At 42.1% G+C, this 70080-nt stretch overlaps 2 protein-coding genes and 1 long non-coding RNA gene across 10 annotated transcripts; 2 read left to right on the plus strand and 1 right to left on the minus strand.

The window, feature by feature from the left end:
• The first annotated feature begins 9394 nt into the window (after positions 1-9394).
• Positions 9395-30179, plus strand: LOC109898215 (serine/arginine repetitive matrix protein 2-like). Of its 4 annotated transcripts, none has more exons than XM_020493095.2 (13): positions 9395-9806; positions 11087-11341; positions 12974-13069; positions 24316-24495; positions 24620-24700; positions 24798-24857; positions 25317-25430; positions 25655-25784; positions 25946-27792; positions 27987-28688; positions 28809-28886; positions 29107-29214; positions 29530-30179. In XM_020493095.2, the coding sequence occupies exons 2-13, from the start codon at positions 11094-11096 to the stop codon at positions 29582-29584; spliced, it is 3699 nt and encodes a 1232-aa protein (XP_020348684.1). In that variant the 5' UTR covers positions 9395-9806; positions 11087-11093; the 3' UTR covers positions 29585-30179. The 4 variants fall into 4 exon arrangements, with proteins under 4 accessions (XP_020348684.1, XP_020348685.1, XP_020348687.1 ...); XM_020493096.2 differs by having other exon boundaries at positions 9571-9789; XM_020493097.2 differs by lacking the exon at positions 9395-9806 and adding an exon at positions 10047-10163.
• Positions 30180-39474: 9295 nt separating this feature from the next.
• LOC109897549 (uncharacterized) lies at positions 39475-41064 on the minus strand. Its single transcript, XR_002256221.2, has 3 exons — positions 40746-41064; positions 40170-40318; positions 39475-39903 (listed from the first exon to the last, which is right to left on the minus strand). It is a non-coding gene; the product is annotated as an uncharacterized LOC109897549 (long non-coding RNA).
• A 10828-nt stretch (positions 41065-51892) lies between these two features.
• LOC109898218 (ras-related protein Rab-35-like) lies at positions 51893-60552 on the plus strand. Of its 5 annotated transcripts, none has more exons than XM_031833766.1 (8): positions 51893-52374; positions 53195-53965; positions 54100-54242; positions 54716-54766; positions 54903-55026; positions 57833-57957; positions 59322-59446; positions 60014-60552. In XM_031833766.1, the coding sequence occupies exons 3-8, from the start codon at positions 54182-54184 to the stop codon at positions 60161-60163; spliced, it is 636 nt and encodes a 211-aa protein (XP_031689626.1). In that variant the 5' UTR covers positions 51893-52374; positions 53195-53965; positions 54100-54181; the 3' UTR covers positions 60164-60552. The 5 variants fall into 5 exon arrangements, with proteins under 5 accessions (XP_031689626.1, XP_020348689.1, XP_031689628.1 ...); XM_031833768.1 differs by having other exon boundaries at positions 51931-52374; positions 53181-53965; XM_031833767.1 differs by having other exon boundaries at positions 51931-52370; positions 53181-53965.
• The last annotated feature ends 9528 nt before the right edge of the window (positions 60553-70080 follow it).

Raw genomic sequence — 70080 nt, forward strand, 5'->3', positions numbered from 1 at the left:
CGTAGTTATTACACATTGATTACACTATCACCCGTATTTCGTATGTCACAAAGATTCGTCGATACGTATGCTATAATGCTGGTAAAGTTGTCTCGCGCACCTACAGTGCTGGTGATAAAAATAAAAAACAGCTAGCTAGCTCGTATGCAAACAATGTTCTTCCCCAAAAACTTGGCAAAACGACAATCTGTTTCAGTAGCTATATTTAGCTGGCTAACGATATAGCTAGGTGTCATCTAAAATAAGCCTAATTTATAAAACAGTTCTTATTTGATTAATGGTTGTCAGGCCCATATGTGAAGCTAGCCACAATAAGGATTAGCTACAATAGTGGACTTTGCGGTTAGCCTTCAAAATAAAAGTATGTCATTGACAGTGATGCGAACACATACAAATAGTAGAATTATGCCATAATTGAATAGACCATGCTAAACGAGGTTGGAATGTTATATAAAATCAACAAAAGACAATTAGTTTGACAAATCTGTTAATCACACTGGATGTATTATACTTTAGAATTACATTGGGGGCATACTTATTTCACTGTACAGCCTTCCCTATTGATTGTGGATCAATGACATGGGATATCAGTTTACTCAGTGACACCCAGAGAACATTAGCATCGTAGCTCTTATTGCAGGACTCTGAAACAACAGTGAATTAGCCACATTTTTGTCAACCTATGTGTACTGAACACTATTCCGAGGAAAAACAATACTGCATGGATGTTTGAGTCTGATAACTCTGAGGAGGACATTGGGAAAAGATATCTTTGGTATTGAGTAGACTGATACCCCATTTCATAGATCCCCAATCCTAAGGTAAAGCTATACAGTGCAATATGAATGTCAATACACACAATAGGCTGACTGGGGAGGTGATTTCTCACAGTCCCGTGATGAGAGCTACAACGCTAATATTTGTGTAAACTCTTCAGTTGTGTTCTGTTGGTGTCACCGAGTAGACTGGTAACCCATTTCAACCCAAATCAGTAAACACGGGCACCCTCATAGACGTCATCCTAACTAATTCGCCCTCCAAATACACCTCTGCTGTTTTCAATCAAGATCTCAGCGATCACTGCCTCATTGCCTGCATCCGTAATGGGTCTGCGACCAAACGACCACCCCTCATCACTGTCAAACGCTCCCTGAAACACTTCTGCGAGCAGGCCTTTCTAATCGACCTGTCCGGGGTAAGCTGGAATGACATTGACCTCATCCCGTCAGTAGATGATGCCTGGCTATTCTTTAAAAGTGCCTTCCTCACCATCTTAAATAAGTATGCCCCTTTCAAAAAATGTAGAACTAGGAATAGATATAGTCCTTGGTTCACGCCAGACCTGTCTGCCCTTGACCAGCACAAAAACATCCTGTGGCATTCTGCATTAGCATCGAATAGCCAATGTGATATGCAACTTTTCAGGGAAGTTAGGAACAAATATACACAGGCAGTTAGAAAAGCTAAGGCAAGCTTTTTCAAACAGAAATTTGCATCCTGTAGTACTAACTCAAAGTTAATTGTAGTCTCAGAGTTAATCATTTAACTGCGTACACATACCTGAAACATTTGTGACAGTGAGAAGCTACATATGATCATTAAAAAGGCCTCAAACTATATAAAGAAAATGAACATTACCATATTCTGTATGTTGAGTAACAATATACGATAGAAAGAATAATAGCCACATATCAGTGTGTATATGTATATATGTGTGTATGTATATATATATATATATATATATATATAAGTGTGTGTGTGTATATATATAAGTTGATAATCCTTCAGAAGGTAGATTATTTACCGTAAACTAATGAACAATGTGACCACAGCGAGTCAGGATTTCAGGAGACATTAAACTCTTATTTACACTGTTTGCCTTTTCTTTGCTTTCTCAGTGAAGTGGTGCACCCAACATCAGTTCTGTCTCTTACTCTCTAGGCTAGTTACCTCACACAACTTAGCTGTAAATCAGACACAATGTCAAGTAAAAATGGCAACCGCTATCTTAGTGGAACAGGACCTCTTCAACTGTCCAATCTGTCTAGACATGAAGGATCCGGTGACTATGCCCTGTGGACAAAGACACTGTATGGGCCGTATCCAGGGATTATGGGAGAAGGAGGACCTTAGGTAAGGTCAGATCTGCCCCCATTGCAAAGAAAGCGTTACAAAACCTTGGCCCATTCTGAACCAAAATACTATTGTGGCGGAAATGGTGGTCAAACTGAATAAGACAGCTGCTCCTCTTATGGAAGATATGGTTGCATGTGACTTCTCCTTTAGAGGAGAGAACAAAGCTGTCATCCTGCCTGGTGTGTCTGGCCTCTTACTGTGAGACTCACCTAAAGCCCCACTATGAAAACCCTTCCGTTGGTAGGCACAAGCTGTTGGATACCACCAAAATCACATTTTATTGGTCACATACACATGGTTAGCAGATGTTAATGCGAGTGTAGCGAAATGCTTGTGCTTCTAGTTCCGAAACTGCAGTAATATCTAACAAGTAATCTAACATTTTCCCAACAACCTAATAAACACATCTAAAGGGGTGAATGAGAATATGTACATATAAATATGGATGAATGATGGCCGAGCGGCATAGGCAAGGTGCAATACATAGTATAAAATACAGCATATACATATGAGTATGAGTAATGTCAGATATGTAAACATTAAAGTGGCATTATTTAAAGTGACTAGTGATTGGGTCCCAGTGTAGGCAGCAGCCTCTCTGAGTTAGTGGTGGCTGTTTAACAGTCTGATGGCCTTGAGATAGAAGCTGTTTTTCTGTCTCTCGGTCCCAGCTTTGATGCACCTGTACTGACCTCGCCTTCTGGATGGTAGCAGTGTGAACAGGCAGTGGCTCGGGTGGTTGGTGTCTTTGATCTTTTTGGCCTTCCTGTGACATTGGGTGCTGTAGGTGTCATGGAGGGCAGGTAGTTTGCCCCTGGTGATGCGTTGTGCAGACCGCACCACCCTCTGGAGAGCCCTGTGGTGCAGTTGCCGTACCAGGCGGTGGTATAGCTCGACAGGATAATGTGCATCTGTAAAAGTTTGTGAAGGTTTTGGGTGACAAGACAAATTTCTTCAGCATCCTGAGGTTGAAGAGGCGCTGTTGCGCCTTCTTTACAACACTGTCTGTGTGGGTGGACCATTTCAGTTTGTCAGTGATATGTACGCTGAGGGACTTAACTTTCCACCTTCTCCACTGCTGTCCCGTCGATGTGGATAGGGGATTGCTCCCTTTGCTGTTTCCTGAAGTCCACGATCATCTCCTTTGTTTTGTTGCCACACTCCGAGAGCCCTCACCTCCTCCCTGTAGGCTGTCTCGTCGTTGTTGGTAATCAAGCCTACTACTGTTGTGTTGTCTGCAAACTTGATGATTGAGTTGGAGGCGTGCATGGCCATGCAGACATGGGTGAACAGGGAGTACAGGAGGGGGCTGAGCATGCACCATTGTGGGGCCCTAGTGTTGAGGATCAGTGAAGTGGAGATGTTGTTTTTCACCTTCTCCACCTGGGGGTGGCCCGTCAGGAAGTCCAGGACAAAATTGCACAGGGCGGGTTTCAGACCCAGGGCCTCAAGCTTAATGATGAGCTTTGAGTGCATTGTATATATACAAAAATACAACCACGTATTAGACAAATCATTTTTCAAAGAAGAAGCAGGAAGGGTAATAGGAATATATACTCATTAGGAATATGTTGAATATTTAAGTGGCAATGCCCTCGAAGGCGGTGTTTGGAGGATATAATTGGCACAGGTGTTGTTAGGCCCGAGACAAAGTTGGCGTCAAACCGTGCCAATATATCTTCCAAACACTGGCTTGTATTCATACTATTTCATCCTTCCACAAGATATAGTCCTGACACATCTAGGGTTTCTACCCAAGCAGGCTGGTTGTTCATTCTATCGGTTTTGTTGCTTGAGACATGACCCAGTCGTTCAGTCTTTTTCTTCTGTATCTATGGACGCGACCCTGTCATTCGTTTTAAATGTTCGATTGCCATACTGGCTGGAAACATTCTTATCCCTTGCTTGCTAGCTAGCCAACTACAGCTAACTTACAGTCACGTCAAAAAGTGCATCCAGAATAACAGCAAAGTAGCTGCGTTTGCATTTGTTTAAGCTAATTTCTAGTGAGATTTATTTGGATATATCAATAACAATTAGCTAACGAGGTGCGATTTTGCCTGGCATAGAAAATGTGCTCACTCGTCAGAACACTGTTGTTCAGAGGAGCTAGCCAACAACACATCAAACACAATCACTTCAAACTGAAGATGGAAAGACTGCAAAACATTCACCTTATTCTAATTTACATTTCTTTGTACATATGCATAAAAATTATGCCAGCTGATTCATGTTTTCGACTTTCTGAGAAACGCTGCCTGCCTGTCTGTCTCGTCCTGACTCCCGACACGTTCATTACTATGGGACAGCTGGAGATCGAATTTGAGTAAATGTTGCAAATGTCGGAGAGACAGACAGCAAGGTTTATACAAATCTCCGCTGTTGAAAACTAAATGTTAGTCTAAAAGTAATGTGTGATAATGTCTAGATGCTTTTTATAGTAGAGATCAAGTTTATAAATGGCTGGGCTGATGAGACAGTGGATTGCGCAATCAGATGGAACAGAGTAAATAGGCATTTTATCAGATTTAGCCTGTGGTAACTTGTGGAATAGACACCTGCTGGAATGCAGTTTTAACCAATCAGCATTCAGGATTAGACCCACCCGTTGTATAAACTTTGTATGAAATATACTATGACTACTACAGAAAATGCTGGGATGTGCAATAAAGTAAATAGTATTGACCGCTTGTGTGTGTCAGTGAGTGTGTCTCTCTCTCTCCGTGTTGTTGTCTTCCTACCTCCACTGCACTCTGCTGCAGCAGCTGAGTTGTCTGTACTACGTCTAGCATCACTGGGACCAGAAGATGAGGGGACCACACTGCCTGTACTGGGCCCAGCAACATCCTAGTTGTGAATGAATAAACACATACAGATTAGACAAATAAGAAAATTACTGAAGGCATTTAGTCTTATAGATCAGTGGTTCTCACATGTGAAACTCAGCAGCATTGCAGTTCTTAACACAAACCATTTTTTAACTAGGCAAATCAGTTAGGAACACATTCTTATTTTCAATGACAGCCTAGGCAGAGTGGGTTGACTGCCTTGTTCAGGGGCAGAACAACCGATTTTTTAAACCCTGTCAGCTCGGGGATTCGATCTTGCAACCTTTTGGCTACTAGTCCAACGCTCTAACCACTAGGCTACCTGTCACCAGTGTACCTGGCACCTACTAACATACCTCTTCAAAGGCACTTAACCCTCCTGCTGTACTCTGGTCGAATTGGTCCGATTTTCAAGTTCTCTCTCTGAAAAATATAGTTAATTTAATCTGATTGTCATAAGGTTCCATGACTTTGTCCACACAGGGCATCTGAACACACAAAATATATTTGGATGAGTTTCATTACATTTTGGGTGTTTTATTTAACTTTTGTACACCTGTGGTGTTCCTGGTCAAAAACGACCGGTCACTAGAAATGAATGGTTGAGACTACAATTAGTGTAGAAAATTGAGTTCAGGCACATGCCCATTCATCAGATGGACACACTTCCTCTCCCAGACCCCCACATGCAGGTGTGTTTGAACACACACACACACACACACATACACACCTCACTCCCCTTCTTGGCTTCCATGGCAACCTCCACAGGAACCTTTCCCCAATAGAATCTTTCCCCCACGGGAACCACACCTGTCGGCATTCTCACAAGCAATCGCAACATTGTTTCAATAATATATATAACTTTTCTTGCATATAGAGCTTTTTTGATATGCATATAGAGCTTTTTTGGTATATAGAGCTTTTTTGAGGCCTTGCTCACAATTCATTCTGTGGCGGCACAATGACCAAATGATATACCATATGTGAGGCTCTTGATCATATCTTTGATCATGATACTGGTGAGGAGAGAGGCCAGGAAACTGACAGTGAAGATGCATTAGAGGTCATCTACAAGTCCATGCTAGGTAAAGCTCCGCCTTATCTCAGTTCACTGGTCACGATGGCAACACCCATCCGTAGCACGCGCTCCAGCAGGTGTATCTCACTGATCATCCCTAAAGCCAACACCTCATTTGGCCGCCTTTCGTTCCAGTTCTCTGCTGCCTGTGACTGGAACGAATTGCAAAAATCGCTGAAGTTGGAGACTTTTATCTCCCTCACCAACTTCAAACATCTGCTATCTGAGCAGCTAACCGATCGCTGCAGCTGTACATAGTCTATCGGTAAATAGCCCACCCATTTTTACCTACCTCATCCCCATACTGTTATTATTTATTTACTTTTCTGCTCTTTTGCACACCAATATCTCTACCTGTACATGACCATCTGATCATTTATCACTCCAGTGTTAATCTGCAAAATTGTAATTATTCGCCTACCTCCTCATGTCTTTTGCACACAATGTATATAGACTCCCCTTTTTTTCTACTGTGTTATTGACTTGTTAATTGTTTACTCCATGTGTAACTCTGTGTTGTCAGTTCACACTGCTATGCTTTATCTTGGCCAGGTCGCAGTTGCAAATGAGAACCTGTTCTCAACTAGCCTACCTGGTTAAATAAAGGTGAAATAAAAAAATAAAAAAATCTCAGCATGCTGGTCACCATAGCATCTCCCACCTGTAGCACACGCTCCAGCAGGTATATCTCTCTAGTCACCCCCAAAACCAATTATTTATTTGGCCGCCTCTCCTTCCAGTTCTCTGCTGCCAATGACTGGAACGAACTACAAAAATCTCTGAAACTGGAAACACTTATCTCCCTCACTAGCTTTAAGCACCAACTGTCAGAGCAGCTCACAGATTACTGCACCTGTACATAGCCCACCTATAATTTAGCCCAAACAACTACCTCTTTCCCAACTGTATTTAATTAATTAATTTATTTTGCTCCTTTGCACCCCATTATTTTTATTTCTACCTTGCACATTCTTCCATTGCAAAACTACCATTCCAGTGTTTTACTTGCTATATTGTATTTACTTTGCCACCATGGCCTTTTTTGCCTTTACCTCCCTTCTCACCTCATTTGCTCACATTGTATATAGACTTGTTTATACTGTATTATTGACTGTATGTTTGTTTTACTCCATGTGTAACTCTGTGTCGTTGTATCTGTCGAACTGCTTTGCTTTATCTTGGCCAGGTCGCAATTGTAAATGAGAACTTGTTCTCAACTTGCCTATCTGGTTAAATAAAGGTGAAATAAATCAAATTAGAGGAGGAAGTGTCAGATGTTGAAGACAACAGAGAATATGATCCAGACCAAGAGACAACCGATATAGAACAATCCAGTAATGAGGAAGAGGGCCCTGCTGAGGTTGTTGTTACATTCCGGTCAAAGAATGGGAATTTGTCCTGGTCTTCATCCCCACCTGAGAGGAGAGGTCGGTTGTCGGCTGGAAATGTTATGAGGATGATCCCAGGGCTAACGAGATACCCCATATCCTGAGTTGATGACATAAAATCCTGCCACTATTTAAGCATTAGAAATGGTTTCAAAACGAACGTCCTTGTTAAACTTTGACACAAATTAGTCTGTGATAAATAACATATGTTTCATCTGAGTATTTGTTATAGTCAAAATAATCCATACATTATGCTTTTTTTACTCAAAAGCAAGTTGTATGAGCTCAGTTCAATGAGGCCTACAGGCCATAAATAGCAAATAAAGGTTCAGAACTTGTAATGTTCACAAGAAGTTAAGTTGATAAAAATATCTAACACAACATTAGGTGATAATACACACACACACACACACAATCCATGTCTCAATTGTCTCAAGGCTTAAAAACCTTCTTTAACCTGTCTCCACCCCTTCATCTACGCTCATTGAAGTGGACATCGATAAGGGATCATAGCTCTCACATGGATTCACCTGGTCAGTCTACGTCATGGACAGAGCTGTTCCTAATGTTTTGTACACTAAGTGTTTATCTACTATATACTGTATATACTGCTGTTTTGGAGTTTGACTGACGGGGATGGAGTGCATATATATGTTCAGCTTACAATGAGGAACCCTATTGTGCTTGCCTGAGGGGAGAAGCTGAAGCTCTGGGTGGAGTACATGGGAGGGTTATGACATTATTTTCTTGGCCAGTCTCATGATTGTTTGTTCATAAGCACAGTCTGCAATGTAAAGCTACCTCACACCTACTGTATCACCTTCATGGCTGTCTGGACCAGGTGATTGATTTGTTATTTTAAGGTAACTGACAAGTTGCCAAACCAGGCGGAAATGCCATAGGATAGAATACTCTCTATGACAGCCTGGTAGAATAGGATCATGCCCTTCTGTTTGACTCCACAAACCCTGAACCTATGCAGAAAATAAAGGTGTTTTTGGACACTAGAGCATCTAGAGTACTGAGTATTGTCCACATTATGGACCACCACAGGTGAGTGGTCACCAACAGATTTGGGGTCAAAAACACATTTACACAGTTTGCTGGACATTTAGGATGCGGTGGTGGTCATCACATCACTACACAAACCTTTGTATCTCTGACATATACACAGTAGTGTCAGTGTCTATAAATTAGACAGAGAATGGCAATATTATCAGAAAACTGTACAATATAGTTATCAGGGTGTCTACTTGTACATTCATTTGTATACTGTGTGAATAGGATGGGTGAACTCTCAGCCTTTGGGGGGCACCTCAATGACCTTGGGCTCCAGTTGGTCAGAAATGAGTGATACCACCTGATGGTATAGGGTTTGACTGACATCTGTCTGAGTTTACTGAAGAGGATGTGTGACTGCAAGATGTTAAATGCTGAACTAAAATTCACAAATAGCAGCCTTGGGGTTCTCCAGCTGTTGCAGGATGAGATGCACTATGCTGAAGATTGCATCATCAGTGCCACGCTTGTATTTGTAAGAAAACTGATACAGGTCCAACAGTGTGTTTAGTCTGAGTCTGATTCCACCAACTCCATGGGCCTTTTCTACAGACAGCATAGGTGTAATTTCGCAGCCCCATCATTGGGCTTCTGAGTGACGCAGCAGTCTAAGACACTGCATCTCAGTGCTAGAGGTGTCACTACAGGCCCTGGTCTGTACAGACCCTGATTCCAGGCTGTATCACAACCGGCCGTGATTGGGAGTCCCATAGGGCGGCGCACAATTGGCCAACGGGTCGTTAGGTTTTGGGTGGGGTAGGCCGTTGGTTTAAATTTGAATTTGTTCTTAACTGACTTGCTTAGTTCAATAAAGGTTAAATAAATGTAGCTTATTGTAAACAAGGTGGAAGGAATGCTGAAATGACAGATTGTGCCTTTAAATGAACAAGAGAACCTGAAAATACAAGGGGGCTGTCATTCATGGCATGGATAATATGTCTTCACATTTGGCTACTCATACAGCAGATACACTCATACTCAGGGTTGTTGTTACTTGTGGCATCAAGTCAACAAGGTGAAAAGATTATACACCAATAGGTGTAGTCGGTCATAAAACTTGGAAGAAAATTATTAATGGGAAACATGGGAAATGTAGTTTAGACGCGGAGTCTGGGGTCGCCATCATCATGCGTGGTTTCCCCCCGATGTTCAGCCAGTGACGATATCAGCAGGCATTAGGTGTTTGTTTTACGAATAAGTACTAGAAGTAGATTTCTTTTTGTTTCTGTTGTCGTTTTATTTAGGCTTTTGCCAGTGTATTTGCTTCCCTTCATCGTCTCCGTTCGCGGGGATCTCAGAGGTAACGTTCGCTATTTGGTTAGTATGCTAAATTGGCTTAATAGTTATTGCCAGCTAACATGCGGGGATAAAATATTTCGATATCTAACGTTAGCTAGCTGACAAAAAAAAGATACAATGACCTGACTGCTGTCCAAATAATGTCAGATAACGTTACCTATATTGTTTTTGATGGATTCCACAAGTGTACAGCGCACGGTAGCTAGCTACGCTAGTTGCTAACTAGCCTATATAGAAGGCCGATTTGGGCCAAAGTTTGGCCCGTAAGGCAGGGGGCTCGTTAAGCCTCGGGTTCGATCACTGAGGGGTAAGGCTCGCACAAGAAGTGTGTGTCAACGTCGTCATCTTTATAAGTTGCAGTAACAAGCTAGTCAGGTAACGTTAACAGTTTAATTAAACGTAATGCCCGCTGACGTTAGTTATTTCGCTAGCTATTTCATTGTAGACTAACTACCGTAGCCTGTCATTTGTCCCTACTAATAGTTTAGTGCGTAGCTAAAGAAGCTAGCTAGCTATCTCAGTTTCTCATACTACTAACGTTAGCTAGCTAGGCTTGTTTCTCTTTTCTGCTGCGAAGTGCTGTGGTATGGTACGTTATAGTAGCTAGATAGTTAGTTGGTTACCTAGAAATGGTTGGGTTCAAAGGCAGGTCACTGTTTTTTTTTTACTAAACCTTAGCTAGCTATCGGTGACTATATTCTGTTCTACTAAGGTAGCTGTTGCAACGTTAGCTAGCAATCTGTTTTATTTAAGAAATAAACATAATTTCAAATCCCAAATGTTTATCACAGATAAGCATTTGGGAGAATTGAAATTTTCATTGTCGTTTACTTCCTGAATTAAAACATTATTGACCCCAACCTTGCCAACTAGTTTATTTATTTATAAGCTGTGTTTGACAGTGTGGCCTAGTTTGGAATCTCTTCTATATCATCAATATGGTTTATAGGGGAGGGTTATTATAATTACCTATTTGTGCATTGTACCTACCCAATACACTCCCATTTTAGTATTTATTGGCATGCCTAACTCCATAGTGCATGGTTTAAGATACTATGACCAACATTTTTTTTACAACAGCGTCGTGGTCAATTAATATTTTCAATTTCAGTTTACTTCCTAAATTGACCCCAACCCTGGTCTGCCAGCCTAACGTGGTTGATTTTTGTGACCTGGTTGTAGGCTGTTTGTTTTGTTCGGGTCTGACTAATAGGCCTACTACCCTCAACCATTCCAGTTCCAATCATTTTAATACTCACACTTATCTGACCTTTGTCCTTTTCCCTCTCGGTCCACAGAGGAGCTATGTACAACGGCATTGGCCTGACCACGCCGCGAGGCAGCGGCACTAACGGCTATGTGCAGCGTAACCTGTCGAGTGTGCGTGCAAAGCGTCCACGGGACGAGCGCGGTGGCGAGCGGGACGAGAAGGACCGTGAGAGACTGGAGAGCCAGCTGAACCGTCAGCCCAACGCAGAGATCCTGGAGCACCAAAGAAAGAGGCAGCTGGAGGTCAAGTGTGCAGAGCTGCAGGACATGATGGAAGAGCAGGGGTGAGAGAGAGTGAGGGATAGGTGTGGGAGGGAGGGATGGGCAGGCAGGGGTGGGGTGGAAAGGAGAGAGGAGATTTAATTAAGCTGGCCCGGGTTGCACTGGGCTATGGCCCGTCACGTGACCGGACGAAGCTGGTGAGGTAGGTGTGCCCTGCCCAAATTGAACGGTAATCTGCACCACTCTGTCATATTGTCAACAATGCAGCATGTTGAGTTGTTTATAAATATAAAATATATGTTCAAATTTTTTTTTCACTAGTTTCCATTGGGAAGGCAGATGAAGCAATCACTTTCGTATGCGAACACAGAATCCTAAACATTACTCCACATGCTTAACTTCTTCGATATAGGGGGCGGTCTTTTAATTTTTGGATAAAAAAACGTTCCCGTTTTAAACAAGATATTTTGTCACGAAAAGATGCTCGACTATGCATATAATTGACAGCTTTGGAAAGAAAACACTCTGACGTTTCCAAAACTGCAAAGATCGTGTCTGTGAGTGCCACAGAACTAATGCTACAGGCGAAACCAATATGAAATTTCATACAGGAAGTGCCCCAGATTTTGAATGCGCTGTGTTCCAATGTCTCCTTATATGGCTGTGAATGCGCCAGGAATGAGCCTACACCTTCTGTCGTTTCCCCAAGGTGTCTGCAGCATTGTGACGTATTTGTAGGTATATCATTGGAAGATTGACCATAAGAGACTACATTTACCAGGTGCCCGTTTGGTGTCCTCCGTCGAAATGATTGCGTAATCTCCAGCTGCGTGCATTTTTCCATTTGGTTCAGAGGAGAAACCAAACTGCCACGAATGATTTATCATCGAATAGATATGTGAAAAACACCTTGAGGATTGATTCTAAACAACGTTTGCCATGTTTCTGTCGATATTATGGAGTTAATTTGGAAAAAAGTTTGCCGTTGTAATGACTGAATTTTCGGGGGGTTTTCTTAGCCAAACGTGATGAACAAAACGGAGCGATTTCTCCTACACAAATAATATTTTGGGAAAAACTGAACATTTGCTATCTAACTGAGAGTCTCCTCATTGAAAACATCTGAAGTTCTTCAAAGGTAAATGATTTTATTTGAATGCTTTTCTTGTTTTTATGAAAATGTTGCCTGCTGAATGCTAGGCTTAATGCTATGCTAGCTATCAATACTCTTACACAAATGCTTGTGTAGCTATGGTTGAAAAGCATATTTTGAAAATCTGAGATGACAGTGTTGTTAACAAAAGCCTAAGCTTGTGAGCCAATATATTTATTTAATTTCATTTGCGATTTTCATGAATAGTTAACGTTGTGTTATTGTAATGAGCTTGAGGCTATGATTGCGCTCCCGGATACGGGATTGCTCGACGCAAGAAGTTAACCAACGTCACTTTTTTTGGGGAGGCGATGTTGGACAGAGCGGGGCCCCTGGTTCAAGCCCGGGAAGCAGCCCGGTTCCAAAACGAATGCAATCACTTTTCGCCCAGTGCAAACTCCAGGCAGGCGGGCCATTTTAATCAAATCCCCTCAGAAGGGGATGTGAGGGATAGAGATTTGGAGAGAAAGGGTGAAAATATGGGGTGCTGAAGGAGAGCGTTCGGTGTCTTAACTGCTGAGCCGTGTGTGTGTGTTGACAGGTACTCAGCTGAGGAGATTGAAGAGAAGGTGAACAGCTTCCGCATGATGCTGCAGGAGAAGCAGGAGCCGCCTTCAGCCCCTACCGAGAGACCATCGTAAGTACACACCACCACAGATCACTATAGAGTAGTGTGATCACTACGGACTAGTGACATTTCTACTGCAGACCACCACAAACTACTACAGACCAGCATGGCTGCACAAACTTTTAAATGAACTACAATCAAGCTTTATTTATTCAGAACATTTCAGACAAGGGAAAAAAAACTAAGAAAATCTATGAAAATAAAAACGGAAATATTTACTAAACAAAGTAAAATGATTAAAAAACAAAAGAATAACAAATAAATAAAAACTGTGACTAAAAAGCACCCTAAGGAAAGTATAGCTAAACTTTTTTAAAGATCTCTTTTGTCAAACATTTCGACCGCCTCAGGTTCTCAGGCAGGCTATTCTAATGGCTGGTGGCATAGTAACTAAAGGCTGCCTGGTCATGCCTCTTGGTCCTAGGCTTTGGGGTTGTTAAAAAGTCAGTGCCAGAGGACCTGAGGGACCTACTTGGTACCTAACTTAAAAGCATGTCTGACATGTATTGGGGTGCACAGTCATGGATTGATAAAAAAATCTTACTCTTACAATGTGTTTTAAAACTCACAGGCAGTCATTGCAGAGACCTTAAAAGCGGTGTAATGTGTGCTCTCCATTTGGTCTTGGTCAGTACCCGCACAGCATTCTGTGTGTTTTGCAGTTGACCAATGGCTTTCTTGGGTAGACCAGACATTACAGTTGTCAAGCCTGCTTGTAATAAAAGCATGAATGTGTCTCTGTATCAGCCTGAGAGAGAAATAGCTGCACCTTGGCACTGTTCCTCAGGTGGTAAAAAACTATTTTGGTCACATTCCTATTGTGTGATTTGAAATTGAGAACAATTGAAAATAACATCAAGGTTTTTTTATCTGGTGTATTACCTTTATTGCCCCTGAAAAAAAATGTGCAACCAGATACATTCTGTGCTTTGGCTCCAAAAATAAGTACCCTTGTCTTGGAGCTAAAATCCTCGGGTGACACAAATGGAAAGTTGTCTAGTCTGCGTAGCAGTGGAAATCAATGCTGTGCTTTCTGATAATGCTGCCAAGGGGTTATAGATAGATAGACGGACCGGACCCAAAATCAAACCTTGTGGAACGCTGCCAAGTGATATGTAAACTCGGCAACAACTAAGACATAAACTGAAAAAGTTCCACGGAAATTGAATAATGTGTCCCTGAACAGGGGGAGGGGAGGGGGGAGGGGGGGGGGCAAAATCAAAAGTAACAGTCAGTATCTGGTGTGGCCACCAGCTGCATTAAGTACTGCAGTCCATCTCCTCCTCATGGACTGCACCAGATTTGCCAGTCCTTGCTGTGAGATGTTAGCCCACTCTTCCATCAAGGCACCTGCAAGTTCCCGGACATTTCTGGGGGGAAGGGCCCAAGCCCTCACCCTCCGATCCAACAGGTCCCAGATGTGCTCAATGGGATTGAGATCCGGGCTCTTCGCTGGCCATGGCAGGACACTGGCATTCCTGTCTTGCAGGAAATCACGCACAGAACGAGCAGTATGGCTGGTGGCATTGTCATGCTGGAGGGTCATGTCAGGATGAGCCTGCAGGAAGGGTACCACATGAGGGAGGATGTCTTCCCTGTAACGCACAGCATTGAGATTGCCTGCAATGATAACAAGCTCAGTCCGATGATGCTGTGACACACCAGACATTGACAGACCCTCCACCTCCAAATCGATCCCGCTCCAAAGTACAGGCCTCAGTGTAACGCTCATTCCTTTGACGATAAATGCGAATCCGACCATCAACCCTGGTGAGACAAAACCGTGACTCGTCAGTGAAGACCAATTTTTGCCAGTCCTGTCTGGTCCAGCGACGGTGGGTTTGTGCCCATAGGTGACGTTTTTGCCGGTGATGTCTGGTTAGGACCTGCCTTACAACAGGCCTACAAGCCCTCAGTCCAGCCTCTCTCAGCCTATTGCGGACAGTCTGAGCACTGATGGATGGATTGTGCGTTCCTGGTGTAACTCGGGCAGTTGTTGTTGCAATCCTGTACCTGTCCCGCAGGTGTGATGTTCGGATGTACCGATCCTGTGCAGGTGTTTTTACACATGGTCTGCCACTGTGAGGACGATCAGCTGTCCGTCCTGTCTCCCTGTAGCTCTGTCTTAGGTGTCTCACAGTACGGACGTTGCAATTTATTGCCCTGGCCACATCTGCAGTCCTCATGCCTCCTTGCAGCATGCCTAAGGCACGTTCACGTAGATGAGCAGGGACCCTGGGCATCTTTCTTTTGGTGTTTTTCAGAGTCCGTAGAAAGGCCTCTTTAGTGTCCTGCGTTTTCATAACTGTGACCTTAATTGCCTTCTGTCTGTAAGCTGTTAGTGTCTTAACAACCGTTCCACAGGTTCATTCATGGTTCATTGAACAATCATGGTTAACAGTGTTTAAACCCTTTACAATGAAGATCTGTGAAGTTATTTGGATTTTTACAAATTATCTTTGAAAGATACGGTCCTGAGAAAGGGATGTTTTTTGTTGTTGCCGAGTTTATAATATACTGCATATTCACATATCAAATATTACTGCCCACTACAGTTAATGGTGATCCCGACGTAATATATCTTCCGGATCATTTGGAGATTATTTCATTAGATTCCCCGATTTATATATATATTACGAACACATGCATGATGGAGAATATGCAAGCAATAGATATGTTTGAGTTACAGCAATCTCAAATTAATGATATGATATATATTAAAGACCTCTTTAGTGTCCTACGTTTTCATAACTGTGACCTTAATTGCCTACTGTCTGTAAGCTGTTAGTGTCTTAACGACCGTTCCACAGGTGCATGTTCATTAACCTCTCTGGGATATGTGGGACGGTAGCGTTCCACCTGGCCAACATCCAGTGAAAATTCAGAGCGCCAAATTCAAATACATTACTATAAAAATTTAACTTTGATGAAATCACACATTCAATATACCAAATTAAAGCTAAACTTGTGAATCCAGCCAGCGTGTCAGATTTAAAAAATGCTTTACGGCAAAAGCAAACGATGCTATTATCTGAGGATAGCACCCCAGTAAACAGAGAGAGAAAATCATATTTCAACCCTGCAGGCACGACACAAAATGCAGAAATATAATTCATGCCTTACCTTTGACGATCTTCTTCTGTTGGCACTCCAATATGTGCCATAAACATCACAAATGGTCCTTTTGTTCGATTAATTCCGTCGATATGTATCCAAAATGTCCATTTATTTGGTGCGTTTGATCCAGAAAAACACAGGTTCCAACTTGCGCAACGTGACTACAAAATATCTCAAAAAGTTACCTGCAAGCATTGTCCAAAATACTTTAGTAATACAACTTTAGTTTTTTTTTTTTACGTAAATAATCGATAAAATTGAAGAAAGGATATACTGTGTTCAATACCGGAGGAAAACAAAGTGGAGCGTGCTTTCAGGTCACGCGCCTCTAACAAAGAGTACACATCCCTCGAGCCTCATTCTGAACAGTGTTACTTCATTTCTCAAAGGAAAAACCTCAACCAATTTCTAAAGACTGTTTGACATCCAGTGAAAGCGATAGGAACTGCAGGGAAGTCGATTAGAAATCTGGATTCCCAATGAAACCTAATTGAAAAGAGAGTGACCTGCCAAATAAGTTCTGTTATACTCACAGACATGATTCAAACCGTTTTAGAAACTTCAGAGTGTTCTCTATACAAATCTACTAATAATATGCATATCTTAGCTTCTGGGTCTGAGAGTAGCAGACCGTTTACTTTGGACACGCTTTTCATCCGGATGTGAAAATACTGTCCCCTGTCCCAAAGAAGTTAATTGTTTATGGTTCATTGAACAAGCATGCGAAACGGTGTTTAAACCCCTTACAATGAAGATCTGTGAAGTTCATTTGTAAAAATCCCAATATCTTTGAAAGACACGGTCCAGAAAAAGGGATGTTTATTATCAAACTTCTCATCAGGTCTTGCCTGACTGATACCCAGATTGTTTATCTTATCTCGGAAATATGCCGCAAACTCATCACATTTCGATGTGGAAGAAACTTCATATAGGATTTATCAGGCCACCTGGTCGAGAAGAACAGTCTAGAATTTATTCTGATTCAGTGATCAAGTTAGAAAAGTTTCCTCAACTGGCATTGCTAATTGCCTTGTTATATATGCCAAGTTGCTCTCTCAGATTATCATAATGGACCTGCAACTTTGACTTTCTCCACTTCTGCTCTGCCTTTCTGCGAATTCTCTTAAATGTATTAGTTTCCTTCGTCATCCAGGGGGCTCTCCAGTTGGATGTGACCTTTTTCAACTTTACTGGAGCTATGGCATCAATGGTTGCCCTTTAATTGCTATTAAAGTTGTCAACTAAATAATCACAAGAGGAAGGCAGAATAGGTGGAGTATTGTTCATACACTCAATAAAATCTTAAAGCGTTTCTTAATAATGCGTTCAGCATTACTCTGTTATGGGCAACAAGGTAGTCAGCTGAAGCAACGTCAACAATCGAGGATATGTCAATAGAATGCTCCTTGGTAATAATCAGGTCCAGAGTATGGCTGCGGTTATTGGTCGGCCCAGTAACATGTTGGATGAAGTCCATAAAGCTCAAAAGATTCAGAAATTCAATATCCTTGGAGTCACTCTTTGTCAACATGATTATTCAAAAGGCACTCGCACATCTGAGCTATCTTTTTTGCATGTGCATGGTAACAGTTGAATAAAATGAGAGAAAAGAAGAAACTCAAACACTGCTCTTGATAGTATCAATGCTCTTTAACTTCTTGACGCAACCCATCCCGTTAGCGGGATAATTGTCATCAACAACCGCTGAATTGCAGAGCACCACATTCAAATAATATTACTACAAATATTTATATTCATGAAATCCCAAGTGCAATATAGCAAAACACAGTTTCGTTTTTTGTTACCTCTTAAAGCTCGGGTCTTTTTTTTCTTCATTTTCTTCATTTTGTTAAAAATTGCGCAAAATTTCAACGTCCTGCTACTCATGCCAGGAATATAGCACATGCATATGATTAGTATGTGTGGATAGAAAACACTCTGAAGTTTATAGAACTAGTTAAATCATGTCTGTGACTATAACAGAGCGTGAGGGGCAAGCAAAAGCCCAAGGAAAACTGTTCACAAAAAAAAAATCCTTCCGCCAGTTGCCTGTATTGTCAATGGCAAGGGAAAATAGATAGCTAGGAGGTTACAATGCCTACAGCTTCCACACGATGTCGCCAGTACTGTCATTTGCTATGAAGTTAATCCTTGGTCAGATGAGAAATAGGCACTTCCTGTCATCAAGTACACATCTTGAACTTTTGAGAGAGAGAAAACGGAGCTTCATTTCAAGAACTGCTGCTATTGAATACAGATTGCCCGTGATCGATTATTCAAGTGTACTAATACCTAAAGTTGGCTTACAAAAGTAGTTTTGAAGTGTTTTGTCAAAGTTTATCGGCAACTTTTTTTAATAAAAAAAAATGACGTAGCGTTTTGTAAAGCTGCTTTTTCCTGGATCAGACTCGCTTCATAAATGGACATTTTGGGTATACATGGACGGATTTAATCGAAAAAAAGACCCAATTGTGATGTTTATGGGACATATAGGAGTGCTAACAAACAAGCTCGTCAAAGGTAATGAATGTTATATATTTTATTCCTGCGTTTTTGTGTAGCGCCGGCTACGCTAATTCCTTTGTTTACGTCTTTTTCCGGTATTGCGGGGGGCTGCATGCTATCAGATAATAGCTTCTCATGCTTTCGCCGAAAAGCATTTTAATGCTTTAATTGAGTACCCTGCATGTGTGTTTTAATGAAAGTTTGAGTTTTAGCGAGTACTATTAGCATTTGGCGTTGCGCATTTCCATTTTCTGTAGGCTATGTGAGACGCAGACGTCTCACCTTGCCCTAACCGGTTTTGTTAATCCACCTGTCGTGTCAGATTTTGAAAATATGCTTTACAGCGAAAGCAATCCAAGCGTTTGTGTAAGTTTATCGATCACTAGACAAAACATTATGAAAAACTAGCATCAAAGTAGCTTGGTCACAAATGAGAAAGTAATAAAATTAATCGCTTATTAATCGCTTACCTTTGATCTTCGGATGTTTTCACTCACGAGACTCCCAGTTACACAATAAATGTTATTTTGTTCCATAAAGATTATTTTTATATCCAAAATACCTCAGTTTGTTTGGCGCGTTATGTTCAGAAATCCACAGGCTCGAGCAGTCACGACAACGCAGACGAAAATTCCAAATAGTATCCGTAATGTCCACAAAAACATGTCAAACGTGTTTTATAATCAATCCTCAGGTTGTTTTTAGAATATATAATCGATAATATATCAACCGGCACTGTCTCTTTTTCAGTAGGAGAGGGAGAGTCAATGGCTGCCCCACTGTGTTGCGGAAGCAAAACTCATGCGAACACTCAGCTATCCACTGACGCGATGTTATCTTTCTCGCTCATCTTTCAAAATAAAATCCTGAAACTATGTCTAAAGACTGTTGACACCTTGAGGAAGCGATAGGAAAAGGAATCTGGTTGATATCCCTTTAAATGGAGCGAAGGCAGGCTATGGAACATGGAGCTTTCAAAATAGAAGCCACTTCCTGGTGTGATTTTCCTCAGGTTTTCACCTGCAATATCAGTTCTGTTATACTCACAGACAATATTTTGACAGTTTTGGAAACTTTAGTGCTTTCTATCCTAATCTGTCAATTCTAGCATATGGGCCTGAGAAATAGGCCGTTTACTTTGGGAACGTTATTGTTCCAAACATAAAAATAGTGCCCCCTAGCTGAAAAAGGTTAATAAGCTTTACATATCGGCCTCACGGCCTTCGTCAGCTTTTTCAACATGAATATTAAAATCACCCAACACAATGATTTTATCATAGTTCTCAAGGACAATAGTACAGAGAAATCGGTAAAGAAAGTGGGGCAGTGCTTTGGTGGCCTAAACAAGGTTATGGCCAGCACTGGTGGCTAAAATTTAAACAGTATAGCATGCTGCTCGAAAGACCCAAAGTCGCCAAATGAAATGTCCTTACAGCTGAGAGCATTAGTGAAAATAATTTTCTGATAGAGTATGAAAAGCTGTAGTCTGGGGGGGAAGCTTCAATAAGAGCAGCACTACAGTCGATGGCCATGTTTCAGTGAGTAACATGCAATCAACTTTGCGGTCAGTAATGTAATGAGGTTATTCACGAGAGAGGTTTTACTAGTGATTGCATTTAACCTCTAGGGTATGTGGGACGCTAGCGTCCCACCTGGCCAACATCCAGTGAGTGTGCAGAGCGCCAAATACAAAAATACTCATTATTACATTTCAGAAAATATACAACTATTTTACATTGGTTTAAAGATTAACTTCTTGTGAATCCAACCACGGTGTCATATTTCAAAAATGCTTTACGGCGAAAGCATACCTTACAATTATTTGAGAACATAGCCCAGCAGACAAATTATTACAAACAGTAACCAGCCAAGTTGAAGAGTTACACAAGTCAGAAATAGAGAGAGAATTAATCATTTACCTTTGATGATCTTCATATGTTTGCACTCAGAATACATTAATTTATTCAATAAATGTTCCTTTTGTTCGATAGTCTCTCATTATATCCGAAAACCGTTTTGTTCTCGCGTTTTCTTCAGTAATCCACAGGCTCAAACGCAGTCACAACAGGCAGACAAAAAATCCAAATTGTATCCGTAAAGTCAAACGATGTTTATATTCGATCCTCAGGTTGTTGTTTTTGCCTAAATAACCTATAATATTTCAACCGGACAATAACGTTGTCAATATAAAAGGTAAACAAGAAAGGCACTCTCTCTGGTCGCGCGCATGAAAAAGCTCTGTCCACTCATTCAGACTGCTCTTACTCCCTCATTTTTCAGAATACAAGCCTGAAACAATTTCTAAAGACCGTTGACATCTGGTGGAAGGCATAGGAACTGCAATTTGAGTCCTAAGTCAATGGATACTGTAATGGATAGATTGAATAGAAAACTACACCCAAAAAAATGTCTTACTTCCAGAATGGATTTTTCTCAGGTTTTCGCCTGTCAAATCAGTTCTGTTATACTCAGACATTATTTTAACAGTTTTGAAAACTGTTAGTGTTTTCTATCCAAATCTACTAATTATATGCATATCCTATCTTCTGGTCCTGAGTAGAAGGCAGTTTAATTTGGGCATGCCTTTCATCCAAAATTCCAAATGCTGCCCCCTACCCTAGGAGAAGTTAAGATGTATGGGCCACTCTTCACCTGGGCCATCTGCCTAGAGGTAACCAATGGAGTAACAACCAAATGATACGATATGGTTTCCAAGTCCTCTTGCTTATTCTAACAGGGACAACTGGAGTACTACCAGACCCTGTCTGTCAGTCTCTAAAACAGTTTGCGATGTTGCTGGAAATTGGAACCCCTGCGCTTAGGTGTAATCATATCTCTTTTAAAAAGTGCTGGTTGCACCCACAAAAAGACATTCTTGTCATTGCAAAGTTTATTCAGGTGCTCGTTTAGGGCAAAGAGTCGGCTGAAAAGTTCCAAACCCCTTCGGTAGCTCGGGAGGGGGCCAGAGAATTATCTAACCTAACCTGTGCCAGCGAGGGTCGTAAAGATAAACTCCTAAAATGAAGGTTGTTTAAACTAGAGGTCGACCGATTTATGATTTTTCAACGCCGATACCAATTATTGGAGGACCAAAAAAAAGCCAATAACGATTAATCTGCCATTTAAAAAAAAATAATATATATATATATAGTTAAGATATATGTTCTTTTCTTGTAATTTTTTGTTATAATAATGACAATTACAATGATACTGAATGAACACTTATTTTAACATAATATAATACATCAATAAAATCTATTTAGCCTCAAATAAATAATGAAACATGTTCAATTTGGTTTAAATAATGCAAAAACAAAGTGTTGGAGAAGAAAGTAAAAGTGCAATATGTGCCATGTAAGAAAGCTAACGTTTAAGTTCCTTGCTCAGAACATGAGAACATATGAAAGCTGGTGGTTCCTTTTAACATGAGTCTTCAATATTCCCAGGTAAGAAGTTTTAGGTTGTAGTTATTATAGGACTATTTCTCTCTATACCATTTGTATTTCATATACCTTTTGACTATTGGATGTTCTTATAAGCACTATAGTATTGCCAGTGTAACAGTATAGCTTCCATCCCTCTCCTCGCCCCTACCTGGGCTCGAATCAGGAACATATCGACAACAGCCACCCTCGAAGCAGCGTTCCCCTTGCTCTGCATGGGTAACAACTAATAATAATTAAGAATAATTTTGCACGCCCAATTTTTCTGTTTTTGATTTGTTAAAAAAGTTTGAAATATCCAATAAATGTCGTTCCACTTCATGATTGTGTCCCACTTGTTGTTGATTCTTCACAAAAAAATACAGTTTTATATCTTTATGTTTGAAGCCTGAAATGTGGCAAAAGGTCGCAAAGTTCAAGGGGGCCGAATACTTTCGCAAGGCACTGTATAAAAAAATCTGAGTTTACATTGGCTATTTAGATTCACTAGTTCCAAAAACATCAAGTGATTTTTGCATAGCTACATCGTTTCAACAGAAATACTCATCATAAATGTAGATGATAATACAAGTTATACACATGGAATTGTAGATATACCTCTCCTTAATGCAACCGCTGTGTCAGATTTCAAAAAAAGTTTACGGAAAAAGCCAGCCATGCAATAATCTGAGACGGAGCTCAGAACAGAGGCCAAATTAGCCGCCATGTTGGAGTCAACAGAAACCAGAAGACACATGATAAATGTTTCCTTACCTTTGATGAACTTCATCAGAATGCAGTCCTAGGAATCCCAGGTCCACAATAAATGCTTGATTTGTTCGAAAATGTCAGTTATTTATGTCCAATTCGCTACTTTGGTTAGTGCGTTTGGTAAACAATTCCAAAGTCACAAAGCACGTCCACTATAACGTGACAATGTCCAAAAGTTCCGTAACAGGCAGTAGAAACATGTCAAATGATGTACTGAATCAATATTTAGAATGTTGTTTACATATATCTTGAATAACGTTCCAACTGGAGAATTAGAATGACTTCAGATGACCGGTGGAACGCAGGTCCTTCCCCTGTGAACGCGCATAGTGAAAGCATGTTCAACTCGTGGCAGTGGTGACTATTTCCTGTCTCATTCGACCCCCCCCCCCCCCTTAACATTAGTCATCAGACAAAGTTCTATTGACTGTTGACATCTAGTGGAAGGCGTAGGAAGTAAAAACTCATCCATATCTCGCTGCAATTTCAATGAGCTTGGTTGAAAATCTGCCACTCCCAGAAAAAATGCAAACAGGAAGTGGAATTTCTCAGGTTTTTGCCTGCAATATGAGTTCTATTATACTCCGACATAATTCAAACAGTTTTAGAAACTTCAGAGTGTTTTCTATCCAATACTAATAATAATATGCATATATTAGCAACTGATACTGAAGAGCTGGCTGTTTACAATGGGCACCTTTTCATCCAAGCTACTCAATACTGCCCCTCCAGCCATAAAAAGTTAACTGACTTGCCTAGTTAAATATTTCCAATTGTTATGAAAACTTGAAATCGGCCCTAATTAATCGGGACAGATCAACGCCGCCCGACTCATAATTAGCTTTGCTATAGGAGGCATTTAAAACATATTTGGTTTGCCTGGGTTACAGCAAGGTTGATGTACTTAGAAAGCAGATGTTTCTTTTCTCGCAGCCGAGCTAACAGCCGGAGGATCTCTTCCCTAAGATGTTTGATGGTGGTGCATTTAGGGCAGACACATCCCTGTCCATTTTCCAGTTCCACCTTATCTTCATCTTGTGATTGTGTGGAAATCATCTCACACCTGAAGCATTTGCGCCCAGCCATGAATGGAAACACTGGTGGGCTAGCACGGCCAACGTTTGCCTGCTCCGTTTTCATGATGGCTAGCAGCTAACTGGAATCCGGGACACACATTTTTGGTCCCAGACGTAAAAGCATCACGAAATCAGTACAAACTTTTAGCTATGATTTTTTTAAATGATTTAATCAAATATTTCATAACACTGTACACTGTTCTGTTGTGCGCTCTGATGTCTGTTGCGTGATGACGTGGCTCTTCCAACAGTTGCTGGCCATTGAACAAGGTGGTGAAACATCACTGTTCCTCTCTTTGGGGAGTAACCAAGCGTGACAATAATAGGACCTATTGAACAATGGTCCCCCCCCCCCCTCCTTCAGGGCGACAGAGACTCACGCCCTGGCTGCAGCCAATCAGCAGAAGAACGACCGGCTAAAGGCGGCGTTCGGCATCGCCACTGACTACGTAGACGGCTCCTCGTTCCACCCGGAACGCAAGGAGCGAGAGAAGGAGAAGAGGGAGCAGGAGAGGCTGGAGAAAGAGAAGCAGCAGAAATACGTGTGAGTCGAGGGGAGGGGAGGGGGGGGGGGGTTCTCCTAGCTAGACTTACTCGTGTAACTCTGATTTTCCTTTGTTTATCTGTTACTTACCATCTCTTTCTCTCCCCCTCCGTCTCTCTCTCAGGCTGGTAGGAGAGTCAGAGGACTCGGACTCACCAGCCCGAAAGCAGAGCCGTAAGAAGAAGAAAAGGAAGAACAGAGACAGGTGAGGGAAGGGAAGGGAGAAAGTCCTATTTTGTGTGCATGCGTAAAAATAATGCATAGCTTGTTTGATTGACAGATCACTTTACTCTCTTCTTCAGCTCAGAGAGTCCCTCCCCCTCTCCTACACGGGTGAAAACTAAAAAGAGGAAAAAGAAAAGGTTTCCATTTTTTTACATTTTGCAGACGGTGAATGGATTTCATGTCCAGCGTAGTTTCATAACATTGGTATTGTTATTTCAGAACATCTAAATTGTAGTGGATCAGAACCTCTTGTGTAAGGGATGTGCTAGCTTTTAGTTTGCTAGCGAGGACTCATACTTAGCACCTCAATGTAATTTGCCTACCGATTTTTACGTGGAGAATCACGTGAAAAAATTACATCTACAGCGGGCGTTCCCCCCCAAAACAAAGCATGCTGAACGATCAACAGACAAACGCTAGATTCACGTTCGGTGTGATGTGTGCGAGCCTTTTACCTTTTTCAGCTTAATGAACAGACTTTGTTCTCTGTTCTAGGGACAGGCTAGAAAAAAAGGGTGACAAAGACAGGTGGGTCCTACAGAAAGTGGTTCATAGTGTGTGTGTGTACTAAATACTTTGTTTCTTTTCCCTCTCAGCTCCTCAGACGAGAAGCAGGCGTCCAAGAAAAAACGCAAGAGAAGTGAAAATGAGACTCCGCCCCAGGGTAAGACACGGCGCCATAGGAGTGGGTCCTCAAGCTCTGCTCACAGGTACTTCCGGGTCACCAGAGGTCATGACTCACAATTTGGGGTTGTAACTTCCCCTAAATTCCCAGGTTTTCCACAAATCCTCGTTGAAGTTACCGAAAATGTGCAACCCTACTCACATAGTTACTCAATTCCTAGTCATTCAATAACTTAAAAGTCAAGGCAGAGTTTTGAGTTGCACCCCATGCTGTTATTCCATCTCTCATGCCTTGTCTCCATTTGATCAGCCAATCCCCTCCCCTGCTGAGAGAGAGGCAGCAGAACCAGCCAGTCAAGAGAGCAGAAGAAGGGAGAAGGGGGCTGGCTCCTGACAGGAGGGGTTGTAGTCGTGAGGACGGGCGTCCAGGAGGCAGAGTGGTAAGACCACCTGTGATTGGTCCGGTGATCAGATCTCTACTATTTCAAAACCTTATCTCCTGTTTTGTGACAATTCGGCATAATCAATGGCCTTCAGCACTCTCACTCATTCTCCTTTTCCCTCTCACCTCACTCTCCTTACCTCCTTCTCTCCCTCTCAGAGATCTCCCAGGTATCACAGCTCCCCTGAACGCCGACCGAGGGCAAACAAGGAAAAGGAGAAGGAGCGACTGAAGGACAAAGAGAAAAAAAGAGAGAAGGAGCGTGAGAAAGTGAAGCCTACAAGAAAGAGACACGACTCCTCTTCCCCCTCTCCTCCTCGACTGGAACGGGAGAAAGCCAGGCGCTCCAGAAGTGGAGAGCGAGAGAAGGATAGAGGAAATCAGAGAACAATGCTGCAGAGGAGCAGAGATGACTCTTCATCCCCCTCTCCACCCCCGAAACAACCGGACACCAGGAAACAGAGGAGCGGAAAGGAGGACAAACCACAAAGACGAGACTCCTCTGTGTCTCCATCACGAGAAAAAGAGGGAGCAAGGAGTGGAGAGGGGGAGCGTGGAAAGGAAAGAAATGTCCCCCCCCGAGCCCCAGCTGACAGAGAGAGGGGGAGAGGGAATGAGAAAGGACCTCTCCCGAGTCGGAAAAGCGATGGAGGGAGGGGTAGAAACTCATCCTGCGACTCCACATCCTCTGTCCCTCAATCACCTCTCGCCAATGGACGACAGAAAGAAAGGGAGCGTGAGGGAAGGACAGAGAACGAGTGGAAACCGGAGGAGAGGGGTAAAAGGAGGGAGAGGGAATTGAATGAAGAGAGGCAGAAACAAGATGAGCGGAGGAAGCAGGAGAGTGAAAGGGAAAAAGAGAGGGAGCGAGACCGAGATGGAGGGAGAGAGCGCGAGAGAACTGGCAGATTGTCTTCTACTCAACAACATCCGTCTATCTGTTTGTCTGAAGACCTCCCCGTGGAGCGAATTGGGGAGAGGGGGACAGTCGAGAGGGAGCGAAAAAGACAAACTGAGGAGGACACCAGGCGGGAGAACAGAGACCAACGCCTGTCGGAAAAGGAGCAAGACAAGGAGAAGCCCAAAGCGAAGGAAAGCAGCAGCAGTAGCAGCGGGAGTGACAGCGACAGTTCTTCCTCATCCTCCTCTGGCTCATCATCTTCTTCATCCTCCGACGAGGAAGAGAAGAAAAAGGAAACCATGGTGAAGAGCAGCCCGGCGAAGAAAGCCCTCCCCTCCCTCATCACTCCTCCCGCCGTAGGTGCCGCCTTCCAGAGGTATCAGGCCAATGGGGACAGAGGGAGCGCTTCGGAGAGTGACGAACAGAGAGCTATAGGGAGAGAGAAGGAATGTGAGAGAACGGGAGGAGGGGACAGGGTCATGCTCTCTGAAAGGGAAAACCCGTCCCCTGCTGCCCAACGCCCCCCTGCTGCCGAACGCTCCCCCCCCACAGACAGAGAGAAGGAGCGAGGGAGGGGACAGGAGAGGTACAGCCCAACGGAGGTAGAGAGCTCCAGCCCTCCACCCTCTCCTCCCAGAAGAGGAGCCCCCCAAGGCAGAGGTGAGAGGTACGCCCCCACTGAAGTGGAAAGAGAAAAGGAGCGGGAGAAGGAGAGAGAGGGAGGGGTGAAGAGCCAGGCCAGGAGGGCAGAGAGGCACAGCCCCTCTGAGCAGGAATGGGAGAGGAAGAGGGCGCCCTCCCCAAAAGCCCCCGCAATAGCAGTTGTCCCGCGGCCCTCCCCCCCTCGCCGCACCCCCCCACGGCAGTACCAGGACCCCCCCAATCACTCCCCCAGCCCTCGACGACAAGCCAGCACCCGGAGAGCCTCGCCTCCTACCCGCTCCCCGACTCGCGCCTACGCACCACGGCGGAGCCGCAGCCGGGAGCTAGAGCACAACCGAGAGAGGCAGAGAGTGAGGGATAGAGGGGGGAGGGATTGCTCCAGAGACAGAGGAGCCAGGAGGAGCAGGTCGAGGAGCCCCAGAAGACGCAGTCCCCTCTACAGGTACGACCAGGACCTATTCACAACAAATCAAACACAACTCAACTACACACTACATCAAACATCACACACAGTGGGGCAACTTCCTGCGTACATAAATCAATAATAACTCAATTCAAATCTGCTAAGACCTCAGAATGCCAAACCGGATTCTAAATTGTTTATTTAATTTGTGTATTTATTTTCTCGTCCCTCAGGTCTCGGCGATCCCCCTCTCCCATTCGAGGAAGTAGAAGCAGCCTCTCGCTATCCAGAGAAAGGCAGAGAGACCAGGAGAGAGAAAAGAATAGAGAGCTGGAGAGAGCGAGGGAAAAAGAGCGGCAACGTGAAAAAGAGCAAGAGAGGCGAGAGCGTCAACCTATTAAAGAGGTCCCCCCACCCCGTCGCTCTTCCTCTTCTGGTTCTTCTTCCTCATCCCCCTCTCCGGCCCGAGAGAGGAAGGAGCTGCCTGTAGAAAAAGTGATGAAACCAACGGTGGAGAAAGACCGAAGAAGTGATAGAGACGAACGAGAGAAAGGGGGAGACAGAGGAAGGAAGGCTCGTTCCATACCCTCACCGCTCCACTCCAAGGAGACCAGTCCCCTTCCCAGCCAATCAGAAATCAGAGCCCACCCCAAAGAAACACGTCACTCTGACCCACCCCACTTCAGGTCACCACAGGCCCTCAGCCATTCAGAGACCAGAGTATCTCTACGAGACACCTCGAGGACCCAATCTCCTCTCCCCTCACGCGGCGCTACCGATCCCTCAGACCGACTAGTCAGGGCTGAAAACGGTGTGAGCGAGAAGGGGGCCAAAGAGAAAAGGAAAGGCAGCCCCAGCTCTTCATCTTCTTCTTCCTCCTCCTCATCTTCCTCTTCATCAGACAGTTCTGACTCTGATGCAGAGCAAGGAAAAGCGTAAGGAGGGGTGTTAAATGATTGACATGTTTTACATTTGGATCACATTGTGGATAGAAATGCCGTAAATGGAGCTGACATGATTCCTCTCTTTACAATATCTCCCTCTCTCTCCCCCAGAGGTGACAGGATAACGGCTACCCATAGCTCCTCCTCCTCCTCCTCTTCTGAAAGTGAGAAGGAAGACAAGAAAAAGTGGTAACCAAAAAGACTAGGACCACCAGAATTGTTGTTAATGTTAACTAGATCTATTATTTCCATTGGTTCTTGACCCAGAACTCATAATAATAATGTAATGTTTCTAGTTATGGAAATTAAAATATTATTTATAAAATATGAATGTTATTCAAAAAGTCTGGAATATTTCTGTAACATACAGGAACCAGTTGATATTTGACACCTCTGTCTTCTTTTCCAGCCCAGCGCAACCTCAAAGAGTCCCAGCTGATTCGCTGAGAGACTCTCGCTCCCTTAGCTACTCTCCACCCAGACAGAGGCGACCTGCACATTCTCCACCCACCCGTAGGTCAGTAGTCAACTAGCCAATTTGAAGGCAAACATATTTTTCTGTGTTCTTTAGGACAAAACAGACTAATCTTTAAAATGATTGACTCCAACAGAAGTATATGTTTTGAGAAATAAAGTAAATGTACTTGCTGCAACAGGTGATTTTCACCTTGCCATCTTAAGATGTATGCACTAATTGTCCGTCGCTCTGTATAAGAAGTCTGCTTAAATGACTAAAATGTAAACAAACTATTCTAGCAACTACTGTATGTAAATAATTATTGTGGAGTTATCAGTACTGATTGTATTGGGTTATTCTCCCCCTCTTTTCTAGGAGTGGCAGCAGACAATCCCCAAGCCGATCGCCAAGCAGTAGGAGAAGAAAATGATCCTTCGCTCTGAAGTGTAATTGCCACTTTCCCTCCCCCTTCCTCCATCCGAACACTTCTGGGCTGGATTGAACTGGACTGTATCATTTGGATATTAAAGGGAGGGGAAGTTAAGGACATTTGATCTGTGAATGACTGAGTGAATTAAGCTTTGTTGTTGATTCTGTGGCATGAGGATTGCACCACAAGAAGAAAATGTTGGCAGAATTTGAAACCCAACAGAGACCAAGAGGTCTGCTTTTAGTCAAGGGGTTTTGTACATTTTGTTTTATGCTGTACTGTAAGGAAGAAATGTAACTGTAAATGGTAGGTGGAAGAGCCCATGGTAGGAAAGTTAAGCACAAAAGCTTTCCAAACTCAAAACACTGTGTGCACACCCACACAGTCCTATTCAATTATCTCAAAACAACAAAGTAACATTCACTGTGCATTTTCTTCCCCTCTGTATTTGTGTTGATCAACATGTAGGTATGATCCATCTGTGTTTTGGTTATCGCTGAATTATGTGATGTTTCCATGTTGATTAGAAACTGCAACTCATGGTTTGTTTCTCTTTGAAAATAATGAATAATAAATAAAAAAAAATTATCATTTGTGTTGGCAGTGATTAATTTTCAACCATTCAATTGTTTTTAAGTAATCTCTGCAACATTGAACTAAAATTTTGTGCCATTAAATGCGGATTAATTTGTAAGTAAAAACAAGTGCAATCACTAACCAGGTTTCCATCCAACCTTTTTATGCGAGTTAAGTACATGACAGGCCTGATGGAAACAACATTTGTTGGTAAACTTTCCAAGTGTAGTGGGAACGCTTTTATGCACAAATATCGATATATCTAAGTAAACTTGGGAGTCAGGGGAACGTGTTGTCGGCTCGCTACGACTAGTCGCAATCATCGAGCAGGGTGTAATTGCGGCATGCAATTCTGGGCATGTACAGGAAACCCTCTATATTTAGGTTTGTCCATTTTTAATATTGGACAGGCGGGGGGGGGGGTACAGTAGGTGTCGTTAATGCACAATAACGTTGGATGCCAGCCACCGCTAAACTCCATAGAAGGAGTGCACTGTTCTCGCAGCAGTATAGGGGGTGATGAAGGTCATAAATAATACTCGTGAAGCTACTGATACCTCTCACGAAGTCACCTAAAGTATCGCCATGAATTAACATAGACTGTCAAAGGAGACAAGTTTTTGTTTTCTAAGGCGTCAAACTTCCGACACGTTCACGTCGCATAACGTGGAAATGGCACGTCACGTGTCCGTTTGGGTGTAAGTTCATGGACGATCTTACCGTGATATTCCAGTAAAAGAAGAACTTACATATTTAGGCATAACCATTACAAAGGATCAGAAGTCTAGAGGCTTACTAAATTGTAACCCTCTTATTAAAAAAAAACAGAAGAAAAAATATGCAAGGAGATAGACCAGATGCTTTTCAATTTTCTTTGGAGAAATCGTACCCATTACATTAGGAAAACTGTTGTAATGAACACATGAGAATGGTGGACTGAATTTTCTGGACTTTACTACTTTAAATAATACTTTTAAGATCAATTGGATAAAACAATTCCTAAGAAGACCCACTTCTATCTGGAATTTTATTCCTCATCATGTCTTCTCTACTTTTGGTGGCCTTAACTTCATGTTGTTTTGCAATTATAATATTGACAAAGTTCCAGTGAAACTTTCTGCTTTTCATCGGCAGGTTTTCTTGTCATGGTCCTTAATTTATAAACACAATTTTTCTCCACACAGATATTATATATGGAATAATCGGGATATATTGTATAAAAATACCTCTCTGTTTTTAGAATATTGGTTCCGAAATAATATCCTATTGGTGAGCCAACTGGTAAATGCAGAGGGTCTTTTACTCAGTTATAAAGAATTCTTATCACTTTACAAGGTCCCTGTAACACCTAAAGATTTTGCAATTGTTTTAGATGCCATTCCCTCAGGTGTTGCTATGTTATTCAGGAACATGTCAAGACCTGACCCTCAGAGCCTACCTTCTGTTGACCCTGTTGACTCATCAGTAGGGAAGATTTGTTTCTCTTTTGGTCCATTCAACAACAGAGCGATACAATCCTTGTTTCAGCAGGATGTTGTATCTATACCTTATGTCATGCCTTATTGGAATGGATTTATTGATAATATCTGTTGGAAAAAAGTTTGGATGTTGCCACACACATACCTAGTTGTTAACAAAATTAAGGAAGTTTCCTTTAAAATGATTCATAAATATTATCCTGCCAACCACTATATGAAGAAGTTTAAGGAAAACATCAACTCAAATTGCCCCTTTTGTAATGACCACCCAGAAACAGTTTTGCATCTTTTTTGGCATTGTATTCATGTAAGAAAACTGTGGCAAGACATCAGTAGGTTTATAATTGAACACATTTATGAAGATTTTACACTATTGTGGAGAGATGTACTGTTTGGATTCTTTACATACAATAGAAATGAGCGGAATAATTTTTATGTAATTAATTTCATTATTCTTTTGGCCAAATTTCATATACACAAATGTAAATTTACAAACAGAAAACCACCTTTTCGTACCCTACAAAAATAAATTGAACTGTATTTTAAGACGGTTAAATGCTCTACTAACAAAAAAGCTGTTAGAATTGTAAGTATATGCATGTCCCTTAAGGTCCTTGTGTAATTGTCATGTGATATTGTACCCCCTAGCTCGATTGTCTATTGTTTGTAATCTATGTATGCTTGTGTTCCCTCATGTGCTTTATGTATTGATTAGTTATTAATAAATAAATAAATAAAATTAAAAATAAAATTAAAAAAGATCTTTACCGTGAACGCCTTAACGTCTTACATGTGTTCTTGGTCACGTGTTAGTTTAGTTTATTATTAAAGATCTCACCATTAACCATGTACATGATTTTGCAAAATATATATATTAATTGCCAGAGTAATCTAATCAATTTCATTAGCCCTTCATTAGCAATTTCCTCATTAGCAATTATATTATTTTAGCTAAATCGACAATCACCTCAATACAAAAATGATTAGGCTAGTTGATATCACAGCCAGCCACCATTACTGTGTAGATATTCCTATTTCTCATATCAATACACATACAAGGGCTCCTTTGTTGGAGGTAGCCCTACTCCGAAACAAGAGGTAGCCTTGGTCTCTAGTGGCGCATTAAAAACAACTTGGAAGTCAGCAATCTCTGACTTCCGACTTCAGTGCGTTCAAGACAACTGGGAACTCTGGAGAAAAAGGAAAAACGAGCTACCTGGGATTTTTAAATATTTTTTAACAGTCATCCAACTCGGAATTCCAATTCAGAAACTCTGGCATCTTTCTCTGATTTGACCTCTTTTTCCCCACTTCCCAGTTTACAGACACAATCACTGTCACCATGCAATCCTTAGGCTATACATATATGTGGAGATGTGTTATGGTTAAAAGCAGAGTTCGAATTGAGGGAGTATGTGATACTGTTTATGATATCTGGAAATGTGCATGTACATCCTGGCTCATCTACAGTTGCTAGCCCCAATTCTGACTTGTGCTCTGATATCTGCTTCACTGATTTCTGCTCTCTTAAAAGCCTGGGTTTTCTGCACATTAACACTAGAAGCTTATTACATAAAATTTATCAATTGAAAGTGTCAAAATCAAATCAAATTTTATTTGTCACATACACATGGTTAGCAGATGTTAATGCGAGTGTAGCGAAATGCTTGTGCTTCTAGTTCCGACAATGCAGTAATAACCAACAAGTAATCCAACTAACAATTCCAAAACTACTGTCTTATACACAGTGTAAGGGGATAAAGAATATGTACATAAGGATATATGAATGAGTGATGGTACAGAGCAGCATAGGCAAGATACAGTAGATGATATCGAGTACAGTATATACATATGAGATGAGTATGTAAACAAAGTGGCATAGTTAAAGTGGCTAGTGATACATGTATTACATAAGGATGCAGTCGATGATATAGAGTACAGTATATACGTATGCATATGAGATGAATAATGTAGGGTAAGTAACATTATATAAGGTAGCATTGTTTAAAGTGGCTAGTGATATATTTACATCATTTCCTATCAATTCCCATTTATTAAAGTGGCTGGAGTTGAGTCAGTGTCATTGTCAGTGTGTTGGCAGCAGCCACTCAATGTTAGTGATGGCTGTTTAACAGTCTGATGGCCTTGAGATAGAAGCTGTTTTTCAGTCTCTCGGTCCCAGCTTTGATGCACCTGTACTGACCTCGCCTTTTGGATGATAGCGGGGTGAACAGGCAGTGGCTCGGGTGGTTGATGTCCTTGATGATCTTTATGGCCTTCCTGTAACATCGGGTGGTGTAGGTGTCCTGGAGGGCAGGTAGTTTGCCCCCGGTGATGCGTTGTGCAGACCTCACTACCCTCTGGAGAGCCTTACGGTTGAGGGCGGAGCAGTTGCCGTACCAGGCGGTGATACAGCCCGACAGGATGCTCTCGATTGTGCATCTGTAGAAGTTTGTGAGTGCTTTTGGTGACAAGCCGAATTTCTTCAGCCTCCTGAGGTTGAAGAGGCGCTGCTGCGCCTTCTTCACGATGCTGTCTGTGTGAGTGGACCAATTCAGTTTGTCTGTGATGTGTATGCCGAGGAACTTAAAACTTGCTACCCTCTCCACTACTGTTCCATCGATGTGGATAGGGGGGTGTTCCCTCTGCTGTTTCCTGAAGTCCACAATCATCTCCTTAGTTTTGTTGACGTTGAGTGTGAGGTTATTTTCCTGACACCACACTCCGAGGGCCCTCACCTCCTCCCTGTAGGCCGTCTCGTCGTTGTTGGTAATCAAGCCTACCACTGTTGTGTCGTCCGCAAACTTGATGATTGAGTTGGAGGCGTGCGTGGCCACGCAGTCGTGGGTGAACAGGGAGTACAGGAGAGGGCTCAGAACGCACCCTTGTGGGGCCCCAGTGTTGAGGATCAGCGGGGAGGAGATGTTGTTGCCTACCCTCACCACCTGGGGGCGGCCCGTCAGGAAGTCCAGTACCCAGTTGCACAGGGCGGGGTCGAGACCCAGGGTCTCGAGCTTGATGACGAGCTTGGAGGGTACTATGGTGTTGAATGCCGAGCTGTAGTCGATGAACAGCATTCTCACATAGGTATTCCTCTTGTCCAGATGGGTTAGGGCAGTGTGCAGTGTGGTTGAGATTGCATCGTCTGTGGACCTATTTGGGCGGTAAGCAAATTGGAGTGGGTCTAGGGTGTCAGGTAGGGTGGAGGTGATATGGTCCTTGACTAGTCTCTCAAAGCACTTCATGATGACGGATGTGAGTGCTACGGGGCGGTAGTCGTTTAGCTCAGTTACCTTAGCTTTCTTGGGAACAGGAACAATGGTGGCCCTCTTGAAGCATGTGGGAACAGCAGACTGGTATAGGGATTGATTGAATATGTCCGTAAACACACCGGCCAGCTGGTCTGCGCATGCTCTGAGGGCGCGGCTGGGGATGCCGTCTGGGCCTGCAGCCTTGCGAGGGTTAACACGTTTAAATGTCTTACTCACCTCGGCTGCAGTGAAGGAGAGACCGCATGTTTTCGTTGCAGGCCGTGTCAGTGGCACTGTATTGTCCTCAAAGCGGGCAAAAAAGTTATTTAGTCTGCCTGGGAGCAAGACATCCTGGTCCGTGACTGGGCTGGATTTCTTCCTGTAGTCCGTGATTGACTGTAGACCCTGCCACATGCCTCTTGTGTCTGAGCCGTTGAATTGAGATTCTACTTTGTCTCTGTACTGGCGCTTAGCTTGTTTGATAGCCTTGCGGAGGGAATAGCTGCACTGTTTGTATTCGGTCATGTTACCAGACACCTTGCCCTGATTAAAAGCAGTGGTTCGCGCTTTCAGTTTCACACGAATGCTGCCATCAATCCACGGTTTCTGGTTAGGGAATGTTTTAATCGTTGCTATGGGAACGACATATTCAACGCACGTTCTAATGAACTCGCACACCGAATCAGCGTATTCGTCAATGTTGTTATCTGACGCAATACGAAACATCTCCCAGTCCACGTGATGGAAGCAGTCTTGGAGTTTGGAGTCAGCTTGGTCGGACCAGCGTTGGACAGACCTCAGCGTGGGAGCCTCTTGTTTTAGTTTCTGTCTGTAGGCAGGGATCAACAAAATGGAGTCGTGGTCAGCTTTTCCGAAAGGGGGGCGTGGCAGGGCCTTATATGCGTCGCGGAAGTTAGAGTAACAATGATCCAAGGTCTTTCCACCCCTGGTTGCGCAATCGATATGCTGATAAGATTTAGGGAGTCTTGTTTTCAGATTAGCCTTGTTAAAATCCCCAGCTACAATGAATGCAGCCTCCGGATAAATTGTTTCCAGTTTGCAGAGAGTTAAATAAAGTTCGTTCAGAGCCATCGATGTGTCTGCTTGGGGGGGGATATATACGGCTGTGATTATAATATAAGAGAATTCTCTTGGTAGATAATGCGGTCTACATTTGATTGTGAGGAATTCTAAATCAGGTGAACAGAAGGATTTGAGTTCCTGTATGTTTCTTTCATCACACCATGTCACGTTGGCCATAAGGCATACGCCCCCGCCCCTCTTCTTACCAGAAAGATGTTTGTTTCTGTCGGCGCGATGCGTGGAGAAACCCGTTGGCTGCACCACTTCGGATAGCGTCTCTCCGGTGAGCCATGTTTCCGTGAAGCAAAGAACGTTACAGTCTCTGATGTCCCTCTGGAATGCTACCCTTGCTCGGATTTCATCAACCTTGTTGTCAAGAGACTGGACATTGGCAAGAAGAATGCTAGGGAGTGGTGCACGGTGTGCCCGTCTCCGGAGTCTGACCAGAAGACCGCCTCGTTTCCCTCTCTTTCGGAGTCGTTTTTTGGGTCGCTGCATAGGATCCACTCCGTTGTCCTGTTTGTAAGGCAGAACACAGGATCCGCGTCGCGAAAACCATATTCTTGGTCGTACTGATGGTGAGTTGACGCTGATCTTATATTCAGTAGTTCTTCTCGACTGCATGTAATGAAACCTAAGATGACCTGGGGTACTAATGTAAGAAATAACACGTAAAAAAACAAAAAACTGCATAGTTTCCTAGGAACGCGAAGCGAGGCGGCCATCTCTGTCGGCGCCGGAAGTAGTGATGTTGATAATGTGGTTGTTACTGACAAGAAGCACATGGCTGAGCTCTTTAATCAACACTTCATTAAAGTCTGGATTCCTATTTGACTCATCCATGCCTCCTTGCCCGTCCAACATTTCCTCATCTCCCACCACTTCTAATGCGACTATCCCTGATGCTTCTCCTTCTTTTACCCCTGCCCCGCTACAAAGTTTCTCGCTGCATGCAGTCACTGAATGCGAGGTGCTAAAGGAGCTCCTTAAACTTGACCCCCAAAAGAATGACCCAGATGGTTTGACCCTTTCTTCTTTAAGGTTGCTGCCCCTATGTCCAACCTTTTTAACCTGTCTCTCCTTTCTGGGGAGTTTCCCACTGCTTGGAAGGCAGCTACAGTTCGTCCTTTATTTAAAGGGGGAGATCAAGCTGATCCTAAGTGTTATAGGCTAATTTCTATTTTGCCCTGTTTGTCAAAAGTGTTGGAAAAACTTCTCAATAATCAACTGACTGGCTTTCTTGATGTCTATAGTATTCTCTCGGGTATGCAATCTGGTTTCCACTCAGGTTATGGATGTGTCACTGCAACCTTAAAGGTCTTCAATTATGTCACCATTGCCCTTGATTCTAAGCAATATTGTGCTGCTATTTTTATGGACTTGGCCAAAGCTTTTGATACGGTAGACCATTCCATTCTTGTGGGCCGGCTAAGGAGTATTGGTGTCTCTCAGGGGTCTTTGGCCTGGTTTGCTAACTACCTTTCTCAAAGAGTGCAGTGTATAAAATCTGAAAATCTGCTGTCTCAGCCACTGCCTGTCACCAAGGGAGTACACCAAGGCTTGATCCTAGGCCCCACGCTCTTCTCAATTTACATCAACAACATAGCTCAGGCAAAAGGAAGCTCTCTCTCATCCATTTATACGCAAATTATAGTCTTGTACTCAGCTGGCCCCTCCCCGGATTTTGTGTTTAATGCTCTACAACAAAGCTTTCTTAGTGTCCAACAAGCTTTCTCTGCCCTTAACCTTGTTCTGAATATCTTCAAAACAAAGGTCATGTGGTTTGGTAAGAAGAATGCCCCTCTGATTGCTACCTCTGAAGGTTTAGAGGCTGAGGTAGTCACCTCAAACAAGTACTTGGGAGTATGGCTAGACGGTGCACTGTACTTCTCTCAGCACATATCAAAGCTGCAGGCTAAGGTTAAATCTAGACTTGGTTTCCTCTATCGTAATCGCTCCTCTTTCACCCCATCTGCCAAACTAACACTGATTCAGATGACCATCCTACCCATGCTAGATTACGGAGACATAATTTATAGATCGGCAGGTAAGGGTGCTCTCAAGCGGCTAGATGTTCTTTACCATTCGGCCATCAGATTTGCCACAAATGCTCCTTATAGGACACATCACTGCACTCTATACTCCTCTGTAAACTGGTCATCTTTGTATACCTGTCGCAAGACCCACTGGTTGATGCTTATTTATAAAACCCTGTTAGGCCTCACTACCCCATCTGAGATTTCTACTGCAGCCCTCATCCTCCACATACAACACCTGTTTTGTCAGTCACATTCTGTTAAAGGTCCCTGGGTCGCTCATCTTTTCAGTTCGCTGCAGCTAATGACTGGAATGAGCTGCAACAAACGTTCAAACTGGACAGTTTTATCTCAATCTCTTCATTCAAATACTCATTCATGGACACTCTTACTGACAGTTGTGGCTGCTTTGTGTGATGTATTGTTGTCTAGACCTTCTTGACCTTTGTGCTGTTGACTGTGCCCAATAATGTTTGGTGCTGTTACCATGTTGTATTGCTACCATGCTGTGTTGTCATGTGTTGCTGCCTTGCTATGCTGTTGTCTTAGGTCTCTCTTTATGTAGTGTTGTGTTATCTCGTGATGTGTTTTGTCTTATATTTATATTTTTTTTTAAACCCCAGGCCCCCGTCCCTGCAGGAGGCCTTTTGGTAGGCCGTCATTGTAAATAAGAATTTGTTCTTAACTGACTTTCTTAAAGGTTAAATAAAAAATAAATACAAAATAAAATGTGAGGATATTGGCCTATTCCTTGTTATAGAGACGGGCAAAATGCATATGCCATGGGAAAAGCAACGGTCCAGATTATATTAAGTGATCTAGGCAATAACAATGATTAATTCCACGATTATTTCCGCAGTCTGTTAGCCTATCGAAGGTCTTGCTCAGCCTCAACATCACAAGAAAATGTGGTTGGTTTATTAAATGCCTACCGCAAACTAACAAAAAGTTAGAATCAGTATTGGTATATGCATAGACCGAACAGTTCAACAGATTCAGGAGAATCCCATTGAATCAGGCTATTAATTTCAGTCTAGTTGCAGTTTTACGCATATCCATGAAGCCTGAACATGTCAACTGTTTGTCATTGATTTAGCCCACAGATTTGATACGCATAATCTTTTTAAAAATCTGGATTTGACAAACGCTTGACTAGGATCCACACATTGTTACTTACCTTACAGATCACAAAGTCAACAAAGTTCCACTCCATTCATATGCAAATACATTTGAATAATACACTGGCTGGTCTGGCTGGCATGTTTTCATTTTAAACAGGCCATCACTTATCTACACTGAAATAATATTAGTCCTCAAAATGATTTTTAAAACCATACCTCATTAGTACGCCCTTGTGGTTGAACATATATATTGTATGTCTTCAACATTATTAATTGTTGTAATTAACAAATACCATCAAGGAATACCTTACAATTGACAATAATGAACATCCTATGAAACAGCTATAAAAAACAATCTGGCAATATTTTATTGGTACATGTGTCAATTTACTTCTTTTTTTGTACACTCACATGGCAATCAGACTGAAATGCTGAATTCTGGTGTGTGGAATAGAGAGGAGGTGGGTATTGTGTGGATGGGAGGTTCTGCCTGTCACTTGTTTTCAACAGGTCGTCCGTCTTGGAAGATGGACTCAAAGAAGGAGACTGCAAAGTCCAGGCGCTGCTCCCCTCTTTGTTCTGAGTGTTTGCAGTGCTAGTGTTTTAAGCTAATCTGTGTATCTCACATAATGAGCCCAGTATGATAGTCGACTTGCTTTTTCTTAGCAGATAATGACAATAACAGTAGCTGATGTAATGGAAAGTTGGAGTGTGGTTGGTAATGGAGGACATCAGGTGGATCCATGTCTGGGTGTTGGGCATAACCCCTAGGTCCTGGAGAACAGGAGCAGAGTAAAGGGAAAGGGTAGGAGACACGTAAACAAGCAAACACACAGGTTAAAGGATTATCAGGCATGTAAAAAAACAGTTATTGAATTGTTTAAATGTTTGATTAGACATGCAATAATGTTAATGGCAGACAGAAAAGAAAACATCTCTTTTTTTTATGTCAGTGGGTTTGATAACGGAGGTAAGAGATGGTCCCTGGAAAAGACAGAGATGTCATGACCACTGAAGTCATACACCTTAACAGTACCTACCTGGATGTAGTTGAGGACTTTACGTAGCACAGGTGCTTGTAAGGGCACGGATGATAGGCCAGTTGAGGTTGTTTAATGACGCTGATTAAACAGAGCAAATACAGCACAGTATGGCTTGACAACTGTGTTAACTAAGAGTTTGTGTGGTTCTGAAAAGGGGAAAATTAAATACAACAGTAAATGGCAGGTTATAGGCTTAATACAACCTACAATTACATAAGCTATAAATAATATGGCTACAATTGGTTATCTGCTGGCTAACAACATGGCTGTGACTTCACTAATGAATGATCAGAAGAGTGTAACTACACAGTACTACTGATCAGCACCATCATCCTCACACAACTTCAATGTATAATGCATCCACAAGGCTCATTGCTAAAACAAATACCCACATAATCAGTAAACAGTATACATCAATATAACCACAGGGCATATAAGACTAGACACTGAAATGCTAAATGTCTGAAATGAGATGACAGAAACAACAGGGTTAGCAAGCTTACAGTTGCTAGCTCACGGTAAAAACGCTAATTAGCATAACAAACACATGAATTGTAAGAAACATGAACTCACATTTCTGAAGGACACCCACTGGCCTTGGCTAAAACAAAGAATGCTAACTGGGGGTAATCACATGAGATGGCTGGAATTTATCACGGCTTGTGTACTCTCTCTAGTTACTTCCTACTCCTCAGTTAGAGATCGCCCAGCATGCTCTGCTCCACATCACCGGTTGCCGGAGCTACAGCTCTCCTATAATTAACTAATATTTACTCTCATCAGTCTTTCGTACACTGGAAGTGGCGGTTACTCAGCGTGACCCAGTAGTTAGCCTTGAGATTGACTATTTGGAGAAACCCCTGGGCCAGTGTTGGTACTGCTGACAACATGGCGATGCCGCACACCACGAGATGGCAAATGAAAATAGTTATCTGAGATTTGTATATTCACCTTAACGGATGGTGACCCCAGCTAGAAGCACCAAGCTTTCCCGGGTCTCGTCTTCCTTTCAAGCTAAGTCATTTGCCCAGATGTCGAACCTCTTGGTCCCCTTGATTCTACTCCGGTGGCTCTCCGTTTTCTCATGTACCCTGTCCATGTTCAGTCTCACCTTGATTGATAGAAATGCAATAATATTTAATATTTCTACAAATGTATAACTCATATCTCTCTTGGAAGGCCAGAAAATAAATTAACAATGGACAATAATTTTTACCTGGTAAAAGGATGTGGAAGTCCGCGCCTGAAGGTGGTCTTCGAAAGCGTTCTGATCTGGTTCGACACTTCCACCACATCAGGTGGAGTTTCAGGGACCTCAAAGTACGTTATACAAAAACAGCAATAGAAAAACCCGAAGTCAATCACACTTTTCTTATACTACAGTATATGCAATCATTTCATATACACGTGCATTGTTTACGTGAGTAAACTGCTGCGGCTCTCATCCATACATCAGGCGATAGGGTGAGTACTCTGGAGGCCTGGACACTGCTGTGTTGTGTGCAAAGATAATTACCTTCAGATTATCCTTCCATCATTCCTGGTACCCGTCTTTGCACATGGCAGTCTCGTTAGTCCGTTCATCCAAACGTGGAGTCACCATACATCTACACATTCACATGATATAACTATATATATATAATAAAATATATAAAATATAACTATATATATATATATATATATAAAATAGATATCAGTGGCAATTTCGAAAAAGCTCATTTAAAAAAATATATATATATATATTTTTAAAAGTAAACCATTAGCAACCTAGCCTAACTACATACTTACAATGGGGAAAATACCAACTAGTTTTTCACATATTCCTTGAACACCATCAAACTCATGAACTATGTAATTAACCATGTTACATCAATAATTTGAGTCATATTGCAATTTTGCACATTACATACCTGAATTTATAGGGTTAATTGATGAGACGGGGGAAACGTTAGTTTTCAGAACTAGTCATTCTCCAAGAATGAAGAAGAAATGTCCAAGATCTCACAAATGCACTCCATTGAGCTTCCTCTAGCGGCAGTAATTATATAAATCAATTAAATGCAAATACCAGGGAGGCCTAGAAATGGCTCCATAAAATAACAAAATAAAATGACCTTACATATGTTTGTGTCACATATACACATGGCATATGTTTGGGTACCACCTTAACATCTCTGATCTGCTTGCCTCAATAAATGAATGCTAGAACATTGGTAGCCAGGATTAGCTATTTGTGTCTCTTAATAATTGCACAATGGTGCAAGTTAGACACATGTTATCATTTGTTTGCATGTAAGCATGTCTTTTTTGTTGGTCCTGTCAATGTTGAGTGATCACACATGCCTCAGCTTAAAGTGGGGATGTTTCATAGTATTTCTGATCATCTTAACTCACCACCAATTTTTTTTTTTTTTTTTTACAGAAAACCACTGAACCACCACTGCAATATAGGCCTACACTCAGATAAAAAAGGTGCTGTCTGCAAACTTACAGGATTCTTCTTCTATCCCCATAGAACACTTTTTGGTTCCATATAGAACCCCTTCTGTGTCTTGGTAGAACCCTTTTGGGCTCCATTCCACAGAGGGTTCTACATGGAACCAAAAAGACTTCTCCTTTGTTAACAGCCAAAGAACCCTGTTCGAACCCCTTTCTCAAACAGCGTGCTCATCAAGTTTAGCCTGTTAAGTTTACACCATTTCATTCTGTACTCAAACATCAGCCTGTTTAAAATAACACGCAACAAAGCACCACCACCTTTTGAACATTTTCGTCAACATCTGCTCAGACTTAAATCGCAGTGTTCCAAGAACCTCCACCAGGGGTGACTGTAGTATCCTCAGACAAAAAGGAGACAAGAGGCACCTAGCACTCATTTTAAATCCCAAGGAGTCTTTATTTTCATACTGTATGCTCTCACTCTCATCACTATCTCCTCATGTCTTTACTTAGAACTCCATCCATCCACACACATACACAAACTACACTATAGCATCTTGCTTACATGTATCACATTTTAGGCATCCAGCTGAGGCCTTGGATGGATCATGTTGCACTGAGATGGACACAGGAGAAAATGTACAGTCATGTTTAGTGTCGTGGCAAAGTAATTGAACAGGAGAAGAGGATGTGGTTACTTGTGGAGGGAGAACAGTGAGGGTGGTGGGTTTAGCAGCTGATTGGTTGCTCTGGCTACTAAAAGTAGGAGATTTAGAAAGAGATTTAGAAATTAGTTTGACATTGCCATAGTTCAACAGCCGTCATTAACACACTCCCAGAGATTGCAATACATTCAGTATTCACTGAATTATGTAGCCTACCCATCCCCATTTACAATTGTATTCATCAATGATAAAAAATTATACTAGAGCACATTCAATTACATTATTATTGTAGACTATAGACTACTCTTGTATCTACCTTGTACAATACTGTAATCATTGAATGAAGTAGCTTACCCATCCACATTTATAATTGAATTGATCAATTAGATATAATACTAGCACATAACAGTTACACTGTTGTAGAATAGGCTACTTCTGTATCCGCACTATATTAGGATACCGTTGTGATTTTGTCAGGCATGATTTTAGGTCTTCGATCAAAGTTGCATGTTGTACCTCATTTCCCTTCTTTAGTGAAAAGTAGTTGTGTCCCCCATTCAATTCAGTTCGAGTGTGAATGTGTAGTAGAGGTAGACCGATTATGATTTTTCAACGCTGATACCAGATCATTGGAGGACCAAAAAAATCTGATACCGATTAATCAGACGATTTTTTGTTTGTAATAATGAAAATTACAACAATACTGAATGAACACTTATTAACTTAATATAATACATCAATAAAAATCAATTTAGCCTCAAATAAATAATGGAACATGTTCAAAGTGTTGGTGAAGTAGAAGTGCAATATGTGCCATGTAAAAAAGCTAACGTTTGAGATCCTTGCTCAGAACATATGAAAGTTGGTGGTTCCTTTTAACATGAGACTTCAATATTCCAAGGTAAGAGGTATTAAGGTTGTAGTTAATATAGTATTTATAGGACTATTTCTCTATATACCATTTGTATTTCATATACCTTTGACTATTGGATGTTCTTATAGGCACTATAGTATTGCCAGTGTAACAGTATAGCTTCCGTCCCTCTCCTCGTCCCTCTCTGCTAACTACCTAACCTGGGCTCGAACCAGCAACACATCGACAACAGCCACACTCGAAGCAGCGTTACCCATCGCTCCAGAAATGCCACAGCCCTAGGGGAATAACTACTCCAAGTCTCAGAGCGAGTGACATTTGAAACGCTATTAGCGTGCACCCCGCTAACTAGCTAGCCATTTCACATCGGTTACACCAGCCATTAGGCTGATAGGCTTGAAGTCATAAACAGCGCGGTGCTTGTGAAGAGCTGCTGGCAAAACACAAGAAAGTGCTGTTTGAATGAATGCTTACGAGCCAGCTGCATACCATCGCTCAGTCAGACTGCTCTATCAAATCATAGACTTAATTATAACATAACACACAGAAATACAAGCCTTTGGTCATTAATATGGTCGAATCCGGAAACTCTGTCACGTTCGTCGTAACGATGAGACCAATACCAAAACCCCATAGATATACAAAAAAAACCTAGACATGACAAAAACGCACATACCACCCTGTCACACTCTGACCTAACCAAAATAATAAAGAATACAAAGATAACTAAGGTCAGGGCATGATACTATCATCTCGAAAACAAAAAGTTTATTATTTCAGTGAAATACGGAATTGTTCGGTATTTTATCTAACGGGTGGCATCCCTAAGTCTAAATATTATTGTTGCATTGCACAACCTTCAATGTTATGTCATAATTACGTACAATTCTGGCAAATTAGTTCGCAATGAGCCAGGCTGCCCAAACTGTGGCGTATACCCTGACTCTGCGTGCAATGAACACAATTTCACCTGGTTAATATTGCCTACATGATGGTGTGTATACATGATGGTGTGTTCCAACCTCCATGATTGATGACATTCCCACCTCTCTCTCTCTCTCTCTCTCCCATTCTGAGAAAGGTGTGAATGACATTGTTGCTGGGGTACAGCAGTATCAATCACCACTATTGGACAACCTCAGGAAGCAGATGGAAGCAGTGCTAAAGAAGCATTCAGGAAGCACATCAGGTCAACTTGAAAAAGATGCAATGGATATATTTGACAATTTCATTGACCCTTTTGCTGGCGTTGCAACAACATTTAGACAGGACAGTGGTATTAAGAAGCTGTTTGGACGCAGAGGAAATTCCAATTGCTCGAACCATATGCAGGATGAAATGTGGAGGATCAAAAGACATTTTCATCAAAGATCAATTATTTTATTATGTACCATTAGTCAAAAGTCTAGAACAGTTCTTATCACACCCAAGGATTTTGTCTATGGTTAAAAAGGGACCCCAGATGTGCAGGGAAAGTTTTTTCATGACATGGTTGATGGTGCTCTTCTAAAATCACATCCCTTATTTTCAGAGAAACCAAAGGCATTGCAGATTGTTCTGTACACGGATTAAATAGAAATCTGTAATCCACTAGGTCCTTTGCATCAAAAAACAAGTTAATTGTGTACTACACCCTAGGAAATATAAATCCAAAATACAGGTCTAAACTGGCTGCTATCAGGCTACTTGCCATGGCTAGATCAGCAGACCTCCGTCAATCTGGTGTAGATGTAATATTGAATAGAATCAAGGAAGACATGGATGCATTGTACAGTGGGGTTAAAATGCTAACTATTAACGGAGAGAAAATTATATATGGTGCCATGGTTTCTCTGTGGAGACACCCTGGCACAACAGGGTTCAAAGAGGGTGTGGGCTTTGCCTACAGTAAGTGCAGACACTGTGAGTGTTCTTTTGAGGGCATGCAGTCACTCTTCAATGAGGATGTATATACTAAAAAGACATTGGAGAAGCATGTCAGTGTGATGAAATAGAAAAGGCACAGACGGACTTGCTTCGCAACAGCCTGAGAACAACATATGGGATCAATAGAAGGAGCAAGTTAGTTGAATTCCCAGCCTTTGATATCATACAAACTCCGCAAGACATTATGCATGTCATTCTGGAGGGCATATCCCCATTGGAAGTCAAATGTGTTTTGAATCATCTCGTTGTGTCAGGACAGATTGATCTGGACTCAGTGAATTCTGCTATTCTTGGTTTCCCTTATTCCCCTCTAGATGTTAGAGATCGGCCATCCCCAATTTCTGTTAGTACATTAAAGTCAAGTGATGGTAAACTAAAACAGTCATCTGGGCAAATGCTTGTCCTGCTAAGGATATTGCCATTTGTTTTTGGGGAGTTTGGAAGTCAATGCATATATACAACTGATAATTGAGCTAATAGAGATAGTACAGATAGTATTTGTACAGATAGTATTTGCGCCTGTTCTTTCCATTGTGACTGTGTCTAGGTTGAAGTTACTCATTGAAAATCATTTGAAGCATTGGAAGGCGCTTTTTCCAGACCGCAATGTTACACCTAAACAGCATTATATGATACATTTGCCATCACAGATAAAGTCATTGGGTCCAATGAATAGACATATGTGTATGCGGTTTGAGTCTAAAAATAGTTTCTTTAAACAATGGGCTTCCAATGGGCTTGGGCTTTGCAAGTCTTTGATCAATCAGAATCAAATATATGAAAGCTGCCAAAATGTTGACAGTTCAATGCACCAATTTTTTCAAATGAAAGGGAGATGGGACCTGTATCAGAGGTTAAAGATCTACAATATTTATGTGGGAAATTGAGGGACTTCCTAGGTTTCAATGAAGTAAACCATGCTGTATCAGTCAAATGGCTTGTAATAAATTCTAATAAATACATAACTCAGAAGTCCATGATCTTTGCCAATGTACTGAATGGTAATATGCCAGAATTTGGACTGGTCAAAAACATATATTTCTTCTTGATTCTAGGCTTTAATGTTTGGAATATCAACCATTTCAAACTATACGCTTTGATAGAAACTTCATGGCTTATCAAGTTGAGGTCCCACACCTTTCACAGGCCACTGAGTTAGTGGATGCTGAAAAGCTTGTTGATTTTACGTCTTATTACACAATTAGCAACAAGAGCCAAACTTATGTACAAGTCAAATACCATCTTGGGGATGTAATAGAATTGTACAACAGTTCAAATGACTCATACTGTGTTCCCCAGATATGAAAAGTGTACTGTCTTTGTTCTGTACTGTATTTTGTCTACACGATTGCTGTGTGTAAGATTGACAATAAAACAGTGAATTCCATTTGGTCATTATCTGTTCTTAATATGTGAAGAGATGAAAAGGATAAGATGCTTGAAATAAGAAATTCTGACTTTGACAAAGCAGTTTTGTACTTGTCAGTGTTGATCAAACAGCTTTATAATTCTGGTAATTCTAGTTTTGAGTATTAAATTACTTATTAAATTACTTAATTGACTATAAACTTTTATACTAACGTCACCAACCTGAGGTAAAACAATATGTAACCCCCCCTTAGAGCCCCTAACCAACAATGGAGTTTAAAACTAAATACAGATAAGAATAAGAAATAATAAGAAAAGTAACAAGTAATTAAAGAGCAGCAGTAAAATAACAATAGCGAGACCTATGTACAGGGTGGGTACCGGTACAGAGTCAATGTGCAGGAGGCACCGGTTAGTTGAGGTAATATGTACATGTAGGTAGAGTTATTAAAGTGACTATGCATAGATGATAACAACAGAGAGTAGCAGCTGTGTAAAAGAGGGGGGGACAATGCAAATAGTCTGGGTAGCCATTTGATTAGATGTTCAGGAGTCTTTGACAATTTTTAGGGCCTTTCTCTGACACCGCCTGCTATTGAGGTTGTGGATGGCAGGAAGCTTGGCCCCGGTGATGTACTGGACCGTTCGCACTACTCTCTGTACTGCCATACCATGCAGTGATGCAACCAGTCAGGATGCTCTCAAAGGTGCAGCTGTAGAACCTTTTGAGAATCTGAGGACCCATGCCAAATCTTTTCAGTCTCCTATTCCCCGAATAGGCTTTGTTGTGCCCTCTTCACAACTGTCTTAGTATGTTTGGACCATGATAGTTTGTTGTTGATGTGGACACCAAGGAACTTGAAGCTCTCAACCTGCTCCACTGCAGCCTCGTCGATGAGAATGGGGGCCTGCTCGGTCCTCTTTTTCCTGTAGTCCACAATCCTCTCGTTTGTCTTGATCACGTTGAGGGAGAGGTTGTTGTCCTGGCACCACACGGCCAGGTCTCTGACCTCCTCCCTATAGGCTGTCTCGTCGTTGTCGGTGACCATCGGTGTCATCGGCGAACTTAATGATGGTGTCGGAGCCGTGCCTGGCCGTGCAGTCATGAGTGAACAGGGAGTGCAGGAGGGGACTAAGAACGCACCCCTGAGGGGCCCCTGTGTTGAGGATCAGCATGGTGGATGTGTTGTTACCTACCCTTGCGGTGGGCGGCCCGTCAGGAAGTCCAGGATCCAGTTGCAGAGGGAGGTATTTAGTCCCAGGGTCCTTATGGTGTTGAACGCTGAGCTGTAGTCAATTAATAGCATTCTCACATAGGTGTTCCTTTAGGTGGGAAAGGGCAGTGTTGTGTGCAATAGAGATTGCATCATCTGTGGATGTGTTGGGGTGGTATGCAAATTGGATTGTGTCTAGGATTTCTGGGCTAATGGTGTCGATGTGATCCATGACCAGCCTTTCAAAGCACTTTATGGCTACAGATGTGAGTGCTACGGGTCGGTAGTTGTTTAGGCAGGTTACCTCAGTGTTCTTGGGCACAGGCACTTTCGTGGTCTGCTCAAAACATGTTGGTATTACAGACTCAGACAGGGAGAGGTTGAAAATATCAGTGAAGACACTTGCCAGTTGGTCAGCGCATGCTCGCAGTACACGTCCTGGTAATCCATCTGGCCCTGCAGCCTTGTGAATGTTGACCTGTTTAAAGGTCTTACTCACATCAGCTGCAGAGAGTGTGATCAGTCTTCCAGAACAGCTGGTGCTCTCATGCATGTTTCAATGTTATTTGCCTCGAAGCGAGCATAGAAGTAGTTTAGGTCGTCTGGTAGGCTCGTGTCACTGGGCAGCTCTCGGCTATGCTTCCCTTTGTAAGGGGGAGCATAGCCGGTTTGTTGGAGTGCATAGCGGGATTTCGTATAAGCTTCCGGGTTAGAGTCCCGCTCCTTGAAGGTGGCAGCTCTAGCCTTTAGCTCAGTGGGGATGTTGCCTGTAATCCATGGCTTCTGGTTGGGGTATGTACATTCAGTCACTGCGGGGACGACGTCATTCATGCACATATTGATGAAGCCAATGGCTGATGTGGTGTTCTCCTCAATGCCATCGGAGGAATCCTGGAACATATTCCAGTCTGTGCTAGTAAAACAGTCCTGTAGCTTAGCATCTGCTTCACCAGACCACTTTCTTATTGATCTAGTCTCTTGTGCTTCGTGCTTTCATTTTTGCTTGTAAGCAGGAATTAGGAGGATAGAATTATGGTCAGATTTGACAAATGGAGGGTGAGGGAGAGCTTTGTATCCATCTCTGTGTATGGAGTAAACGTGGTCCAGAGTTTTCTTTCCTCTGCACATTTAACATGCTGATAGAAATTTGGTAAAACGGATTTAAGTTGCCCTGAGTAAAATTCCCCGGCTACTAGGAGCGCTGCCTCTGGGTGAGCGTTTTCCTGTTTGCTTATGGCGGAATACAGCTCATTCAATGCTGTCCTAGTGCCAGCCTCAACAGCTATGAATAATACAGATGAAAACTCTCTAGGTAGGTAGTGTGGTCTACAGTTTATCATGAGATACTCTACCTCGGGCGAGCAATAGCTCGAGATCTCCTTAGATGTTGTGCACCAGCTGTTATTTATGAAAATACATAGTCCGCCCCCCCTTTCTGCAGATTGCGTAACAAAATACACATCATAATTCAAACAAGCTTCTACTCTTTCTCTCACTCCCTCTCTTTCTAGGAATGCGCCCGCCCTCAATATGGCAAGTGGATCAGCTGCCTGATGACCGACTCTGATTGGATGGTGAGGAAGGGCAGCCCTTGCAATTGAGTTTTTTCCCATAAGTCAATGGTCCCTTCCCCCATGGCGATACATTAGAACAGTCACGAAGGTCAACTCCACCTGTGGAATGTCTCGCGCTCTTATCTTTTAGTCCTTCAGGATGAAAAGTCGAGATGCCTGAAATGTTTTTTGCAATGCTGATACTGTAACATTACTCAGCGTTTCCTCCTACAATTTGATCTCCTTTTAATGTAGTTAAATAATTCTCCCTATCCCCTGTGCCTTATTTTTCCCCACCAGCTCTGTGGAGGAGGCCCATCCCTTTCCCTCTGGCACCTCCGCTCCATGTCACCCACCTCCATCTTCTCTCTCTCCGGATGCCAGCGACAAGCCAACTTTTACCAGGACACGGTGAGACGTGTGTGTGGGTCAGACTGTGTGGGAAGGGAGAAATAAAGTTTGTGTTTGTCTTTCTCTAACTGCAGACAGTGTGTGTGTGTGACCTCTCCCCCGCCTGTTGATCTTGTCGGTGGGTGAGGGCCAGTGTGTGTCCCACTGTCTCCTCGGGGGAGAGGTAAAGGCTCAGATCCCCAGCACCCCCCACTCCCTCAACACGCTGGCACTGAACCTCAACAGCACTGTCATTAGACAGACCATCTGAACACTCCACATTACTCATCCAACCCCTCAGGTTACATTTCCTTCTTCGCTCGTCCCGCTTGTTTTCTTCCTGTTCTTGTTCATAAGTCCTGTGTGGCTCAGTTGGTAGAGCATGTTGCTTGCAACGCCTTGTTTGAAGGTTCAATTCCCATGGGGTACCAGTACAGAAAAAAAGTTACGTAATTATGCACTCACTACTGTACGTCGCTGTGGATAAGAGCATTACTAATGATTACATTTTTGTCCACATAAAAGCTTCAGTACATTTTTTAATTTTTATTAAACCTTTATTTAATTAGTCAAGTCAGTTAAGAACAAATTCTTATTTACAATAACGCCCTACCCTGGCCAAACCCGGACGACGCTGGGCCAATCGCCGCCCTATGGGACTCCTAATCCCGGCCGGATGTGATACAGCCTGGATGATATTATTGATATTCAGTGTTGATATGGTTGAGTTTTGTTGAGCAGGGACTGTGGTGGTTTTTGGTGTATGAAGGAAGTGGTTGTGATGTCTTTGCTTTTCCAGGTGCTGACAGTAGGTGGAAGCAGTCACCAGATGGACATATTCACCAACCTGTCACACAGAACCTTCTCGCTGTCTTTCTGAGGACACACACATAACCCGATTTGAGCTCATAATGTGCTATTCCTTGATTAATTGTACTATACTATTGTGTACATAACTCATGCCTCTCTTGTCCAAAGGACTTCCATTCCAGGATTCATCCTGATGTGTTTTATGATAATAAAACATTTTGATCACTTTTCTATATCTGTGCATCAGTCTTGATGAAAAATTAACCCCGGCCTTATGCTCTGAAGGAATACATTGTTTGAAAAATCTCTATATCTTGTCTACATAAAGCCTTGGATTATTCCATTTAGATTTCTAGAATATTGGTTTCCCTCCCCAGTGTTTATATTTCATATTTGTAGAGATTGTGTAAGTAACCCAGCCTACTACTATAATCACATTAAACAAGTATAGTACAAACAGACCTATTTTTTTGTATGTATTGATGAGACAAGATAAAGCACACTGAGCAAGATGGGGTGAACAGAGAGGAGAGAGAAGCACATGATTTGGATGTGAGTGACTCAACAACACTCATGTGTGGCCTGAAGACGTCGGGCCGTTGACTAGTCTAAGGCTCCGACCTTTCCTGAGTCATCCCCCCCGGAACGGTCAATAGATCCTCGTATTTCTCCTTCCGACTGACCTGCACAAGTCATCGCTATTGATCATTTTGTAGCACGACGCGTTTGTAATGCGCATAGAAACGTAGCTACTCTCGAGGAATTATTCCTATACCGTTATCTAGCCGAGTTGTGTTTTGCGCTCATTACATTTTTATGACAAAGTAACTTTTAACTTCGTCTGTGGGTGAGCGGCTAGCAAATAGCAATTCCCAAAGATCCCGGATACAAACGAATCTAGCCTCAGCTCAGGCAGTCACTGCTGATCCTAGCGGTTGATAATGTCCTCTGGTTACATGGTAGGTAAGTGTGTTAAACCCACATGTCTATGGTTTAAATTAAATCAAACATTGTGGTTTGTCATCAACTGTTTTTGAGTAGTTTGCGATTGTAGCTAATTTACGAAGTGTGTTATTGTTGCGACCTAGCCAGCTTGTTTTTCCTCAGCCAGCAGACGATTGTGGGTTTGGGTAGGGACTAGGGAGGGACACTTTCCAAGAGTTTTCAGTAATGTTTTCATTGATAATCACGATGAGGAAGAAGCCATAGAAAACGTTGTACGAATGTGTCAGGATTTATTTTCAAGAACTAACTTTCGCCCCATGTACTCTTAAAAAAAAAAAGTGTTTATTATGGGGAAAACTGTCCTCAGTTCTTGCCATTCTTTCGCCCTAAAATTGGCGACGCGGACGGACATGAGGGATTCTTTTGCTGTCCCTAAAAATACTTTGGTCACTTAGTGAATATCAAAGAAAAAGTATGTTTCTATGATACACACTTTCTACTATTTAACCGTATAACCTTTACCCTTAAACATTTAGTTAAAAACCTCTTCCCAATCCATTACGCCTTCAACCATATATGCTGGCTGTTTCATATAGGTGTGGTTCATATAGGTCTATTTTTAATGTGTGTGGAGAGAGGGAAAACGGTTGGAAACGTTACAGTTAGAGACAGAGCTGTGTTAGTGAACAGGGAAGGGAGGGTGCATATAGGGACTGGGTTGGCATGTGGTCACAGGGAATTGACAGACTACAGGTTGTCGACAGACTACAGGTTGTCTCATCACTCTGTCCCTGTATATTGTCATTGATTTATGTGCCTTACAGATGTTCTTTTTCAGGGTATGGGCCAAACAAGGGAGCTGAGGAAAGCCTGAAACAAACCAAATACTGTGAAGGTGCCCAACATTTATTTTCCCATAGCTCAGAGAGGAAGTGTAACCAAGGGATTGAGACCGAAGCAGTTCAATGGATGAAAATGTTGCATGGACTGTAGATTGAAAGAGGAAGTACTTCACCCTCTCAGATTTTTGCTTTCGGTCTCTGCTTGTCCAGCCCTTCAGGCCCCTCTGCCTGTTATTTTGTTTCTTGTAAGAGGTGCGTGATAACTTGACGCAGAGATGACAGCAAGACTGTGGAATAAGCAAGAGTGGTAACTGAGAAGAGCAGTGACGTGAATTCTTACATCCGTAGGCTACCCACTGGAATATCTAAGTATTAGCTAATCAAGCAACAACAATCCATCTATCTTGGACACAGACTAACAACTATGAGCACTTTCAAACGCTCATGGAGGAAGTGACTGACTCTGCCAGACCGCAATTTGACGAGGATAGTCTCTTTGCCCTTGTGTAGAGTTTAAAGTGTCAGAAGTCCTTCAACATCTGTCACTACAGCCCAACTAAGGGGGAAAAACACATTTCTGCACTGGACTGGTAGAAAGAAAACTTAGGTGAACCTGTGAGTCGGAATATGGTGCTGCAATGAACTAGGAATCCCCTACTGGAGTTAGTGGAAGGAACTGGAACTGAGGTGAAACCCAGAACTAACCGAGGCCTTAGCACGACAACGGAATGCCATGTACTAAACTGGAAATGCGCTTGATTTAACTGGTAATTATTGCACTTTGGAGGTAACAGAACTAGTTTGTAATATTGGAACTGATCTGGGAAATCAGCAGGAAATGAAATTGCAATGGAAGTGTTTTGAGGATGTTTTCTGTACATCTTCCATTCTGAACTGGTAGCATTTGGGAAGACTGGAAACTGTTCCTGTGGAACGGCATTTATTGGGAGAGATTACTGAAACCAACAGCACTGTCTGCAGAAATGGCGGGCCCGGGAAAGGACTACAACCATCTCTTCAAACTGCTCATCATTGGAGACTCCAGTCAGTGCATCTTAACTTCCATCTTCATACAAAGTTCCTGTGGTCCCTTAGTGCTTACTCTGTCTGTGTTAAAATAGTGTAATTCAAGTGTAGCTGTGCTGTGACACTGATGTTTAGCGGGCAGGTCATATTTTGTGAGTTGTGATTTAACGGATTAGGTTACTGTTTAATCTCCTTAGTAACACAGAAAATATCAGTCAGTCTGCTTAATCATTGGGTGATTATGATGAACATGCCTCACTTACTCACCAAGCTTACAGCTCTGATGATTGACGAAGTAGACTTATTTGTCGCCAACTCTTCTGACAATATGATAGATTTTAAAACATTTACCCATGATGTAGTGATATGGCTTGCTGTATGTTGGCTACTTGTAATAGGACAATAAGTAGCCTGATACTGTGTACTCAGAAGTGAATGAAGAAAGGCCTAATCACCTAACATCTCATACCTGTCTAACCTCTCTGCTCAAGATGTAGGGAAAAGCAGTCTACTACTACGATTTGCAGATAACTCCTTCTCTGGTGAGTTGCTGTTCTCTATCTGGTCAGTGTATATACTATTAAATGATGTGAGTGTTTTCTATATTTTCTTCAAGATTGTGAACGTGTGCATAGCATGTGGTGTGTGTTTCTCTAACCTCTCTGCTTTGGCCTGCAGGCAGCTACATCACTACAATTGGTGTGGACTTTAAGATCCGTACGGTAGACATAGACGGGGAGCGAGTCAAACTGCAGATCTGGGACACGGCGGGCCAGGAACGCTTCAGGACCATCACTTCAACGTAATCTATCATCTATATCAATGATCTATCTACACATATAGAAGCTATACAGTCGTGGCCAAAAGTTTTGAGAATGACACAAATATTAATTTCCACAAAGTTTGCTGCTTCGGTGTCTAGTTCTGTCAATGTTACTATGGAGTACTGAAGTATAATTACAAGCATTTCATAAGTGTCAAAAGCTTTTATTGACAATTACATGAAGTTGATGCAAAGAGTCAATATTTGCAGTGTTGACCCTTCTTTTTCAAGACCTCTGCAATCTGCCCTGGCATGCTGTCAATTAATTTGTGGGCCACATCCTGACTGATGGCAGCCCATTCTTGCATAATCAATGCTTGGAGTTTGTCAGAATTTGTGGGGTTTTGTTTGTCCACCTGCCTCTTGAGGATTGACCACAAGTTCTCAATGGGATTAAAGTCTGGGGAGTTTCCTGGCCATGGACCCAAAATATCTATGTTTTGTTCCCTGAGCCGCTTAGTTATCACTTTTGCATTATGGCAAGGTGCTCCATCATGCTGGAAAAGGCATTGTTCGTCACCAAACTGTTCCTGGATGGTTGGGAGAAGTTGCTCTCGGAGGATGTGTTGGTACCATTCTTTATTCATGGCTGTGTTCTTAGGCAAAATTGTGAGTGAGCCCACTCCCTTGGCCGAGAAGCAACCCCACACATGAATGGTCTCCGGATGCTTTACTGTTGACATGACACAGGACTGATGGTAGCGCTCACCTTGTCTTCTCCGTACAAGCTTTTTTCCGGATGCCCCAAACAATCGGAAAGGGGATTCATCACAGAAAATGACTTTACCCCAGTCCTCCGCAGTCCTATCTCTGTAATTTGGCAGAATATCAGTCTGTCCCTGATGTTTTTCCTGGAGAGAAGTGGCTTCTTTGCTGCCCTTCTTGACACCAGGCCATCCTCCAAGTCTTCGCCTCACTGTGCGTGCAGATTAGAGGTCGACCGATTAATCGGAATGGCCGGTTAATTAGGGCCGATTTCAAGTTTTCATAACAATCGGAAATCTGTATTTTTGGGGCGCCGATTTTGCCGATTTTAAAATATATATATATATATTTTTAGACCTTTTATTTAACTAGGCAAGTCAGTTAAGAACACATTCTTATTTTCAATGACGGCTTAGGAACGGTGGGTTAACTCCCTTGTTCAGGGGTAGAATGACAGATTCCACCTTGGGATCCTTTTCACCTTGGGATCCAATCTTGCAACCTTACAGTAAACTAGTCCAAAGCTATAACCACCTGCCTCTCGTTGCACTCCACAAGGAGACTGCCTGTTACGCAGATGCAGTAGAAGCCAAGGTAAGTTGCTAGCTAGCATTAAACTTACCTTATAAAAAACAATCAATCAATAATAATCACGAGTTATAACTACACATGGTTGATGATATTACTAGTTTATATAACGTGTCCTGCTTTGCATATAATCGCTGCAACGCTGGGGGATGATTTAACAAAAGCGCATTTGCAAAAAAGGCACAATCGTTGGACGACTACCTAACCATAAACACCAATGCCTTTCTTAATATCAATACACAGAAGTATATATTTTTTATCCTGCATATTTAGCTAAAATAAATCCAGGTTAGCAGGCAATATAAACCAGGTGAAATTGTGTCACTTTTCTTGCGTTCATTGCACGCAGAGTCAGGGTATATGCAACAGTTTGGGCAGCCAGGCTCATTGCGAACTAATTTGCCGTAATTGTACGTAATTATGACATAACATTGAAGGTTGTGCAATGCAGCAAGAATATTTAGACTTAGGGATGCCACCCGTTAGATAAAATACCGTACGGTTCCGTATTTCACAGAAAAAATAAACGTCTTGTTTTCAAAATGACCGTTTCTGGATTCGACCATATTAATGACCAAAGGCTTGTATTTCTGTGTGTTATTATGTTATAATTAAGTCTACCGAGCGATGGTAGGCAGCAGCAGGCTCGTAAGCATTCATTCAAACAAGCCTATCAGCCTAATGGCTGGTGTAACCGATGTGAAATGGCTAGCTAGTTAACGGGGTGCGTGCTGATAGCGTTTCAAACGTCACTCGCTCTGAGACTTGGAGTAGTTATTCCCCTTGCTCGGCTTTTGTGGAGCGATGAGTAACGCTGCTTCGAGTGTGGCTGTTGTCGATGTGTTCCTGGTTCGAGCCCAGGTAGGGGTGAGGAGAGGGACGGAAGCTATACTGTTACTTTGGCAATACTATAGTGCCTATAAGAACATCCAATAGTCAAAGGTATATGAAATACAAATGGTATATAGAGAAATAGTCCTATAAATACTATATTAACTACAACCTAAACCTCTTACCTTGGAATATTGAAGTCTCATGTTAAAAGGAACCACCAACTTTCATATATTTTCATGTTCTGAGTAAGCAACTCAAAAGTTAGCTTTTTTACATGGCACATACTGCGCTTTTACTTTCTTCTCCAACACTGTTTTTGCATTATTTATACGAAATTGAGCATGTTTCATTATATATTTGAGACTAAATAGATTTTATGTATTAAGTTAAAATAAGTGTTCATTGTTCGTTCAGTATTGTTGTAATTGTCATTATTACAAATATATATATATATTATATTTTTTTAACTGATTATTTAATTGGTATCGGCTTTTTTCGGTCCTCCAATAATCGGTATCGTCGTTGAAAAATCATATTCGGTTGACTTCTAATTGATACCAGCCTGGGCAGAGTGCCAGCCAACAATAACTATCCCCTGAAAAACAATGTAACGATTTCCTCTTTTATACAGTAGTCTTTCTTCCTGTTCCCCTACCAGGTATTACAGAAATACCCACGGTGTGATTATTGTTTATGACGTCACCAACCCAGAGTCATTTGTGAACGTGAAGAGGTGGCTTAATGAGATCACTCAGAACTGTGACAACGTCTGTAAGATCCTAGGTGAGTTTGGTGTGCTGAGGTGATGTGATGGAGGAAGATAGAGTAGATTGGATGAATGGATATTCACTAAAAATGACTTTTGACTTCCAGTCCAATGTGTTAATGTTATGGCTGATTGTGCACTGATAGACACACATCATATATCCCAAAAGTATATGGACACCCTTTCAAATTAGTGGATTCGGCTATTTCAGCCACACTGTTGCTTACAGGTGTATAAAATCGAGCATGCAATCTCCATAGACAAACATTGTCAGTAGAATGGCCTTACTGAAGTGCTCTGTGACTTTCAATGTTGTACCGTCATAGGATGCCACCTATCCAACAAGTCAGTTCGTCAAATTTCTGCCCTGCTAGAGCTTCTCCAGTCAACTCAAAGTGCTGTTATTGTGAAGTGGAAACGTCTAGGAGCAACAACGGCTCAGCCGCGAAGTGGTAGGCCACACAAGCTCACAGAATGGGACCGCCTAGTTCTGGACCCCGTAAAAACCATCTGTCCTCGGTTGCAACACTCACTACTGAGTTCCAAATTGCCTTTGGAAACAACGTCAGCAGAGTAACTGTTTGTCGGGAGCTTCATGAAATGGGTTTCCATGGCCTGAGCAGCCACACACAATGCGCAATGCCAAGTCGTGTAAAGCTCGCCACCATTGGACTATGGAGCAGTTGAAACTCGTTCTCTGGAGTTCTGAATCCCGCTTCAACATCTGGCAGTCCGACAGACAAATCTGGGTTTGGGGGATGTCAGGATAACGCTACCTGCCCCAATACATAGTGCCAACTGTAAAGTTAGGTGGAGGAGGAATAATGGTCTGGGACTGTTTTTCATGGTTTGGGCTAGGCCCCTTTAGCTCCAGTGAAATGAAATCTTAATGTTACAGCATACAATGACATTCTAGACGATTCTATGCTTCCAACTTTGTGGCAACAGTTTGGGGTAGGCCCTTTCCTGTTTCATCATGACAATTACCCCGTGCACAAAGCGAGGTACATACAGAAATGATTTGTCGAGATTGGTGTGGAAGAACTTGATTGGCCTGCACAGAGCCCTGACCTCAACCCCATAGAACACCTTTGGGATGAATTGGAACACCAACTGTGAGCCAGGCCTAATCGCCCAACATCAGTGCCCGACCTCACTAATGCTATTGTGGCTGAATGGAAGCAAGTCCCCCCAACAATGTTCCATCATCTAGTGGAAAGACTTCCCAGAAGAGTGGAGGCTGTTATAGCAGATTTGGCATGATTTTGTAATGAGATGTTTGACGTGCAGGTGTCCACATACTTTTGGTCATGTAGTGTACTGTGCTGTCCAAAACAACATCTTTCATTCATCCCCACTTCTCTCTCTCGCCCTCTCTCAGTGGGGAACAAGAATGACGACCCCTCCAAGAAGCAGGTGGACTCCCAGGATGCAATGCATTTCGGGGAGTCGGTGGGAGTCCGGGTATTTGAGACGAGTGCCAAAGAAAATATCAACGTTGAAGAGGTGAGCCAGGCAGCCATGTTCCAAACCCAGGGTGTACCTGATTCACTTCCTCCTAGTAATAATAATAAAATAAAATTAGTCAGCTCCGTCAAAATAAAACTAAGCCTCAAATATCCAGGATGTCTTTGGGAAAGCTGAGCTTGAGACCTGATATGTCTCTCACAGGGAATTATCAGTTTATTTAGCTTTTTTTAATGGAAAAAAAAAAGTACACTGCTATCAGAAGCCATGACGTCATTTTCTGGACTTTTCCATACTGTTTAAAGGCAGAGTCAACTTAGTGTATGTAAACTTCTGACCCACTGGAATTGTGATACAGTGAAATAATCTGTCTGTAAACAATTGTTGGGAAAATTACTTGTCATGCACAAAGTAGACGTCCTAACCATCTTGCAAAAACTAGTTTGTTAACAAGACATTTGTGGAGTGGTTAAAAAACTCGTTTTAATGACTCCAACTGTATATATCGTGGTGTGTATGTATTTTACAGTCATTGCCCTGTTTTGCTCCTTTGCCTTCTACCGCTCCTGCTCCTCCCCTCTCCTTCCCTCTCCTTCCCTCTCTCAGATGTTTATGGCTTTCACTCACATGGTCCTTCGGACAAAGAAGCAGAGTCAGAGTCGTGCAGAGAGAGAGCGGGAACGAGAGAAGGAAACGGTTGACATCAACTCTCACAGACACAGAGAGAGGAGGAAGAGGGGGAAGAAGTGTTGCTGAGGGAGAAAGGGAGGAGATTTTCTAAGAACAGGACAGACCAATGGAGAGTCGAGCATCCAAAGTCTGTCTGCGCTCATGTGGAAAGAGCCAGGACATTACATGTTGACATTGCACTGAGTGAAGATTACAAGAGGTTAAGGACAGAAAACCACTGTTACGTGCCAAATTTTTACCCTAGCAGTTATTTTTTATGAATGTATATTAATGTAATTTTATCATTAAAAAGGAAACTGGATCCCCGAAGTCTCAAACTGTTATTAAAACCCCTAATTTAGGAAATACACTAATGACTTCAAGTGACTAGAGTGATGCATCTGTCTTATTTGTAATGAAAAAGACTGTCATGTGACAAATATAACATCTCAATAAACAGTGAGCAATAAAGTCAATCTGTGTGCTTTTTATATGCAATATACCATTCCTAAAACCTATTCAGTATTTCAATGCTGAACCCCATTACACTCTTGTTTACCTTTTATTTTTTTGGTCTGGTAAATTAACACAAGATTCCCAAGTGTGTATGATACACATTGTCTAGTATATCCATCCCTTAAAAGTCAGTTTGTGCCAGTGCTTCAATGTTGACAATTAGGGCACTTGCCACTTGCCTACTTACGGCATAAAACCATGTGAAGATAAACTTGAGTCGTGTCCAATATCACAACACTTTGAATCTGTTTTTAAAAGGCCCATATATTGAAAATTTCATGGGAGAGGCTTAGCTCCAGAAAGATACATGCATTATTACTTTGGTATCTCCAAACTTAATGTATTTAAGACCTCAACATTCACTATACCAGGCCGGCAGATGGCGATATTGAGTCGTTTCATCTCACTGTACAAAGGGTATGTATGCAGCCGGCTCCACACTTGTCTCCCCCGTGAATCGGTTCATATATAAAACATTCTGCATTCAGGCTGCAAAAGTGTTGATTTCTTCCTTAACTCAATGTAATGGCAACACAGGAAATATGCATACTTTATGAAACACCATTTCCCACCACCATATTAGACTGGCTAAATGCTAGTCCCGGATGTTGCGTATCACGTTCAGCCAAGTTGCAGCAGTCTGTTATTTACTCTTGGTTTGAATGCTGTACACAATGTCAGGAAGTAGCATTAGCCACCCTTGAATGGAGGTGGAAAATTCTGTTTTATGAAGAAAGTATGCATATTTTCCCTGTTTTTTCCCCCGACTTATCACCATTAAATTGAGTTATGGAGGGTAGTCGACACTTTTGCAGCCTGAATACATTCCCTATGGACGGTAAGATGAAACGACTCAATATCACCATCTGCAGGCCTTTGGGCTACTATACCAGTAGTTTATTTGCAAAGCCATGGGTGATACAAAATAGACAGATCTATTGTAATGCAAGACTATGGTAATTGGTTTCTTTTTTTACACAACTATGCATTTTGTGCCTCTGTAACACCAATGTTCAGTAACTATTTACTCAATTATCTTGAATGAACCCCTGGTTGCTCAAGCGGTTTGAGAAACACTCTTTTCACTCCACTTTGGTACGGAATTACTTTTATGTAGCAGGTTAGGATAATTATCATGCAGGTTTGGAGACAGAGGTTAAGGTTAGGAAAAGGGTTTGGGTAAGTGAAAATACTCTCCTAACCTGCTATGAAGGTTTAGCGAGATAGCCATACTAGTAAATTGAGCTGGGTCGGACTTGCATTTTACCCACACCAGCCCACATCACTGCAAGTGCCGCCAACTCACACCCCATATACACCCTCCTTAGACACAGGCAGTAGTGCTAACACAACATTGGCAGTACAGTACAGCGTTTCTCAACCATTTCTGTACCAGTGACTGACGAGACATGGTCCTCCTCTTTTTTAACCAGCCTATGTTTAAAACAAATACAATATGTAAAAGCACCACTGGAAATACAACTCACCACTTTGCCTCTGCTCTAGCCATTTTGTTTGCCTCCCTGTTGTGCAGTCAATCTGTCTCAGCATCTTCTCTGCTGTCACTCTGTGCTTCTTCTTGTTCTCTGTCTGTCTGCTTAAGCCTTCTACGTTATAATAGCCAAGCTAATGACTTAGGCTATATTGCAAATTAGTGCCTGTCATATGTGTTCTCCTGAATCAACACCTACTAAGTGTTCATTACTATTACAGGGCTCAACATTTTCCCCTGGTGTCACTGGTGCCACAAACTTTTACAGTTGGTTGCACCAGCCCATGATTTAGTCAGACTCAAATCATGAGTAGTTATCTTAGAAAGTAATTTTGGATTGACAATTAGACTATAGTTGCTAATTTACTGTCAAAATAGGACCAGAATTTCCAGATATATATTTTTTGAATGAAGATGAATTACATACATCTTTATAGGAATCTAATATCATAGGCTAATTAATTTGGGGAAGAGGATGTGGAAAACTCAAAACACATTAACTATATCGTTAACTTCACTGAACAAAAATATAAATGCAACATGCAACAATTTCAAAGATTTGACTGAGTTACAGTTCATATAAGGAAATCAGTCAATTGAAATAATTGCATTAGGCCCTAATCTATGGATTTCACATGACTGGGAATACAGATATGCATCTGTTGGTCACAGATACCTTTAAAAAATGTAGAGGCATGTAACAGAAAACAAGTCCGTATCTGGTGTGACCACCATTTGCCTCATGCAGCGCGACACATCTCCTTCACATAGAGTTGATCAGGCTCTTGATTGTGACCTGTGAAATGTTGTCCCACTCCTCTTCAATGGCTGTGTGAAGTTGCTGAATATTGGCGGGAACTGGAACACGCTGTCGTACACGTTGATCCAGAGCATCCCGCATGTGCTCAATGGGGCTGTTCATTTTCATGCTGAAACATGAGGTGATGGTGTCATGGTATCTCTGTGCATTCAAATTGCCATCGATAAAATGCATTTGTGTTTGTTGTCCGTAGCTTATGCCTGCCCATACCATAGCCCCACTGCCACAATGGGGCACTCTGTTCACAAAGTTGACATCAGCAAATGGCTTGCCCACACAACATCATGAATCTGCCCGGTACAGTTGAAACTGGAATTAATCGGTGAAGAGCACACTTCTCCAGCGTGCTAGTGGCCATCAAAGGTGAGCATTTGCCAGCAAGTAGTCCGTTACGACGCAGAACTCCAGTCAGGTCAAGACCCTGGTGAGGACGATGAGCACACAGATGGGCTTCCCTTGAACGGTTTCCTAAAAGTTTGTATCTTTGGTTGTGCAAACCCAGTTTCATCAGCTGTCTGGGTCGCTGGTCTCAAACGATCCCGCATGTGAAGAAGCCGGATGTGGAGGTCCTGGGCTGGTGCAGTTACACATAGTCTTTAGTTGTGAGGCCAGTTGGACGTACTGCCAAATTCTGTAAAAAACTGCACATTTCAAAGTGGCCTTTTATTGTCCCCAGCACAAGGTGCACCTGTATCTTGGCAAAGGAGCAATGCTCACTAACAAGGATGTAAACAAATTTGTGCCCAAAATTCTAGAGGAATAAGCTTTTTGTGCGTATGGAACATTATTTTATTTCAGCTCATGAAACATGGGGCCAATACTTTACATTGTTCGTTAATATTTTTTTGCAGTGTATAATACCACCTGCTAGTAGCCATGTGCATCAGTGTAATGTCCTAAAAAAAAATCTCTCCATTGAATACAGGCGGTTGATGTTAACAACCCTCTATCGAAATATTCAAAAAAGTATTACAATAATGAGATGTATCCACCAATCCAAAGAAAGGATAGGTGGGAGCTAGACTGGCCGCCATGCTGCTTTGTGGAAAACGATTCCCATTGTTAAGGCGGAAAGACATGTACCTTGTCAGTACATCCATAATTTGCAGTCAAAACTTGATGACCTTTGATCACATGATTTTTGTAAAGATCATGCATTCGACATGTACTAAGTGGCCACAACCATGGTGGTGGCAGCATCATGCTGTGCGACATGTACTAAGTGGCCACAACCATGGTGGTGGCAGCATCATGCTGTGGAGATGTTTTTCAGCTGCAGTGTCTAAGCAGTCCAAGAAGCTGGATATCATTATATCTACAGCCGAGAAGTTTTTGGGGTTCCAAGACTTTACGGCACAAGCACTGCAAGGACTATTGTCGCTAGGAAATGTCCCACCCTCACAGGAGTCTTCTGAGCCTCTGTAGGGACCTGATTAGAATTCTTCTTTTTTTTTTACAGAAAAGCACATTGATTTTGGTGACTTAATTTATTTTTTGATAGTTTGTATGATATTGATACATTTTTTACCCATATTTTTTGGTCTTCATTTTTGGGATCCTTATTATCCACCTGCACAGTAGGTGGTGAAATACAATTGTTGTGAACACCATTATATCATAGAAGAAGAAGAAAGTAGTCCCTCCCATCAAAGGAGTCATCTCAGGGGTGATGACTGATGTTCAGGTTGAATACCTGAAGAGAATTCCTGGTGTGGTTGGTGCCCGGCGTCTGACCCGTTAGGTAATTGGGGAAAAAGAAGAGTCTGTAGGTCATTTTGTTTTTTGACAAAGAGCAAATACCTACGCATGTGAAGCTTGGAAATAAAAGGTATACTGTAAGAGCTTTCGTCCCCAAACCACTGCAGTGTAAGAATTTTAAAGGATTTGTGTCACGACTTCTGCCGAAGTCGTTGCCTCTCCTTGTTCGGGCGGTGCTCGGCGTTCGACGTCACCGGTCTTCTAGCCATCATTGATCCATTTTTCATTTTCCATTGGTTTTGTCTTGTCTTCCCACACACCTGTTTTCAATCCCATTCATTACCTGTTGTGTATTTAACCCTCTGTTTCCCCTCATGTCTTTGTCAGAGATTGTTTATTGTCAGTGTAGTGTTTTTGTTGTATAGGTGCGCGACGGGTCTTAGTACCCATATTTGTACTCCATTTTACACTCCGTTTGACTCTCCTGCGCCTGACTTCCCTGCCACCTATACACATATGCCTGACAATTTGGCCATGTTTCAAGTGTGCGCAGATGGACAGAGTATATTTGAACGGTGTGTAGAAGGACGATGGTGTTGCAATTGTGGTGGGAATCAGGATCCCGAGTTCCTGGAGTGCCCTGTAAGGGTGAAGGAGACTGAGGTGGCAAAAGTTAGAGCAGTCAATCGAATCTCCTATGCGACCGGATTAAAATAATTGAGAAAACAAGTGATGCTAGTGTTGATGAATGATATATGAGAAACGAGACCAAGTTGAGACTCTGGACAAGGCGGATACGGTATAGTAAAGGCCGTTTATTCAAGAGTAATGATATCTGGCAAAACGTGCTGCACGGCCCCATTTCGTCAAGCTCTTATGGAACTATCGGAAATAAAAGAGACCGGACACATGTCGGACAGTTCATTTTATACATTGAAATGACGTAGGTAGATTCTGGTAGTCCTGGCTTCTGGTAGGTTGCTTGTAGATGATAGACAGTCTCCCCCAGCCTGGTGTCAGTATCCCATTGGTTCTCGACAGAGTTTTTTGTCTTTGGAGCCCATCCCCAGGGGAGGGGCTGCGTGTGTGTATGTGTGTGCGTTCCTGTCTTGGCAAGTCTGTGTGTCCTCGCAGTGAGTGTGTGTGTGAGGGATATCCTGTATGAGCCCTACCATGTTTTACTGTGAAAATACATTGCTATGTGTTGTCTCAGTTATAGCAATGCAATAGCAGTAAGCTGGTCATTTGCATAGGAAATAGCACTTCATTACACTAGTGAAGATATGGTCATGGATGCATGGTAATGTAAATGTAGTAAATGTTTGCTGCCAGTCAAAAGATCCCCCCCCCCCTCCCTCTATGTTTAATATAACACACATACATGTTGTTCTATAGAAAGTATTTGACTAGCCACAAAATTAAGGTAATTACAAGGTGGGGAGAATTCTGGCAAGGGGGAGATTTTCAGTCACAACACTGGTCGGTGGAACGAAGATGGCCTCTGAAAGCGAGTGAGTTTGTTGATGAGAGCGTGTAGGTGGAGAAAATGTGTCAACTATCTGTATAATACGTTAATTCATATTCAATACCATTTACTTAAATGTATCTTCAAATGATATGTACGTTGTAGATTGTGGTTAGCTAGCCATGGGTCGCTAGCTTGCTAGTTTACTAACGTTATCTACACCCAAGTTAACCGACAACACGGCTGAGTGCAGGGGATGATGCAGCCAGGCATAATCTTGCAAGCAAACTGTTTTTCAACATTGTAATTTACTAAAGATATTACAAACAGTGCTAGTTAGCTGACATACATTTAGGAAAATACATTAAGCTTTTATCTGATTGAACCAGAATCTGTCTTTAAAGGAGACGTTGAACGTGACAGGAGAATTTCCATGTACAACGTCTCCTGTAAAACCAGATTATGGTTCAGTGCTTGGTCGTTCCATGTAATTTCAGCAAGTCATGACACCAACCATCTCAGATTGTTCTGAAATCATTTCCGTAGTTAGAAACCTATAACATTAGCATTCTTGACACATTATTTTGATTAAATGTAATTTGATCTCTGATAAATGAATAAGTTAACTGATTACACCCAAATTGGCCATGTAAATTTATAGAATTCATATTACCCAATAAATGTAGTACCTAATGTAATAGTATAACTTTAGTCCGGGCCCGAACCAGGGACCCTCTGCACACATCAACAACTGACACCCATGAAGCAGCGTTGCCCATCGCTCCACAAAAGCCACAGCTCTCGCAGTGCAATGGGAACCACTACTTCAAGGGCTCAAAGCGAGTGATGTCACCGATCGAAACGCTATTAGCGCACACCACCGCTAACCAGCTAGCCATTTCACATCGGTTACACTAACATCCGATTTTGACCAAACTTTTTTTCTAACATCGAGTAAGGCATGAAGAATACAAGGAAATGGTCAAACGCCAGCCATGGACCCCTCAGCACCAAACCCACCACAACAAGGAGTGTGACAAGTAGTATGGAGCTGCAGCTCTGATTATTGTTTCTTTGTCTTACGTAATGGATCCCCCCCCCCCCTGTTCAGAGAAATTAGTCATTGAAGTTGTTAGGTTTATATCCTATCCTACATTCTGAAATTACAAGGTTCTGACCACTAGACGATGTTGTTCCTGCTAGGAGGTGATCAAAAAAGAACAGCCCCTCAATATTAAAGGGATAGTTAACCAAAATCACAATTTGTTTCCTTACCCTGTAAGTGGTTTATGGACAAGACATGTCAGCAACCCATGCTTTGGTTTTGTTTACCTGGCCACTGTTTCAAATGCTAACGTTTACAGTGCCTAATAGAAAGTCTACACCCCCTTTGATTACTTCATATTTTATTTTGTTACAAAGTAGAATTAAAATGGTGTAATTGTCATACTCTGTCAAAGCGGAAGAAAAATAATAACATATTTTTTAAAGATGAATGAAAAATAAAACTTGCGGCAGGTAGCCTAGTGGTTAGAGCGTTGGGCCAGTCACCGAAAAGTTGCTGTATTGAATCCCTGAGCTGACAAGGTAAAAATCTGTTGTTCTACCCACTGTTCCTCGGTAGGCCGTCATTGAAAATAAGAATTTGTTCTTAACTTACTTGCCTAGTTAAATAAAGGTTACATTTTTTAAATGTTTTTTTTCTCACCTTGATTAGATGGGTATTCACCACAATGAGTCAATGCAACTTCGGCAGCATTTACAGCTGTGAGTCTTCCTTGTTTAGTCTCATAAGAGCTTTGCACACCTCTATTGTGCAATATTTCCCTGTTATTCTTTTCAAAATTGTTCATGTTCTGTCAATGTGTTGGATCATGGCTTGACAACAATTTTCAAGTATTGCCATAGATTTTCAAGCAACTACTGAATAAGTCAAAACTGTAACTTGTCCATTCAGGAACATTCATTTGGCTTTGTGTGTACAGTGTTGTCCCGCTGAAATGTGAATTCCTGTCCTAGTGTCTGGCGTCAAAGCAGACTGAATCATGTTTACCTCTATGATTTTGCCTTTGCTTAGCTCCATTTCTTTTCATCCTGAAAAACTTACCAGTCTCTGCTGATGTTAAGCATACCCTTACCATGATGCAGCCACCACCATGCTTGAAAATAAGGAGGCAGTTACTCAGTGATGTTGTGTTGGATTTGCCCCAAACATAAGGCTTTGCATTTAGGCAAAAATATTATTTTGCACTATTACTTTATTGCATACAATGCATGTTTTGGAATATTCTTTGTATTTGTATTATTTTCACAGTCATTTAGTTTATTATTGTGTAGTCTAGGGCTGACCTCATTTAGTCAACTGGTTGATTGTTTGGTTGATAGGCTGTTCGTCAACCAATATTTCATTAGGTGAGCGCTAGCAATGTTAACCAGTATATTCGTGTTGAGAACAATGCGGCGGAGGCAACAGAGTTGGGAGATTAGAAAACAGACCTTGCCTCAATTGTCTAAAAAAAGTTAGGGGAGAGGAAACCCCAACCTAACTAGGTATTTTGTCTTTCTTTTTTACAAGGCAGGTCAGGGAAGAACAAATGTTTATTTACAATGATGGCCTACACCGGCCAAACCCGGATGATGCTGGGCCAATTGTGCGTCTGGGCCAATTGTGCGTCGTAGCGTCTGTAGTGACGCCTGTAGCACTGAGATGCAGTGCCTTAGATCGCTGCGCCACTCGGGAGCCCAATAATTAATAGCCTAACTATTAAATATTATAAATCAATCATATATCTACAGAAATATAACATATTACATCTGTTGCCTGTTTGAGTGTTTGGTTGATAGCCTACTACTTATAGCTTATTACAAGTTTAAATAGCTGGCTAGCTATTTATTTTCATGAACTGAAGATCAATTTCAATAGGCGAACAACAAGTGGCTACCTATTTAATACTTACTCACAAGGATTCCTGAATCATTGCTAAGAATAATGAAAATGACTGCACTTTTTACTGGTCATTGTTTTCAGGTTGGTTTTATTGGTGCTAGCTAGGTACCAAGCTAAAACTAGCTACCCTAGAAGTTGCGGTCGAACAAATTATGCTTTATTACCAACACGGTATTGTTAACACATCATTTGTGGCCAGTTATTGCTTGTTTGCACATTTACTTTGTAGAGCTTTGACAGTGCTACTGTATTTTTTTTGACACGCAAAGACTCAAATGGCGTTCCATAGTATGTCGTGAAGCTAGTAGCAGTGACACTATTACTGTGTATCTCCAGTAGGGCAACATCTAAAAAATAGGGCACTTGGTAGTGGGGACCGGTGCTCGACCAGTCAGCGAAAGCCAACATCACCCACGACAGAGAACGGTTGATTGTCAAGGGCAATGAATTCCAATATCTTGGCATTATCTTTGAGTTGTCTTGCTAAAATTTTCTTACTCTCTCAAATGACTGCTAGAATTGTTAACTGCTCAATCCACACAGCAGACATTGTGTGGGTTAGGAATGCTGTGTTGCATGTGCAGTGCAACATTTTACGTGGCGTCCTTACGTCATGTACCTACGTTTTATTGGTATGCACGATAGCTTTGACATCGTTTTTTAATAACATCGCCGTTAAACTAGACATCGGGCCGATACCGATGTTGGCATTTTTAGCTAACATCGTCTTTTGTCCCGATATGTTCACCTATATATTGTGCATCCCTAGTTTTTAGTCTTTACTGTAATAAAGGCATTACAACAGACTCTCTGGTACGCTTATAATTTACATTGTTCCAAACGGTCAGAAAAATGCATATTGTAATCTAACAGCACCTGTTTGGTCGGAAGTTTACATACACTTAGGTTGGAGTCATTAAAACTCGTTTTTCAACCACTCCACAAATTTCTTGTTAACTAACTATAGTTTTGGCAAGTCGTTTAGGACATCTACTTTGTGCATGACACAAGTCATTTTTCAAAAAATTGTTTACAGAGAGATTATTTCACTTATAATTCACTGTAT

This window comes from Oncorhynchus kisutch, linkage group LG10 (genome assembly GCF_002021735.2).
Source record: "Oncorhynchus kisutch isolate 150728-3 linkage group LG10, Okis_V2, whole genome shotgun sequence".
NCBI classification, from domain to species: domain Eukaryota; kingdom Metazoa; phylum Chordata; class Actinopteri; order Salmoniformes; family Salmonidae; genus Oncorhynchus; species Oncorhynchus kisutch.

Excerpts from the sequence above, each read along its gene's own strand:
- LOC109898218 (XM_020493100.2), top strand. The coding sequence starts at position 52,353 with ATGTCCTCTGGTTACATGGTAG. Across the intron at positions 54,767-54,902 it reads TGCAGATAACTCCTTCTCTG|GCAGCTACATCACTACAATT; the intron begins GTGAGTTGCTGT and ends TTTGGCCTGCAG. Across the intron at positions 59,447-60,013 it reads AAAATATCAACGTTGAAGAG|ATGTTTATGGCTTTCACTCA; the intron begins GTGAGCCAGGCA and ends TCCCTCTCTCAG.
- LOC109898215 (XM_020493095.2), top strand. The coding sequence starts at position 11,094 with ATGTACAACGGCATTGGCCTGACCACGCCGCGAGGCAGCGGCACTAAC. Across the intron at positions 24,496-24,619 it reads GAGAAGCAGCAGAAATACGT|GCTGGTAGGAGAGTCAGAGG; the intron begins GTGAGTCGAGGG and ends TCTCTCTCTCAG. Across the intron at positions 29,215-29,529 it reads CATTCTCCACCCACCCGTAG|GAGTGGCAGCAGACAATCCC; the intron begins GTCAGTAGTCAA and ends CCTCTTTTCTAG.